General features: G+C 48.5%; 3 protein-coding genes across 3 annotated transcripts; 2 read left to right on the top strand and 1 right to left on the bottom strand.

Annotated features, from left to right (window-relative positions):
* Positions 1 to 10,573: 10,573 nt before the first annotated feature.
* On the top strand, positions 10,574 to 30,455 carry PIGU (phosphatidylinositol glycan anchor biosynthesis class U). Its single transcript, XM_054845699.1, has 12 exons — positions 10,574 to 10,813; positions 12,577 to 12,641; positions 13,975 to 14,034; positions 15,007 to 15,069; positions 16,598 to 16,707; positions 18,380 to 18,480; positions 20,431 to 20,528; positions 22,724 to 22,878; positions 23,367 to 23,510; positions 24,335 to 24,459; positions 26,584 to 26,726; positions 28,826 to 30,455. The coding sequence occupies exons 1-12, from the start codon at positions 10,684 to 10,686 to the stop codon at positions 28,937 to 28,939; spliced, it is 1,308 nt and encodes a 435-aa protein (XP_054701674.1). The 5' UTR covers positions 10,574 to 10,683; the 3' UTR covers positions 28,940 to 30,455.
* Positions 30,456 to 32,153: 1,698 nt separating this feature from the next.
* Positions 32,154 to 35,569, top strand: TLDC2 (TBC/LysM-associated domain containing 2). The gene is made up of 6 exons (XM_054845826.1): positions 32,154 to 32,186; positions 33,008 to 33,169; positions 33,648 to 33,800; positions 33,945 to 34,040; positions 34,689 to 34,762; positions 35,149 to 35,569. The coding sequence occupies exons 1-6, from the start codon at positions 32,154 to 32,156 to the stop codon at positions 35,282 to 35,284; spliced, it is 654 nt and encodes a 217-aa protein (XP_054701801.1). The 3' UTR covers positions 35,285 to 35,569.
* A 3,721-nt stretch (positions 35,570 to 39,290) lies between these two features.
* SAMHD1 (SAM and HD domain containing deoxynucleoside triphosphate triphosphohydrolase 1) lies at positions 39,291 to 69,486 on the bottom strand. The gene is made up of 16 exons (XM_054845824.1): positions 69,094 to 69,486; positions 68,949 to 69,015; positions 63,487 to 63,559; positions 62,118 to 62,278; positions 59,152 to 59,267; positions 58,107 to 58,177; positions 56,883 to 57,038; positions 54,648 to 54,748; positions 54,432 to 54,540; positions 53,750 to 53,841; positions 52,132 to 52,247; positions 48,374 to 48,513; positions 45,347 to 45,436; positions 43,999 to 44,103; positions 43,491 to 43,628; positions 39,291 to 41,389 (listed from the first exon to the last, which is right to left on the bottom strand). The coding sequence occupies exons 1-16, from the start codon at positions 69,284 to 69,286 to the stop codon at positions 41,267 to 41,269; spliced, it is 1,851 nt and encodes a 616-aa protein (XP_054701799.1). The 5' UTR covers positions 69,287 to 69,486; the 3' UTR covers positions 39,291 to 41,266.
* Positions 69,487 to 69,759: the final 273 nt, after the last annotated feature.

Here is a 69,759-nt window from a genome sequence, read left to right as displayed (position 1 = left end):
GGGCTAGTGGAGGGTGTCCCTGCCCGCAGCAGGGGTTTGGAACTAGATGATCTTTGAGGTCCCTTCCAACCCAAACCATTCTATGATTCTATGATTCTATGATATGCAGAGCTGCTTTTCATAACCCACTTTGCCTCTCCAGTCTCTCCTTGCTCCAGCTGTTACAGACCTGCCTGGTTTTCTTTTGCTTGAAAAAGAGGAAGGAAATGGGGCTGTGAATGCTCAGCTTGTGTCCTCGGGATGCTGGATCTGACCCAACCTTTTGGTATAAAGGACTTGAAAGCCAATATTCTATTTGATCAGAACAAAACCCGTGTGTTTGTTATAAATGAGTGAATCTAGAAGATCCACAAGCATTCAGTTGCAAAAAAATTGTCTAGAAGAATACCGCAGATCTGGCTGTAAATTTGCTGCCACATTAAAATTGCTATTGGGCTCTTTGATGTGTTAAAATCACAGAGCTATGTAGAGGTCAAAGTGCTGAATGTACTTAGCGGAGCAAACAAAGCGATTGCCCTCAGCAAGGAAGAGGGGAGGGAATCGATAGCAACACGTTTCATTACTGTTTCATTAGCCAGGTTAATCTGCCACCAGGATGCAACCGATGTTGTGTCCAAATGTGTGATGCCATTGTCCGGGAAAGCATTAACAGCTTCAGGGCTTATCTAGATACAACAATTAGAGCAGCAACCTAAAAAAATGCTGAAGCGACAGTTAATCATGAAATTTGTGAACCTCTCTTGAAAGGTCACTTTCTAATCAAGCTTGGCTCCGTCGCTGCAGTTCTTCTGGCTCCGAGAGCAAGGGACCTCTGGTGATGGGAAAGGAGCAGGGCTGAGAGCTTGCACTGCGCCCTGCTTGGCTGAAAAGCCTTTCCAACAGCCTTGTTGCTGGCTCCCACAGTCACCTACAGCCACAGCAGTCATACTCCTTTTATTCCTTTTTAAATATTTGGTTGTTTTTTTTTTTTTAATAGCAACAAGATGTTTTGTATCTTGAGGCAGCTCAGCTCTCCAATCCTCATTCAGAAATGGGCAGTTCTAGCCATAATTTGTCTTAAATCTTGAATGAAAGGTTTTGAGCTGACCTTGGCTAGATTTGCTCTCAATTTCAAGCTCCTGATGGCATGTGGCAGTTGTGTTTGGACTAATCCCTCTAAATTGAGCGCTTCAGTCGGCCTCAGCTCCAGGTTGTTATCAAGGCAATGACATACTAACCAAGCCTTGTTCCAAATACAGCTTTGTCAAGACTGCATCACAAAATTTAAATTGCTTTTATTTTTGTCTGCAGTCTGTGAATTCACAGAGCCTGAGCCTCTTCAGTCTTTGAAGGACTAATCAGTGAAGGTGGTTGTGTGGTTCTGATCTGTTGGCTGGTGAGTAGATGACCTGGACTTCCATCAGTAACTGGTGGGCAGCTGGAGGTGGAAAAGCTTCATAGCACCTTTATGAACTTCTTAGTGCCTCCATGCAAAGAACGGGAGACAGAAATCATTCTATTATTTCATAGATTGGTTTCTCACTGCTAACCATACAACCCCAGCCTGGACAGTGTGAACGTCTTGGTAACGTGATACCTTTGCCCACCAAAACCCCCCCTAGAGAAGTATCCATCTTTCCTCCTGAGCCACAAGGTTCAATGGGGAATGCTCAGGATCCCCACTGCTGCTGTAGGAGCCCTGGGCTGCCCCTCATACCTTCCTCTTCATTCGAGAGGTGCCATGCAAAATGGGCCCCGGCACAGCGAGAACTTTGCTAGCTAAGGGAGACAGAAGAGGTGAGGTTTGTGGGCTCAGCACTTCGACATTGGTTGTTTAAAAGCAAATATTTAATTCCTGGGATTTCTGTGCAAATGTGGTTGTTTGAATGCCTCTGCTTCACGGTCACACGACCTCTGGAGTAGCAGCCATATAGACTGTATCTACACCGGTTCCCTATTGCTCAAGGCCTTGGACGGCTCTGCACAAAACAGAGGATGTGACACTGCCCCAGACACGCAGCCTGGGAGCAGGGAGCCAGCTGCTCTGGCCTCACTCCAACACACTGCTTTCTGTGACGGCTCACATGTTGTCCCCTGCCCCTGCGGCAGGTCATGGATCTCAGGCAGCTTTCCATGAAAACGCCTCTCTAGGAAGGCAGAGCTCCAGTGTCACTGCCATAAGTCACCAGCCTCACCAGTTAATGTTGCAGACAACCCATTGCAGCAAACAGCCAAATTTTAAACACTCGCACTCTCTTTCCCAACACTTAACTATTTCCTTCTGGCTGGACTGTTCCCAAAGCTGAAAAGAGACAGAACAACTACAAATAATTCATCCAAGCCTTGCTGACAGCAGCAAACACCCTACCTGCGACTCCCCGCTGCAGCAGGGGTGTTTGTGCTCCAGCGTATTGCTGCAGTTGGAAAAGGTGAACTAGGTACCACGGCACAGGTCTGGTAGGGAAAGACACTGCTCCTGCAGCTACCAGCACACCCTGGAAACGATCCAGTGAGAGCAGAAAGGAAATACAGAGGAGGGTGGAGGGGAGCGACCTGGGCCAGGGCTCATTCACACAGAGTCTTGGTAATGCACAGGTAGATCCCTTTTCACTTCTTCCCGTCTGATCGTATGGCAGATCCCAGATGGAGGTAAACAAGTTGGGTTAGATCTAACTGGGAAAAGCTGACAAGCTTCCAGGTGCACAGCATGCTCGGAGGTCCCTCGTCTGCCTGTTCCCATCCCTCATGTCGAGTGAACAAGGCAAAGGAAAAAGCATGTCTAGTTTTAACAATTGCTTTTCCATCCATCGCACCCTGTTGGCTTCAACCCTCTCACTGAGTTCCTCACGAATGAAGCAAATCACGTTGATTTGGAAATCTGCATTGTCGGCCTGGCAGTGCACGCATCCCATATGTTCCCTCCTCTCCTCCTTTCTGCTTCTCCTTTTCTCTGCCCAGCTAGTGGACACCCTTCCATGACAGTGGGGGTCTCTGCACATGGGTCTGTGGCCTTGGTGAGCGCAGTACGTGTAGCAGATCGTAACGTGGGGCATTACAAACCATACGTAGCCCTTAGCTGCTCGGCCAGTGCATGTTGCAGACCGTTCTCAAACCCCCCGGACGAGCAACGCTGTGGAAAAGTGAAGCACTGCTGAAATACTGGTACAGAAGTACTCTGAACTGTTAAACCAGTGACCTATGCACACATCACACCTGGAGTGCTTCTCAGCGTATTAAAAAAGACCTAAAACTCCCGCTGGTCTGCAAGACCATATTTACCCTCTGGCCTTTCCTCAGGCTTGCCAAGACAGGTGCAAAGCTGATGACTCTGTCTGGCAGCTACTAGGATGAGAAGTGCAACCAACAACCAAATCCATAAACCTGCACAAGTCTGATACGAACAATCGCCACTGCGGCCCAGCAAGGGATGGTAACCAGGGACCTTCCCAGAAGAAGGGTGCCAGGTCCATCACGATGTTATTGTTGGGAGCTGATCACACGCCCGGGCGGTGCAGCCCTGAGTGGGTTGAGTGGAATGACAGCAAAGCCAACGCCAGCTGATGAGACAGCCCAAGGTGTCAACTGTTTGCAACGCTCTGTTTAAACAAGGCCCGAAAGCTGAACAGTGCTGTTTGTCAGACCCTGGAGATTCATCTTGCCTAACTTCAGCTGTCCAGAGTGTCAGTCTGCAGTTCACGTAATCAGCTTGGTGCTTCCCCACCTAGGAGAGATGTCTGAAGTAACTTTTTAGCTCTCTGGACAAGCCCATCTCTCCCTCGTGTAGATGACAAGCTTCCACTAGATGATTAGTTGGCTTAAGTTAGCTGGCAGGAATTACAGCTTTCCTCTTTGGGTATTTTCATTTTTTTAATGTTGTCATTGAAAACTCACTCTGGAAAATGTTCAATGTGGCACCAGAAATATAATCCTTCTGGGGGCTGAGCAAAGCTGATTTCCGTTCTTACAAAGAGATCTGTCTGTCATGTAAAGGGAGTTCCTGGCATATGAAGCCACCCAGAGAAATCTGAAGTGCAATTTATTCCGTCCTCTCGCCAAAGCCAAAGAAGAAGAGCTCATCACTCAGACTCCATTTTTGATAGAGACCGCTGCTAACCTCCACCAAAGACCATAAAGCTCACGCTGTCTTCTGTCAATCAGCAGCAGAAAGCCTGGAAGATACAGTACTACAGTACTGCTGTTCCAGCCTGCTAGGAAAATCTGTTGTTTTCCAAGCTGGTAAATAAAAGGCAAGCACCTTTCTCCCAGAGATTTATAAAACCAGCGATACCCTGGTATAAAGCCAGCAGTTTTTATCCAAGAATGCCGAAGAAAAGAAGTAATGAGAGCTCATGTAGCCCACACAAATGAAATGGATATGAATTGGGTACTTTTTCATTGGCAAAACCAAAAGCTGTCAGGTGTTCTAGCCATAAACTCCGGCAGGAGGCAACTTGGAAAAGAAGAGGCAAAAGCAACTCAAGTGTTTTATCAATAAAGCATCCTGGTATGTAAGGTAGAGTACGTAAAAGTGGACTTCACAGGAAAACCAAAACCACTGAGGAACAGTAATGACTACATGGCAACTATTGCTGTGTAAGATCTGTGGTAGGAAAGGCAGAAGAGAACACAGTGTAGCACTGAAGTGGTTGACTGTAAGGAAATAAAACACCACAGCTTGGCCAAAATAAATGGTGGGTGAAAATTATCCCTCTGGGACATGGGGATGGGGTGGAATAGATCCCACAGGAAGAGGAGGATCTCTGAACTACGAACGCCATTGCACAGGGCCCTGATGAGGTCTCAGAATAATACGTATAGTTGTGGTCTCCCAAGTGCAAAAAGATTGAATTAGATTGGCAGAGCTGCCAGGAAGGACTGCAGGGTGCCTGAGGAATCAGAACACCAGTTTTGTACAGTGAAGATAGAAAAGGAGTGGCTTGTTTACCCAGAAAAATGTCACCATTGTGTAATGCCAACAGGGCACCCAAAAAGTGCCCAAACCAGCATCTGTTTGCAGGAACAAAGATGAATCATCCCTGAATTGGCTCAGTCTTACACAGAGTGTTTTATGAAAGTTCTGTGATGCAACATCACCAGGTTGTATTCATCACCTAAATTATCAGTGTGGGTGCCCCACGTAGGCAACGCAATCAGTGAAGCGAAGCAGCTTCCAACAGCAGCTCTCGATTGCCTTTTTGGCTCCATCTAGATCTGCACTTTTTTGTTCCAAAACAAAAGCTGGAGGCTTCAGGGCAGGCAGTGAGAGTAAGTCCTCTTCAGGGCTGCATTTGCCACTACCTGTGTGGACCAACAGTCACGTCAACATCCCACTGCACTGCTACTGGTGGTACCACAGGAGGACATACTCAAACTTCAGATGGTTAAACTGCTCCCATGCATCAGCATACCAAGCCCTCTCTGCATGTTAGCGCCAGCTCACGTGCATAGCAAGGAATTTCGGGAAGAAAGGATAGCACGTTTGGGGGGCCAGGTGCCCCCCAAAGCCGCTCTGTCACTGCCTTCCGCAGCTGGGCACAGGAGAGAAAATACACCCAAAGGCTCCTGGGTCCAGATAAGGACGGGGAGATCACTCAGCAATTATGAGCAAAACAGACTCGACTTAGAAAAAAAATTCATCCCATTTATTACCAAGCAAAACAGAGTAGAGCAATGAGAAATAAACCCAAATCTTAAAACACCTCCCCCCACCCCTCCCTTCTTCCCAGGCTCAACTTCGCCCCCCCATTTCTCTCCCTCCTCCTCCCAGCGGCACAGGGGGGACAGGGAATGGGGGTTGTGGTCAGTTCATCACACGGTGTCTCTGCCGCTCCTTCCTCCTCAGGGGAGGACTCCTCACACTCTGCCCCTGCTCCAGCGTGGGCTCCCTCCCATGGGACACAGTCCTTCACCAACTGCTCCAGCGTGGGTCCCCCACGGGGTCACAAGTCCTGCCAGCAAACCTGCCCTGGCATGGGCTCCTCTCTCCACGGGGCCACAGGGCCTGCCAGGAGCTTGCTCCAGTGTGGGCTTCCCACGGGCCACAGCCTCCTTCAGGTGCCTCCACCTGCTCCGGCGTGGGGTCCTCCATGGGCTGCAGGTGGAATCTCTACACCCCCTCATCCTTCCTCCATGGGCTGCAGGGGGACAGCCTGCTTCACCATGGTCTTCACCACGGGCTGCAGGGGGATCTCTGCTCCAGCGCCTGGAGCACCTCCTGCCCCTCCTTCTGCACTGACCTGGGTATCTGCAGAGTGTCTTACATCTTCTCACTCCTCCCTCTGGCTGCAAAAGCTGCTGCTCCCTTTTTTTTCCCCCTTCTTAACTCTGTTATCCTAGAGGCGCTACCACCATCACTGATGGACTCGGCCCTGGCCAGCGGTGGGTCCATCTTGGAGCTGGTTCACGTTGGCTCTGTTGGACATGGGGGAAGCTTCTAGCAGCTTCTCACAGAATCCACACCTGTAGCCCCCCACTACCAAACCCTTGCCACGCAAACCCAAAACAAGCATTAATCCTTTCATGCTACAAAACCAGTTTCAGATGGTCCAAGGAGTATTTCCCATTGTGCCCCCTCCCTTGCCGGGGTGAGGCAGCACATCTGTTCAGCTGCTGCCTCTGCAGGGCTTTCCTCAAATGTGGTCCTGTCCACGGGACAACAAATCCGGTCCTGAGGCAATACAGAGAGCTTCAGTGTTCAGTCCACCTTGTGGCAACTCTTCTGCTCTCAGGCCGCTGGCACGAAGGCGCTGGTTGTGGTGGTAAAACTGATTTCCTATTAGCACGGGCACTGGCTGGCCGTGGGACTGGATGGCCCCAGGACTGACTGGGACTGGCACATCCTGCGATTAATCAGAGTGGATTTGTTCGAGTTAATTTATTTGCGCAGGCTTCTGTAAGTAAGAAGTCAGGAATGTTGATTCTTCTTCTTTGCAGCTGTTAACAATGCTCTCTTGAGTTTTCTGATCAGAAATGCTTTTTTTTCCAGCACTGGTTGCTCTCCAAGTGACAGTTCTGATCCAGTGACACTGACAGCAGTTGCTAGGAGTTGCTCCTTTGCTGAATAATGGGAATACAGTTGTGTGGTTAAAGCTGCACTGCTCCGAGATGCTGATTTTGCTCGTCTGATCTGGGCCATATGCTTTCCAGCACCATCTGATGCAGCACAGAGAAATGGAAGCCCTGGGGAAATTCAGATAAGCTCCCAGGGCACCAGGAATCAGACGTGAAATCATGCCAGTACAGTTCTTCTGTGTTTAATTAGAGTGCAAATTAAAAAGAAAGGTCAAAAGACTAATTCATGACAAATTATTTCTGGAGCATAGGTTTGCTCAAACACGTCTCCAGTTGGAGAACCTGAGGCTAGCAACGGAGTGAAGTTGTTAAGCTAAGTTCACATGTTCAGCCCCCTGAAAGCATCAAATGTGTAAGGCAGATGTGAGTGGGTTAAGTGCTAGAGTCCTGGTCTACAGACTGACACTACCGTGGGGGGTTAGACCTGGGTCGTTAAGGAGTTGTGACAGGCACACACGCATTGCGTGGCGCTGCCGTTTGTCCGGCAGTAACGTCTGAACCCACTTGCAGCCAAATGAGATGCAGGAGCAGACCTCTAAAAACCTCGGGGTTCCTACAAGCTCTGTGAAAATCAGGACAAGGTTGAAGAGACCCAAATTGGCGTGGGTTTGGGAAAGGCGATAGTTGGAGATCACCTGGCAGCATGTGCTGTGCAGCCACGCAGTGCTGTGGAGCTCAAGGCCAGCACAGCGTAGACGGCAGCTTTCCCAGGCAGCAGGGAAGAGGCATGGAGGGATGGCAGTGGAAGCAACGGAGAAGAGGTCTCGGGGGCTATCGGAGACAGATACTGAGAGTTCAGTGGAGACCTGCAGCAAAGAGCTGCAAGGATACAAAGCAGAAAACAGAAATCAGGGCTGGCTTGGTTCATGCAATAATTTGGGTTTTTTCAGCAGAGGTGTAAACCTGATCTCCTGTGTCCTGGTGTTTACCCCGAACTGATGGTAGTTTTTGCGGCATCGGTGTTTTTATGTGTGTGTTGGGTTTGTGTGGCAAGGTTTTGGTAGTGGGCGGGGGCTACAGGGGTGGCTTCTGTGAGAAGCTGCTAGAAGCTTCCCCTGTGTCTGATAGAGCCAATGCCAGCTGGCTCCAAGATGGACCCGCCGCTGGCCAAGGCCAAGCCAATCAGTGATGGTGGTAGCACCTCTAGGATAACAGAGTTAAGAAGGGGGAAAAAAAAGGGAGCAGCAGCTTTTGCAGCCAGAGGGAGGAGTGAGAAGATGTAAGACACTCTGCAGATACCCAGGTCAGTGCAGAAGGAGGGGCAGGAGGTGCTCCAGGCGCTGGAGCAGAGATCCCCCTGCAGCCCATGGTGAAGGCCATGGTGAAGCAGGCTGTCCCCCTGCAGCCCATGGAGGAAGGATGAGGGGGTGTAGAGATTCCACCTGCAGCCCATGGAGGACCCCACGCCAGAGCAGGTGGAGGCACCTGAAGGAGGCTGTGGCCCGTGGGAAGCCCACGCTGGAGCAAGCTCCTGGCAGGCCCTGTGGCCCCGTGGAGAGAGGAGCCCACGCCAGGGCAGTTTTGCTGGCAGGACTTGTGACCCCGTGGGGGACCCACGCTGGAGCAGTTGGTGAAGGACTGTTTCCCATGGGAGGGAGCCCACGCTGGAGCAGGGGCAGAGTGTGAGGAGTCCTCCCCTGAGGAGGAAGGAGCGGCAGAGACACCGTGTGATGAACTGACCACAACCCCCATTCCCTGTCCCCCCTGTGCCGCTGGGAGGAGGAGGGAGAGAAATGGGGGGGCGAAGTTGAGCCTGGGAAGAAGGGAGGGGTGGGGGGAGGTGTTTTAAGATTTGGGTTTATTTCTCATTGCTCTACTCTGTTTTGCTTGGTAATAAATGGGATGAATTTTTTTTCTAAGTCGAGTCTGTTTTGCTCATAATTGCTGAGTGATCTCCCCGTCCTTATCTGGACCCAGGAGCCTTTGGGTGTATTTTCTCTCCCGTGCCCAGCTGCGGAGGGCAGTGACAGAGCGGCTTTGGGGGGCACCTGGCCTCCAGCCTGGGTCAGCCCACCACAGTGCTGTCCTCAGTAGCTATGGTCTTGGTCCAGAAAGCGCATGCGATTTCCCATCTAAACCCAGCAGCGTCTCCAGTCCTGGGGAGGGTATGTGCTGTGCATCCAGCCCTTAGGAACCCTGGCCCAGAGGCATTTGGCCTTTCCCCATTTCTGCAGGTGGCTGCAGGCCTACCCTGTGGCTCTGAAGCTGTGTAAATCCAGCATTAATGTTGTGACTTGGACACTATCCAGCTCTTTTAAACGGCATCCCCAGTACAGTCAGCAAATCTGATCGGTTTCTTACATGAAAATAAGTGTTGCCTTCACGCACCATATGAAATGTGTGTTTTCAATTCTGTCCCTCAATTTTTTAAGAGATTACTGGCTCTTCCTCCCATTTGTCTCTACCCCAGAGGAGTGTTGTAAAGGCAGCTTTTCTGAGAGTTTGTGTGAATGGGCTGTACAGGTACCCAGGGACGTGGATGGAGAAACAGCTACCGGAAAACAGCAGGAAAGCACGTGCTGGGCAGGTGGTGTGTGGAAGTCTTCCGAGAACTCATAAGCTCTGGAGACTGATGGTCCTGTTGAAACCCCACAGACTGGCAGTCTCGGTTCACTGAGAGCCTGCAGAAACTGTAATGCCACCAGCGCTCACTGCCGCCAACCACAGCTCTGTAACTCTGACCGCAGCCAAAAGGGTGGTGGCAGCTCTGTGCAGGCAAAGACTATGGGGGTATATATCATCATATACCTTACGAAATAAAGAATAATCTGAGGGACTTTCCATACAGCTGCGCAGAAGGCACAGATCCTCCACTCCTGGGTGTACAGCTGGGCTCAGCCTGCCAGCCTCTGCTCCAGCCGGGCAACCCAGTGAGCAAAGAGGTGAACGTGACGGGTGAGTGGCTCCTGCTCGGGGGCAGAGCTGCCATCCAGAGGCACCGCACCTCCCCAGGCTGGGGAAACGGGCCAAGAGGAGCCCGAGGAAACTCAAGGACACGTGCAGCGTCCTGCAGCTGAGGAGCTGGAATCCCTTGCAGCAGTCCGGCCACCACGCTCCGGTGCTGGAGAGGCAGAGGCAGCAGGGCCTGCTCCACGCAGGACACGAGATGGCTTCGTGGGGCAGCACAGCCGCCCGCGGTTAGGCCAGCGAGGAGATGGAGCCAGGCTCCGCACCGAGGCGGGAGGACGAGGGGCGATGTACCCAAGCGGGAAGCGGAGGGCCCTGACCAGACCGGCAGAGCGGCCCTGCCCGGCGCTGGGGACAGGCCCCGTGCCCAGACTCTGCCGCGCAGGCGGCACCGGCAAAAGCTGACTGGAAAGGGGCAGCTCGGGGGGTGGAAGGCGAGACACCCGCCCCGGGCCCGGCCGCCCCGCAGCGCCGGCAGAGCGGTGTCCCCGGCCCCCCTCCAGCCGGGCCCGGCCGCTCCCGCCCTCGCCAGACGGACCCTGCGCCGCGGCCTTCGCGCTCCAGCTAAGTTCGCCCCACCGCGCTCGCCGTAGCTCTCAAGCGGTGCCGGGAAGCCGCGGCCTCCCGGGACATGTAGTCTGCCCGGCCGGGCCGGTGCATTGGCGCCGCGTTCTCCGGCGCCGTCCGGGAACTACAGCCGGCGGCAGCCGGCGTCTGCCCGCGACGATGGCGGCTCCCTTGGTGCTGGTGGTCCTGGTGGCCGTGACGGTCCGGGCCGTGCTCTACCGCTCCAGCCTCGCCGCCTTCATCTCCGAGCGGGTCGAGGTGGCGTCCCCGTTAAACGCCTGGAAGCGAGGTGAGGCCCGGCGAGCCCGGGCCGGGGCACCGCTCTCCCGGCGCGGCTGAACGGGCCGAGGCCCGCGGGGGTGGCGGTGAGGGGGCCGGGGGCGCAGCTGCAGGCGGGCACGGTCTGTCCCCGGCCCGGCGCCGGGCTGGGGCACGGCCCCGCGGGCAGAGGGCCGGGCTGCGGTGCCGGGGCCGGGCCCCTCCTCTCCCGGGCCCGACAAAAGCTGCGTGAAATGGCCGGCGGCGGTTGTCCCCGAGGGGAGAGCGAGGGTCGGGCAGCTGCGGGGGGCGGGGGGGGGGGGCGCGGGACCGGAGGACGGGGTGGCCATTGTGCACTTACACAAACCGGTTGTGTCACAGATGGACGAAACATGGAGGAATGACAAAATCTGGCAGTGAACACGTAGTTTCAGCAGCCTTGACTGAGTCGCTTTTGTTACGGTGTAACTGCCCAAGCGCTGTCTCGTTGTGTGGACACGACTGCACGGCTCCCAGTTGGTGCAGAGCTATTCACCGCTTCACCTTCCTTGTTCAGTTTGGGACCCCACAATCATGTTGTTACCAACGTGATTCAAATTCTCTTCTGAGGACTGCGGTACAGTTTAATCAAGCCTTTGCGGTGGTATTCATCTCTATAGCATCTGAGCCCATTAGGAACCTTAATTTATTTTAAGGACAGCCCTTTGGGAAAATAATATCCAGTTATTATGCAGGTAAAATTATTTGCAGTTTTGGGGTGGAAAACAGTGGCACAGAGTAAGAAAGGTGAAAGCATGAATGCATCTGCTGACCTGAGGGCTCTGCTCCACAGTGTGTAGCACTTCACACTTCATAGTTTCAAAACACAGCTCCCAAAAATTCCCTTGCAGCAATGGATACTTTCTAAATCCTACTTTAGAGCATCAAGGTAAGCATCTAGATAGCAAGGAGCACAATTATGATCACCGTGAAAAGTCTGGGCTGTTGTCATACGGGAACTTTGTGGCAGAGACAGAAGCTACTTCTGCAGCATATTGCTGAATTCAGAACCTCCTGTTGCTTCCTGCGGTCTCCTGCCTCATTTCCCTCTGAACAAATGGACCTGTTTCCCAATAGCTTCTTCCACCGCATATGCTGCTCGATCCCCAGGGAACCTTTGTGCTCAGCAAGGTGGAGATCCTATGGAAAAACGTGCATGCCTTGCAGTGCGAGCTGTAGGTACAAGATTGCAAAGGGTCTGAATTAAGGCTGCAAAATGTCAGAAAGTTTCAACAATGGATAGAGCTTTTAGTTTTGCCCAGTGATATGTATTCATTTCTGCTCATTTATTGTGGTTTTGGACATTTTAGGGGTCTCTACATCTAATTAGGTAAAATAGTTCAGATTCTATATTATGTTGTGATTTGTCCTCTTAGAATTAAGTATTTCTCCAGTAGAGATACCACGTATCACATAATAGGTGACTTAAAATCAGTAATTATATTACATGGGATTTATATATAGTTAAGTGCAAAACATTTCGGCTATAACATTTTTAGCTGAAACAAATAAATAGATTACAACTGACCATTCAGTTGATCATGACTAAAGAAATTTGCACGGCAGAAGGAAGAAAGCAATCAATTCTAGTTTCTAGGTTGTTGGCTTTGTGACATTTTGTGTCACCCATTCAGATGGCAATTCGACATGAGATTCTTACAAGTGTGGGTGTTTTCAAAATTGTAGTTTTACCATCATGAGATTTTTCTCTTCCCACATTACGGGATTCTAACGCAGGCGTTTTGTGTGTTTCAGTGGTCGAAGGATTAGCTCTGCTGGATTTAGGGGTCTCGCCGTATTCTGGAGCTATTTTTCATGAGGTCGGTATGCATGCTTTGTTTTAAATGTGACATTCAAGTGGTACGTTTCTTAGTCTTACTGCTTACGGCAAAGGCTGGGGATGGGACTTGGCTTGTCCCAAAGACTTCAGAGGCCTTGGAGTTGTATAGTTGTCTGTGCAATAGTCATATATGTAGCAACAAGCACAATGAGGAAATACAGTTCATCAGGGAATAACGTGTTGCTGTGCAGATGATGGACACCGTAATATTTGTTACTGCATAAGGAGAGCCCGAAATAGGGGAAAACCATAATAAGTAAAATACTCTGTTCACATCTAGATGTTTCTGTCAGCAGAAGCCAGAGCAGGGAGAGAGAGTGTCATCGTGAGCCTGAACACAGTTTACTGGATAGCAGCATCTTGAGTTTCTGCATTTGCAGAAATAATAACATTAGCATGAGCATGCAGTACATTTATTCCTCATCTTGAAAACACCTCCTTCTTCCAAACACCTAAGCACCATCCATGAATGTGAAATATGTGCTGTGATTAAACAAAATCCTTCCAGGGTTTTGTGCCCTGGAGGGGTCTTATTGATGTGAAGGTCACCTGGGGGTGAGGCAGATACTTTGTATACCTCTGAAAACTTGTTTCTCTTCAATAAATTCTCCTCCTTTAAACACAGTTTTCTCCCAGTCTGTGAAATATTTTCCCATGCTTATTCATACCATCACATTATTTTTAATGTCTTTTAAAAGAAATACATTTTCTTACAGTGAAGACTGAATTCACACCATGTAAATATAGTACTTCCAGATTAAGCTTTTCTGTCATAGGAATAATTCAGAATAACTCTTATCCTAGAAGGGAAGAGCTGTGGGAGTAAAAGGATGATAGGACTGTAGTCCTACTGCTTTATGTTTTTTAACATGCTTTCTTCTTTTTGCTTTATAAAAGACTCATCTAAACAGCAGACTGAACAGTGAAACCAGCTATGTGGGAAATACTTTCAAAAGTACCTGCAAACAGCCTGAAAAAATAAATTCTCTAGGAACAATTATTTTCTAAAGCTGTTCTTTATATGCTTTCTATTGTAACTACCACTATACTAGTAGAATTGAAAAGTTGGAATAGAATATAATTTTCAAAGTTGATGGTGTCCTTTATAAAGTGTATTGAGAACTTTGCAGGGAAAAAGACCAGTAAGTGTGCTTTGATTAATGACTTTACTCTGAAGTAACAGCATTGTAGAAGAGGCTAAGGCACATTACCTTTCGCAGTCTCTCATAGTGCTACTCCATTTTTCTAATCAAGTCGTCCGTTGTTTTATCTGGACGGTATTTCACTTGGGTTTCCCTTCTGCTCTCTTTTAGACCCCACTGATAATATATCTCTTTCACTTCCTGATTGAATACGCTGAATTGGTGTTCATGGTAAGTGCTCCTGGAAAGCTCCTCTTGAAAGCTCCCACTCTGCGAAATACTGAGCGTGACTTTCCTTCTGCTCCTGCAAGAATCAGGGACCTGCAGCCTCCCTGCAGCTCAGATTCCTGCTGAGCTCACAGTTTAATTAGAAAGGCAGCTTTGCCTGTACAAACCCACGTTCGGGCTTTCCCCTTGTTGTACATATTCCTTCTTTTTTGTGAGTTCTTGGTTAGATAAGCATCCCTGCAGAGGGACGGGAAGTTGGCATTTGGTTTCAGATGTCAAAGGTTACCTCTTACAGGTCAGAATATTTTATCCCCCGAGCCTAACCCCTGCACTGCCATGTTTCTCATTAAAACCCACTGCCAAACCCCAGGCCTGCAAAGAGACCACAAACGGGTTAGTCCTCCAAATGTCTCTTGGTGTAAACTATTCTCTGAGTTCTGCATAATTCGGGAGGACAGAAATCATATAGCTGGCTGCACATGCCACGTGGTGGAGCCTGTCTCCCCAGATCCCTGCTGGGCAGGTCTCATGCAGAGCTAATGGCCATCTGCGCTGTGCTTGTGCTGCGTGTTCAGGTGACTGTACTGCTGCCTGAAAGTTTGGGACAGCTCAAGGCGCTGTCATGCTGGATTAATGGACAGGTGCCCCAGTGTAGCCTGCGCTCTAATTAGACCAGCAATTCTCTCTATTACCCTTGCATACTTCTTTCCATGAACAATTTCTTTACCCGTAATTTCCCCATTCTCTTGTTTTGTAAACATTAATATCTTTGACACAGCTCATGGCTTCAAGGTTGAGCTGTGGTGTGCGAGCACGGTGTACATATCAGCGATCTAGTGTGCTTAGAGTTGGTTTTTCTTCTCATGAGCTGAGTCAGATCAGAGTCCTTATTCAGCGTGGCAGTACTGTCCAATATCTTTTTCTCCATTTGTTTGTTTTGCTTACAGTCAGTCTGTCTATGCCTTGCTTTTTTAGATCACTGATGTGCTAACTGCTGTTGCCCTTTACTTGGCCATCCAGGACTTCAACAAAGTTGTGGTAAGCTGACTTGCCAGTTTGCTGATCCTCTTCTCCCAGCAAGTGTAATTATCTTGTACTGAAGAGAATACATGCCAGAGGATGCAGTATCAACCTGTCCTTGTTGCAGTAAATCTGATTATATCTGGCTGATCAATAAACATGGGGACTGACTGGTAAACAACTGAGGTAGTTTAAGTTTTGTCATGGCAGTATTACAGTATGAAACAAATCGGTGTCTGTAGCTACCACACTGCACTTGAATGATGGTCATAGCAGTGTAGATTCTTTGATCTGAAAGGAGTATAAAGAATTTGAGGCATTTATGAGAATGCCAATGAAATGCCAACAAGTCTTGGGTCACAGTACACAAGAGGCGATGGGAGATTTTAGAACGTGCACTGAAAACCCACCCTTGGTTGTTGTGGCAGTTTGCAGTATGCAGAATTTAGTTGCTGGACTGGGTGTGGCAAGACTTGAGCACTCCCTTTTCTCACCTCTGCTCCTGCTACAATCTTCTCTACGTTTTGTAGCTAGAGCCTGGAATGTTTTACCTTGAACAGGGTTTGTGTTTGCACGCAGCATGAGTTAATATACAGACTGGAAATGTGTAAAGGAAGGAATAAAACCTTCCAAGGATGCTGAGGTGAGATAAATCATTCTAGTGAGCAAGGTGAAAGTCTGACACCAATTATTACTTGTCTCTTCAAATTACATGTGTATTTGGAGGTGAGTGATTCCTCCCAGCTCTCTCTTATATGTAGCTCAAAGAACGTTTTGTGTAAGCAGTGCTGTGCTCTCTGCAATCCTAGAGGGACAGCAATTCAGTACCAACATGAACAGGGAGGCTGCCTTTTCTACAGCATGTGTGTGGTCTCCAATCCAACTACATGCTTGTTCCTTGAAGAAATTACTCACAGAACTGCAGATGTGTAAAAATCCTGCGTGTGAGTCACGTTGCTCGTTGAGAATTTATTGCCAGCATCTCTCTCCTTCTGTCTCACCATGATGTAGTTCAGTAGGTTCATAATTCAGATTTCTCTTTTGTCTCCACAGAGAGCATCACAGAACAAGATAGATTAAAGAGAGAGATTTTGGGTCTGTAAAGGAGATTTGGCATAGGGGTATCCATCTTCAAAATGACAAAGATCACATACTTCCATGACTTGGTTTCTCAGGGGATTGTATGTTGAAGAGTGATTTTATAAAGTCAGCTTTTCATTGGAGATGCAGACAGGCCGTAGGAAGATTGAAAGTATTAACCTCTAATGTGGCGAATTCACTGTCAGCTGTGTCGAGAGCTAGACACAGGTGATTAAAGCAGTTCAAAGAAGTAGAGATTACCTGCTTTCTCCTGACTTCCACTTCAGTTGTTAAGTATTTGGGAAAAGAGAGGGGGTTTTTTGTTCTGTTTGTACAACACCTCACATAACATGAGTTTTGGCTCGTGCCTGGGGCTCATATATGTTCAACAGTAATGGAAATCCCCAGCAATATGAAATAATGGCTTTCCTCATCTGACAGTCTTTGCTTATTCTCCCTTGTTCAGTTCAAAAAGCAAAAGCTCCTAATAGAACTGGATAAATATGCACCAGATGTGGCTGAACTCATCCGGACGCCCATGGAAATGCACTACATCCCCCTCAAGGTAGCACTATTGTAAGTACTGCTGCTGCTGGGGTTCCTCAGCTCCCTTTGGGTTTTATTTGTCTGCTTTGGGGCTTCAACATTTGTTGAAGATTATTCCCCCCACCCGGAAATTCTGAATTTCCTATTATACAGAAAAATCCCCCCAGCCCTGAATACTCAGTTTGAAAGTGAAAAGCAGATGCTTTTCCAAATGTTTGTTGCCAACAAGTAATTTTACTGAGGCCTTCAGACTCATCAGTATAAGGTCATTAATTTGGTAACAAGAATGTTGTGTCTGCACAGATCACATCCCTGTTTATTATGCCTGTATGCTAATGTTACCAAAGTTGATTCTATGCCTCCCAAATGTCTCAGGTGTCTTTTCAGAATAACTTTTTGAGCAGTTGGACAAAATGTTTGCTGAATATCACAACTTGAATATCCCAGAATTGATTATAACAATTCAAAGATATTTTCAGGTTGTCATCTTAATAATGTGAGGTCCTGGTGTTCCTCTGTATACTAAACATTTTTTATTTTAATTTCAGAAAGCTTCAACTGAAATAAGTAATATACAAGCAACGTACTTAATGTCAAAGAATTATTTTTTTCTCTGGGGTTTTGACATGAATAAATTATTATCGGAATTATTCAGTGTCAGAGAAAGAGTTTTCCATTAGATATATTGTTATTTTTTTCTTATTTTTGTATGAATTTTGTAAAATGGTAAATTCCCCAGGGCAAGAAAGGTAGAGTGGGTAAATTGCGGACTGTTTTGTGTTTAACGTTGTTGCACATTGCCGCAGCAAAGTTGGCCTTAAATTTTACTTATCCTGCTGTAGGCTCTCTCTGGAAACACAGAAAAAGGCAGACTGGGACTCAGAGAAGTAGGAAAAATGTAAAGAGGTAATTAGGAAATCATCAGCCCCATCTACTCAGTCTGACGATCAATTTAGTTATTAGCAAAGTTGATCGGCACATTATCTTGCTTATTGTATTAATAATCCTTCCAAATATTTTTCTGTGCTTTGAACCTAGTTAAATGAGATCATTGTAATTCTCATTTCCAAAAGGAGCTAGCATCCTTACTAACTAAAGCGTGGCTGTATTCTGGAAGGCAAAGGTGTTCAGAGTTTGCTGTCTTTCCATAATTCCAATTAAAATATGGCAGATTTTCATAGCTGGCAGGTTTTGTGCTCAGATCACACCATGGTGAACATAAATGATTGCTGTGCCATAGCAGGAGTGCGCGGGTGCAATTCAACTGGGGGAAGCTCTGCTCACATCTCAGGATTTGTTTCCATCTTGCTGGCTTCTTATTTTTATTGCTTTCTCAGAGCCACTAGATGGGAATAGCAGCAAGTGTTTACTTTGGACCAAAGAATCCTAGGTCTTAACGAATAAATGCACAGTGTTTCTGCAAAGTAAGAAACATTTTTGGTAGTAATTTTTCTAGGATAGAACTTGCATTTTAGACAACTTCCCAGCTGTCTCCTTTTCTCCGGTGTGCTCTATGTGGCCACTGTGTCCAAGGCTACAATCTAAAGATCGGTTTTTTGCCGAGTTCACTTGATGATGAGAGGATCCCATCAAATTTGAATAAACAAAAAGAAATGGCAAAGTGCATCTGTTTTTCCTTTTAACATGTCTTTAATTAGATGCTGTCTCCTTTGAATGTAACTCAAGCTTTGCTCTTTTTCAGCTATCTGTTAAACCCCTACACTGTGATGTCTTGTGTGGCAAAGTCCACCTGCGCTATCAACAATACTGTCATTGCATTCTTCATTTTAGCTACAATAAAAGGTAACGCAGTGAAGAAAAAAAGGGTCTTTATGACTTTCAGTAAAGATTAGAAAAGTAGCAGAAATTAAATCAAGGTGGAACTTTACAGATATGATTGCTACACAGAAATATCTGTCTGTGTGTAAGAGAAGATAATGCTCTGCTGCTCTTTCTTTTAGAATCCCAGAATCCCAGACTGGTTTGGGTGGGAAGGGACCTCACAGCCCATCCAGTGCCACCCCTGCCATGGGCAGGGACACCCTGCACTAGCCCACGTTGCCCAAAGGCCCATCCAGCCTGGCCTTAAACCCAGGACCTTCTGTGTGTAAAGCAGATGTGATAACCACTACACTATGGAACCATTTTGTACATGAATATGCACTTAAAGTGTTGTAAACAATTTCTTTTCAAAGTGTATCTTTGAAGTTTTTATTCAAAAACGAGCAGTTGCCTGCAGCTATTATTTGGCTTTCACTCACAGTAACCTTGGTTTGAAATTAGTTAATTGAGCTTTGGGGAAGCAGAAGCAGTAACCAAAGACCCGTACTGGCACAGATGAATAGATTATGTTGCTTTTATGACTCCTCAGTGCTAAAATCTTTTAGCATATGTGATTTGTACTAGTCACAAGTTTTAGGAGTTCTCTGTTGGATCAGAGAAAAGGTCAGTCTGTTCTCTTTGTCTCCAGCAGTGCCCAGACGTTGTGAAGAAAGCCAGTACAGATTGTTTTTATTAGTCTTTCCAAAAGAAAGTTTTCCTCCAATTACTGGCTAATTGAGGCAGGAGGGGTTTTGATTTAAAAGCATTTAAACGAGTGGGGTCCATTTAATTAAACTGATTTTTAACTGTTCACTGATACCGTAAGACAAGTAGTTCAGTCACAGACAAAACTGTAGTGGCTATCCCCTGTTTTCTCCCCGATTGGGAGTGTGGCAGCCTCTAGGTTTTAAAGTGGGCAAAGAGAGGATATCAGATGATAACTATGATTTCTGGGTACCAATTCTTTGGATCTGTGCAGAATTGAACACTTGATAAAATAGAGGAGAGGGAGGTTTCTGTCTGTGAGAGTGTAGTTGAAGAATGGAGAAGGCTCAGCAGCAGGTAACCCTATATATTCTCTTTCAAAAGGTGGAAGCAGAGAGAAGCTTACCGAGTGTTTGATGTCAGTAGGGTGACAATTAGTCCAGTGCACTGAGTCAGGGTTCTTGTTGTCTAAGCTGTATTTTTACAGATGACTTCCATCAAGTGATGTAAGACTGAAAGCTGTAACCAGGCTACTGCACTGGGTGCCTGTATGTTTATTGTTTCACCTGGGACCTTTTGGACTTGATTTCTGGGGTTGGTAGTTGGGCAATGTGAGTACTTGGCACTTAGCTCAACCTGAGAGACCTCAAATAAAGCTTCCTTGATAAAGGCATTCACATTTTTAAGACCATTTGGAAAAGCAGTGCTAATCCTTTCTAAGCCTCAGTTTTGGTATCTGTAAAGTAGGGCTAACGCCACTTCATTCCTTCAGCAGCAGACTTTCGCTTGCTGTCTTTCACAGAGCTTTGCTGAGGGCCCTGACACATTCTGGTGACGAGGTTATCCAGCACATCCGGTATAACAGCTGTTTCACACAGATATGACTTATGTGAAGCATTCCTGTGCATAAACAGCAGCCAGCATGGTCTATATATAGACTGAATTACACAAATCTCTTTCTGTATGCGAATGGTAGGAGATATAAACCAGTCAGCGGTTCTTTCTAGTGGGACAATCACCTTGGTATGAGTCATTATCCGTTCAAAATGTAGTTAAGAAAATGACACTCTCCAGGACACAGTCTGCTAAAAATGCCTTTAAATGGTGGTCTGATATTTGTAAAGCCCCTGCAGAGGGTTATGCATTTCTTCCCATTTGGACTTCCTGTCTGTAAGGTTGTTTATCTCAAATGTTCCTTACAAACGAACGTTTACTTTTTCTTTGCAGGTAGTGCCTTCCTCAGTGCTGTGTTCCTGGCCTTAGCAACGTACCAGTCACTCTACCCTCTCACATTGTTTGCTCCAGCACTCCTTTACCTTCTACAGGTAGATGCTTTCTAACTGTTGGTACCTGTCATCTTCTTGTAGCTGTGCAGGGACAGTCCTCAGCTATTGAGAGGGGAGTCGGGCAAGCCTTGGGTTTCAGAAAAAGTGACTTTTCTCAAGCCAGGGGAAGTTTGAAGCCTTAATGGGGATGCCTGTGCATGGAGAGAAGGGAGCAGAAAGTCATCTACAGAACTGGCTGGTGTTTAGCTGTTCTTTGTGTCGTGGGAATAGCTATGAGGGTTTTAGACCTGGAGAATTTCCTTTGCGCTGCTGTGGGTCACTGAGCTGTGTTTGAATGAGGAGCTGTGTGTTTGAACCACCCAAACTCAGAAATGCTGATCTGGAGTTTAACGGCAAAAGGCACGTGCTTGTGAAAGTGGCTGGTTGCCCTTGTCCGTTCTCCCGCCCCGTTCACAGCACCCCTGAGTTCCGTCCAGCAGGGCTGACCTTGATCATTCACAGGTACGCAGTGCCTCAGCAGACAGACGCTGCTCCAGGCCAAGCTCGCCCAGCAGTAGGCTGGAAGGCACATCTGCAGGCAGGGTGGGCTGGCAACCTGAGGCAGCTCTTTGCTAGTGAGTGGATTCATCACCAGATTGCCCGAGTGCTTCCCACCGAGGTCTCTCAACTCTTGTGCTGATACTGCAAACAATGATTTAACCGAGAATCCAAATTAAAATGCACTTAATGAAAAGTGATCATTTGCTGGTGTTGTTCTGATATGGGAGCAAGGTGAGGCTGTGACCGATAGCAGAGGACTCTTATCCCAATTATCACATCACATGGTGATCATTTTTAGTATTCTTGCCATTCCAAAAGTCCTGCTGTTGAGTGTTTCGCCAGTCTTTCTTGGTTGTTTCTGTCCTGTCTCCCTCATGATTTTTATAGCTAATGTTAACTAAGGTTCGTTACAGCCTATTCTCAAATCTGAGCTTCAAAAGAGAATGGAGAGTCAGTTCTACTCCATTTTATTTCCCTGACTATCTGACATGAATATCTCTTTTTCAGAAATTTTATTATTATTACTCCGTAAGACAAAAACTTCTGCAGGGTCAGTGTTGCTTTTTCAGTTTGATAATTTTTAGGAGCATTTACTTTATATATTTTATATTTTGGTCTCATTTGTTCTCTTTTAAGTCAAAATAAAGTGGCAGTAAAGTACAAGCATTGTGTTCACAAGCAACAAGTGCTTTGATACGTGAATGCCTAATTTGCAGCTTTTAAAGGGGATCATGCTGGTGTGTGTTCTTTTATCCAGATTTGTAAATGAACTTTCCTACCTTCTTTATACAGAGTTAAATAGGTTTTCTCCAGCACTTTCAAATCTGTCCTGCCATAAATCTTGCTTACGTTGTTCCAGCAAGTGGCGTTAAACACACTATGACTGCAAAAATGAGCATGCTTTACACAGAGCCCACATCAGTTAGAGCTGGCGCTCTGTACATCTCCTGCCAGTGTAAACCCTAGAACCAAACAGAAAAGCCACATTGCTGACTCAGAGCTGCAGAACTCTGAGCAGTTCCCAAGGTGTTTGCCTCTCTGTGTGTATTTGTCTTTACAAATGCAGTCAGGGGACCTCTCGGAGTGAGATACCTGTATGTCATGTTATGTGACGAGGGCTTGTGGTTGACCTACCAGGACACATGGCAGTGGCAGGACTGCAGCAGTTGTCTTTGCCCGAGTAGGCAACCTTTTAGAGGGGTCCTTTGTACTTAGGAACCCATGGGATGTCCTTTTTCCCTGATTTCAGCAGAGCATGAGTGCCAGTCCAGTGGTGGGGACCTGGTATCACAGGCTGGTGGGTGGTGGAGCAGGGTGGGTTGAGGTGGGTTCATGCAGTAGAAGGCAGGCAGCAGTACAGCACTGCAAACATCTAAGATACAGGTGTAGCTGTGGGGAGGCGTGTGTAACACTTACATTGAGTGCGTAAGACTTGACTCGCTGCAAGCAGAAATGACCAGCTTAGCTACCATATTTTCAAGCACGGTTCTGGAAATACATGCAATGTATATGACTTAATTGGCCAGAGTGAGGAACATCAAGCAAATTGCGCTTGAGAGCTGCTCCTTCCAGTGCCATAGCACCAGCGTTTGATGCTTTCTTTCATTGATTTGAAATGATGTTCTGAACGCTCAGGCTTTCTTGTGGCTGTCCACCTGATGAGGAATATCTGCCTGCTTGTATTTCACTTTCAGCGTCAGTTCATACCAATAAAACTGAAAAGTAAAAGCTTCTGGCTCTACACCATGCAGTATGCAGCCCTATACCTGTGCAGCCTGGTGGTGATCATCTGCCTCTCCTTCTTCCTCCTCAACTCCTGGGATTTTATCCCATCTGTTTACGGGTTTATGTAAGTAAAAGGATTCTTACTGTTTTTTCTGTCTAGCCCTGCCCCCGCATTGTTTCTTGTGCATCCCCCGCAGGTGCCCCACTCCCTGTCCTAAGGAGTGTGTGATCTGTGATTTTACTGGCAATGCAAGAAAAGAAAGAGTGTGTGGAGGAGAGCGGACATTAGCCAACTTCTGTTAATTAAGTAACAGCAAGAATTAGAGAAGAGAGGAGATGTTTTCCGCTGAGCTGATTAGAAATGGATTTGATTGTTGAGCTACCATGGCTGTGAAATTTTCATCTCTGGAGAAATATCTGCTTGGGAATGGGCATAGGGAAGGTTTAGTCCCTTTTCTCTCTAGGTTTTCACCCCTTTGGTTTCTCTTCTGTGGATTTAAAATGTAGGTCCTCCATCCAGTAGGACACAATGATTAATTAATGTAACAGAAGCAGGGCAGTGAAAAACAGGCATTTAAAAATATTAACTTGACTTTTCTTTTCAAATTTCAGCCTTTCTGTTCCAGATCTGACACCCAACATTGGCCTTTTCTGGTACTTCTTTGCAGAGATGTTTGAACACTTTAGTCTTTTCTTCATATGCGTGTTTCAAATCAATGTGTTCTTCTACACCATTCCCTTGGCAATAAAGCTAAAGTAAGTATGTTTCTCTAGTAGTTTTTTTACTCTCAGTTTTCTGGTGGAAGCTTATAAGGCTGGCATCAGATATCTGGATCTACAAGCCTGAAGAAGATAGTTTATTTTAACAGGGCCTATCCTCCCTATCTCCCACAGTTTCAATCTTTATTCCTGTTAAATAGAGTGAGCTGAGCTCTGCTATGCAACAGAGTGGTACAGGCATCAGAAGAGAGAGCAGAAATTCAGTGTGTAGAGGTGCCTGCTCCCTGCCAGCATAAGCCAGTGTAGTCAGACAGCAAGAACTCTTGGCTGGAACTTCAAGTTCTTCATTGTCAGAAAAAAAGCGAAAACTTGGGGACATTCCTAGTGGACTGCACTGATAACGTTACCCCTCTTTCTGATAAAACCACTCATTAACACGCCTGGATTCTCAGTGAGCCTGTCCTTTTGACTTGGAATGGATACAGCCATCGTGACACGCCAAGAGAGATAACTGTGGGCTTCTCCACATAACCTCCAGAGAGGAGGTGCTGGTTTGGTGAATATGACAGAGCTGGGGAAGAGCAGCCCAGATGACCAACTGTATAAATGTATGTTGAGTTGAGGCACGAAGTTTCTGGGTGAGGGCGGTGAGCGGATGTGCATCCCCTTATACTGCTTCTCTACAGAGCAGCTCAGTCTATCCCCCCCCCCAGCACTCAGAGGCTTGTTTGGAGAGAACCGGGGCACGAGAGCCTTGTTGAGGCTGTCCCACGGTACATTTGTTCCCTTTGCTGATACTTATTTCCATTTTCCAGAGACCTTGCTGCATCCTCTTACCGTTTGTGTCTTTTCCCTTCTAGGGAACACCCTGTGTTCTTCATGTTCGTCCAGATTGCGATCATTTCTATCTTCAAGTCCTATCCCACTGTGGGAGACGTTGCACTCTACATGGCCTTCCTTCCAGTCTGGAGCCACCTTTACAGATGTAAGTTCTTTGATTGTTCTTTATCTGGAATGGGACAGGGCCTGTCCAAAAATTGTCACCACTAAACCAAGCCCATGTCTGCAGGCTCTTGTAGCCTCCTTGGGGTGTCTGGAAGAAAGCTTGATTTTTCTGGTGCTACAGTCTTTAGGACGAGGGTTGAAATTGGTTGAGGAGGGAATTTTCATGTGTACCTTATCTTCCCCCTCTCTCCAAGATTTACTTTTTTGTAAGAACCTTTTACAGTCCTGCACAAGGGATGTGGCTTGTTTAAAGTACATCCATCCTTCAAGCACTTCACTCCCATTTAAGGCTGCGCAATTTGAACACTGCTCCTGCAATTGATGGGTCCCCCAGCCTTAAAATCCTGCATCTTGCAGAGGTTCTTTGTCTTCCATGTGTTTGTTTGCTCAGAGTGAAAGTAACTGAATTATTCCAAGGAATTGTCCATTTTTTTCTTAAATGCTTCATAAAGAACCTCTTTAGCTCTTTAAATCACCTGAGAGCTTCCTCATAATTTTCAAACTCAGTCTCTAGAACCTGCTACGCTGGGGAAATTTGGAAGCACTGTGTTTTTCCTGCTGTTTCTTGCTTAAACCAACTGCTCTGACCAACCCTGCCAGGTTTTCCGGGCCTTTTACTGCCATCTTCTGTAACCCAGGCCAAGTGTGTTTATGGACAGCTAGCCTGCCTGGTGTCAGGGACATCATCAGGAGTCAAGAGACTTGGAGACCATCTGCTCTATTAGTTTCAGACTAAGGAACACTAAGGCCAAAGCAGGTGTGGGAAGCCCCAGGGCAGCCCTGAGCATGCTGCAGCCATAGCAGGTGATGAACTTCTGAGAAATCCCAACTCAGCATAGTTCAGTTGCACGTCCCAAGTGTGCAGATAAGGGGACCAGTGAGAGGGACAGTCATGATAGAATCATAGAATCATTAAGGTTGGAAAAGACCTCTAAGGTCATCAAGTCCAACCATCAACCCAACACCACCATGCCTAAACCATGTCCCAAAGTGCCACGGCTACGCGTTTTTTTGAACACCTCCAGGGATGGTGACTCCACCACCTCTCTGGGAGCCTGTTCCAATGCTTGACCACTCTTTCGGTGAAGACATTTTTCCTAATATCCAATCTAAACCTCCCCTGGTGCAACTTGAGGCCATTTCCTCTTGTCCTATCGCTAGTTACTTGGGAGAAGAGACCAACACCCGCCTGGCTACAACCTCCTTTCAGGTAGTTGTAGAGAGCGATCAGGTCTCCCCAGAGCTACTGAACAAGAAGTTTAAAAGCTAGGTGTGAATAGGTTTGGATGTGACAATGCTCCTAAAATGCCAGATGGCTCCCTTTAGCTGCAGAATCATCGGGAGTCTTTCAGTTACCTTCAGGGAAGTTGGCTGAGCTATAGCCAAGCACAGCAACACAAGTGCCGGGATGAATTATAATACTGCTGCCAAAGGACAGGCATAAATAACTCATAGAAAACAAAATCTCTTCTGGCCTAGTAGTTCCTAGCTCTTTTAGACAAAGAGTTTGAGTTTTGTCCATCTGACACACACTCACACAGACTAATGGGTTCTGACCACACTTGCACCTCCTGAGATCATGTGTTTGCCAACACATTTGGCCTGTATGAGTTTCCTCCTTTTCTGGTGCTTTCATTTCCTTACCACCTCCTGAGAAAGTATCTCTTTTCCTATGGCCCACAGGTTCGTTTTTTCCCTTTGTTGTCAGTTTGACCAGGCTAGGGAATGGTGTGCTCTGGTCTCTGAATCATGACGCTGGTGGAAAGGCCCTTCTCAAAACTGCTAGCTACTGTAGTGTAGACACCAAAAAGCCAAAATCCTCCGAGGAAGAGTGTTTGGAAGCAGGACCTAGAAGGAAAGAGCTACAAATGAGGATTTCACACTCAAGCAAAGGCAGAAGTATTTATTTTAAAGGCAAATAGAGTGGATTTCTTATAAAAGCTAGCCAGGAAATTATTGAAGCAAACTGTGAAAGATTATTGGAAAGAAGTATGTGTTGGCAAGTGCCTCTCCTCCACTGCACATACCCTGAATACCATTGCTGTTTGTGTGAGCATGGCTGCTCAATAATGCATAATTTTAACAGCTTGGTTTTCTTTTGCAGTCCTCCGGAACATCTTCATCCTGTCATGTGTGCTCATTGTCTGCTCCCTCCTGTTCCCCGTTCTGTGGCATCTATGGATTTATGCAGGAAGTGCCAACTCCAATTTTTATTACGCCATCACGTTGACTTTCAACATAGGGCAGGTTAGTAGAGTGAGGCAAACGAGGCTGCGCTTTGGGTAGGTTACTGGATCGGGCGTCCTGTCCGCAGCAGTGAATTCTGCAGGATGCGTCTGGCTCTTTGCATCCTGTGCAGTCCTGCGTAGCAGCTTCCTGCCTCTCCTTGCTCCAGCCGAAATCTGCCTTGTCCTCACCTTCTGGCACACGAGTTCTTGTCGTATTCAAGGTATAGCTTAACAATCCAACTAGGCTGTGCTGCAAGTTACAGGTCTGTTGCTTGATAGCAGAAGAAAAGCATCTCGGTGTGGCAGGACTAGGAGCACACATGAATGGAGAAGGTGAGCTAAGGGGGGAATGGAAAAAACCATGGGGCCAGACAACAGGCAAATGAGAACTGCCTGTACTCCAGGACCTGGCACCAAGTTTTCTGAGCGTTATACCTCACTGAAACATAGGGTTGTGGGCACATCAGGGTCCCAGTCATGCCAAGGCTCGCTCTTCCTGCTTCTCTCAAGGCCGTTCAAGATACGGGATTTTAACTGGCTTTAGGAAAAACAGAGCTTGGCACCCCGGAGGATGGGATTCAATGTACACAGCTGCTACAACCTTTTCTAAGTCCTCCCTCTTCTCTGTGCTATTCTTACATCCTTAAGCCTTGGCATAGTTTCACATGTGGGTGAACAGAACGTTCATTTCATGTTAAAGTTGCCTTTATTTTGAATGTGCCTCAGCCATTTGTGTTTGTCTGCTTCTCCTAAAACTAGAGGAGCAGCAGTTTTGCCAGGGGCTGAAAATCACCAGCTTGTACATCCCCCACCCCCTTGATGAACGGGGACAGACACCCATTCTGTAAAAGTGAAGGAGACTCCATGCAGGGCGTGGGGTGAGAGGGAGTACAGAGATACCACTAAGAAGGGCTTATAGGAAATTGGGAGCGGTTCATTAGCGCTCTAACTACATGTCTTGCTATGTAATGAAAGGAATAGTAAAACCTTAATTAGAGATGGCAGGTGTTGATATTCTAAGAGGATTTTGTTTCCTATCTGAGAAAGTCATAGCAGATCCTGCAAGGTCTTGTGCTCTGTGTAAATGCCGACAGAGCAAAGATCTGCTTTCTGATTTCCTTGTGAGAAAGAACTAGCCCTCATCCCCACTACCCTCAGCTCTTTCTTTTCCCATTAAGACATCTGCCAAGAAGTTTAGTTAGAAGTAAAATCAACCGTATGGATATAGCATGTCAGTACCCAGCCATGGTGTTCAGCAAAACAAGCGGACAGAATAAGCGTGGCTGTTTTTGCTCTCCCTGGGCACCTCTACCCTTTTCTCTCTGTTCTCCTTCACACTTTCTCTGCTGCAGCCTGTTTCTCTCCCAGTCCTCTGTATCCTCCCATCCTGTCCCTGAGCCTTCTCTGCAGCAGCTGTATTTAAGAGTAGCCCAAGCAGGCTCTGGCTGACAGCCTGACCCTCCCTCTGTCCCCTTAGCACTGCAGCATACTTCAGGTGAGGCTCTCCCTGGAGTGAGTCCCCCAGGGAAACGGACGCATTGCGCCAAAGCGATGCATTAAGTGCCATCTGGACGTAGGACTAGCTTGCTCTGGCACTGAAAAGGTTTTCCACTCTAGTTACACGATGCTGTTGCCAGATGGAGGAGGCTGGCGTTCCCGGGAAGGGTCACGCTACAAGAGGCTAAATGACGAATGTCCTGCCGAGCCAGCAGGTCACTCGCTGCCTGCACTGACAGCAGCCCAGCCTGCCCCTGCAGAGGCAGCTTGCCCCAGGTGACTGCTTTAGAAAAACGGCAGACACCCACTCCTGCTTTCTCAGTGCTTTTAGGCAAGGGAGCAGCCACGCTGCCGTGCCTCAGTACCACCAAAGCGGGGCTGAGGAGGGGAGGGACCTTGTGATTTCCATGTCAGGTTTCCATGTTCACTGCAGTTGTGATTTCACACTACGACGTGACAAGGAGTGTTCACAGGACCACAGTGTCTCCTCTCGCAAAGCATGATGAGCAGTCTAAGGACTTCTCAAACCCCTTCAGGGTCTGTCACAAACACGTGTCTCTCTATTCCTCTGTTCCTTGTTCTGAAGCATCACTGATGTGTCTGAACATCTCACTTCTGCAGATCCTGCTCGTCTCGGATTATTTCTATGCCTTCCTCCGGCGGGAGTACTACCTCACTCATGGACTGCATTTGACAAGGCAAGATGGGACAGAGGCCATGCTTGTTTTGAAATAAGGATTGTGCCCACCGTTCCCTGGGACACGGACCACTCTAAGGAACATGCAGAGCTTGGGGTATGTGGGGTGGGTGGGGAAGGTTCCCTGAATGAGGTCTGACTTTGGGAATGATACCTACTGAAAGAAGGGGCTGAGGTTCTTCTGGGAATTCTTCTGGGAATACCCTCCTGAGCTGCGGGCTTGGTGCAGGGACTGTAAGAGCTACAAGTAGGAGCTGCAGTGCCTCCGTTGGAGCATCTCCCTTCTTCCCTCAGCTGTGCTTTTCAATGCGACCTCAGCCATCACTCTGGGCAGTCCAGCAGGAACTGGAGGAAGTGTCTGAGCTAAAACCAGGGCTGAATCTCAGGCCTAGAGAGAGTTCAGACCATAAACTGTTTAATCACTGCTTCTCAGAGATGTTTGCTTCTCCTGGAAATTTCCCCTTCACCGCTTTGACCAGTAATGCTCCTGCTTGGCACAAGGCAATGTCTGGGTGCCCGGTGCCTCAGCCCTGGCTGCAGATGCCCCTTCTTGGTTCTCCTGCTGTTGTGAGATCTGGAAAAAATCACATGTGCCCAGGCACCGTGGGTTCTTGTGAAACAAATGGGTGACCAAGGACGAATGGCCTGTGGGAAGGACAGCTGAAGCTGCTGCCACAGGTAATAATCTTGGCGCTCAAAACACTAGTAAGAACTGGAACTCGTACTACTCCTTGTTTGTGTAGGGTAACACAGTGTGGCAGTGCAGGGCTCACACTATCCCCTTGTGATCGCTTGGGCAGCCGCCTGGGTGTGGAAGGAGGAAGCTGCCTGCCCGGGCCAGGGACCAGGAGGTGTCAAAATCTCCCCTGTAAGGCCCCAGACCAAATCCAGAAGGAGCCTTAGCCATCGCTGCTGTGGAGTTGTTGGGCTCCAGGTGTTCCACAGCAGCTTCACACTACAGGATATGCACTTCCCCGTGTTACCCTCGTGCCAGTGCAGTGGTGGTCTCTCGTGGCTGTGTGCGGAGAGCTCCGACAGAGCCCTACCCCTGGGTTCCCCCATGGCTGCCCTCTGTGCTCAGAGCTGCTGTCCCCCTGAGTGTGACCCACCGGGGCGAAGCCACAGGCTGGCTTCTTGCTCCATTGGTTGTGTGGTGGCATGGGGAAGCAGTAACCACGGTGTGAAAGCCTCCAGCCAGCTTCCCCACCAATCCCGAGAAAAAGCTGAAGAACTGGGAACGTGACGACACCGAAACCAAACAGCCTGGTACAGAGCAGCTGGGAGATCGATGTGCCCAGGCAGTTGTGTAAACAGCTCTTCTTTCTTTCTGGACAATTAAAACTTTTGCCTTACTGCACTGCTGTTAGCGCTTTGGTGGGGGGGGTGGTTAATCTGAGCCCAGCTCAGCCCCCCGCGCTCAGCCGCTCCAGCCGGGGCAGGCCGTGCAGCAGCCCTGCGCCTCCGGCCGCGGCGGGGACACGCGGAGGCAGGGCTGCTCTGGGCTGCCGGCTGCGCGGCATGGCAAGGAGCATAATAAACTGTGCAAGTTTTAAACGCTGCTGGTGTGCTCTGTGTTTGGGAGGGGAGTGAGGATGGGGAGGGACTAGAGGGTGAGTGGAGGCTCCGGGAGGCATGTGGAGGGGTTGTGAGGGGCCGTGAAAGCAAACACGGGGTGGGAGGGAGAACAAGTGGCCCTGGGGCACAACAAAACACTAACGGATGGCTCTGGGCGTCCTGAAACCCACGCCGGTGTTAAGAAATGCCCGCTCTGCACAGGTCAGCGTGAGCAGTGTAAAAGAAAACTGAAGAAGGTGACCAGCTGGGGCTATCGGGGGGCTATCCATGTTACAGCCCCACCCCTCCCACAAAGTAGAAAATAATTCACCCCTCAGGAGGCAAACGATGCTGATGGGAGGCAGCAGGACTGAGCTGAGGGGCCGTGGGTGGCAGCTCTGTCCTCCAGCAGCCGAATTTGGTCTGTGACTGTGCCAGGGCCCCCTCCCGGCCACCCACCACCTCCCAGCCAGCTCCTCCTGGATCTGCCAGGGGAGCAGATCCCAAAGTTGGACTCAAAAGTGGTCCTGAGAAGCAGTAATGATGTGAGCACTGGGGCAGCAGCACGGGCACCGGCATGAACAAGGGCAGGGCAAGGGTAGTAGACGTTGTCTATCTCGACTTCAGCAAGGCTTTTGACACCGCCTCCCATACCATCCTCATAAGCAAGCTTAGGCAGTGTGGGTCGGGTGAGTGGACAGTGAGGTGGGTTGAGAACGGGCTGAATGGCAGAGCCCAGAGGGTTGTGATCAGCGGTGCAGAGTCTCGTTGGAGGCCTGTAGCTACTGGTGTGCCCCAAGGGTCAGTGCTGGGTCCGGTCTTGTTCAGCATATTCATCACTGACCTGGACAGGGGACAGAGCGTGACCTCAGCAAGTTCACTGACGATACAGAACTGGGAGGAGTGGCCGACACGCTGGAAGCCTGGGCCAGGCCGTTGTGGCCATCATGCCACCATGCAGGCCACACAGAAACTCCTTATTTGCATAAATGGGACATTGTTATGGTGGGGCTCATAGGCTCATGGTCACGCTGGCTGTTTGGAGGGGGGGGCATCAGTGGGAAGGGGACACCCTGGGACACCGCAGCCCCTCCCTGGTCTGCAGGAGCTTCCCCAGCGGTGCCTGAGGCAGGGGTTGCCTTGGCTGGGGGTCCACTCCTCCTGCAGCCACCGAGCCCCCAACACCAAGCCCTGGCTCTCCCAGGGGTCCCGGCTCACCCGGCTGCGGGACATCGGCCCAGACTGGCTGTCCCACAGGAGGGACATGTGCCACCACATCCGCCAGGCAGGTGTTGGCAGTTGCCACAACCATTGCAACAGTCGTGTTGCTCTTTGCAACATGGGCACGACCTGCCTGTTGATCCCAAAACAAGGGCTCCCCCGCGGCCTCGGGGATCCCCGCTTGGCGATCCACAGCCTGGCCCAGGCCAAGGAGGTGATGGCCACTGGCCACCCAGTGCCTGGCTCAAGGCGGGGACGCCTGCCCACAAGTCCCAGCACCAGGCAGGACCTGGCTGTGCCGGGGAGGGGGGGGACACATCCTGGACCCCCATGAGCCGGGGCGGGCTGCCAGCATCCCCACCCACCCGTGTCACACGCTGGGTGGCCAGGGAGGGGCCGGCGTAGGTGAACATTAACCCGCGGCAATGTCAAGCGCTCCCCGGCAGCACAGCACCCATCAGCACCCACACACCTGTGATGAGGGGACTCCGTGCTCGTTACCACCTCCTGGTAGGTCCAGTGTGGCGGGGTCCCCCGGGGCAGCATGGGCGCTGGGAATGAGCTCCGGGGCAGCGCTGGGAGGCACCAGCCGGGCTGGATGCGTGGTCGGCCAGACAGATGGAGGCTCTGGGGAGAGCGAGGGGCTGGGGAGGTGCGAAGGGTGCCGGGCATGTTGGGGACCTGCCCCTCTAGCCCCGCTGCCCCCCGAGGACACCAGCACCCTGCGGGCAGGAGATCTCCTGCCTCCTGGGGCTGCCCTTGCTCGTCCCTCTTGTCCCCTCAGGGTGTTTTCTGTCCGTTGCCCACCAGTGGCAGGGACCCACTGCCCACCCACCTTCGGGCAGGGGCTGCACCCACAGCCACCCCGAGCACGCGGATGGCTGAGACACTTGTCACCAGCTGCCACCGGGACCAAGGCAGATCCCTGACCCCACACCTGGCCGTGGGCAAGGAGGGGAGTGGCTGGGCTTCACCCCCTTCTGCCAGGGCTGAGGTTGGCCTGAAGTTATGGAAGCCTCCCCTGCCACCTCTTCCTCCTCCTCTTCTCCTCCCCCTCTTTGGGTGGCCTTACACCCTTGAACTTCCGTGTGCAGTGGTGGCATGGCCTGGCAGGGTGCCCGTGCATGGCACGGTACGGCGCGGCACGGCACGGCAGGGCTGTCGGGAGCAGTGGGCAGGCGGGAGCTGGGCTGGAGGCTCAGCCAAGTGCCCATCCCTGTGGCCTTTGGGCCCCTTCACCCAGCCCCTGGACACAGGATGGGAGGCACCCCATGCAGGGGGATGCTGCTCCCTCAGGGCCTGCAGTGATGTTCCCCTCCACCTGCCCGCAGCCCGACCAGGACGAGGAGCTGCCCGTGGGATGCGGGGAGCCGGCTGGAGAGGGGCAGCCGGGCTGGGAGGGAGCCCCAGCAGCAGCCCCCGCCCTGGAGGAGCCGTGCAGGCTGGTGCTGAGCACACCGAGCAGCGTCCTGCAGGACAGGCAGCTCCAGGAGGTGAGGGACCCTCCCGCCAGCATGGGGACCCCACCCTCACCCTCACCTCCCCCTGCACCACGCAGCCACTGTCCTGCCAGGAACTGGTCCAGCATGAGGCCAGATGGGTGACACCCCCTTTTCCCAGGGACAGCCACCCCAGCAGCGTCTCTTGGGGGGGAGGGGGGGTGTGCTGGGGGGAGGATGCTCGGGGAGACACCTCCGAAGGGTGAGGATGCTTGCGAGAAGCATCCTGGGTGGGCTGGGATCTTAGGGAGACCTCTTGGGAGCAGGCTTAGGGAGAGGGTGCCTGGGACTCCTTTTTGGGAGGCTGCTCCGGTGGGACGGGGTCTCTTGAGAGGAAGCTTGGGGGGTGGGGAGGGTGCTGTCTCAGGAGGACACTTGGAGGGAGGATGTTTGGGGAGACTTCCTGGGAGGATGCTCGGGGTGGGGGGATGCTCAGAAGCAGCCTGCCCCGGCTGAGCCCACCCTGCCCCAGCTGGGCGCCCACCTGCCCCCCCGGCTGGCGCAGCAGCCCTGGCACCTGCTGTACTGCACCGCCCGGGACGGCTTCAGCCTGCGCACCCTGTACCGGTGCGGGGGCCAGGCGGGCTCCCCCGCCCTGCTGCTCATCAGGGACACAGAGGCGCAGGTACGGCATGGCACGGGGCGGGGGGACACAGCGATCCCGGCATCACCGGGGCTTGGCCCCATCCTGGCTGCTGCCGGTAGGATGGGTGTTGAGGAGCCCCACTGAGCACCGCGGCGTGGGAACCCCCCCTCTGTGTCCCCCCAGGCCTTCGGTGCCTTCTCCACCAGCACCATTCGCTGCAGCAATGGCTTCTACGGGACGGGGGAGACCTTCCTCTTCTCCTTCTCCCCGGAGCTGAAGGTGGGGGGCTGCAGGCTGCCAGCTGTGGGGCACCCCGGGGCGGGGGGGGCCGGTGAAGCCCTGGGATCCAGCCACGCTGGGGGTCCCCAAGGCGCTGGGGAGGGGTCTGGGGTGACATCATGCACTTGGCCAGACGCGGGTCAGTCAGCGGGGGCATCCTGCCGGCTGCAGTCCCCTGGGTTCATCCGGGGCTGGGAAAGCAAATCCCAGCCAGCCATGCAGGCGGGGGGGCTCAGGGAAGGGGACCCTGCCTAGCCGGACAGTGCTGGGGACCCTCCGCGCGCCAGGGCAGTCACAGATCAGCATCGGTGGGACATGGAGGCAGCTCAGCCACATCTGCCCGCACCAGTGGGGTCCGTGTGTGTGTCAGGGCTGGTGGCATCAGTGCGCAACGCTGCTGGTGGTACGGGTGGGTGGCAGCCATCCCCCCGGGGGGGCGCCAGGGCTGCCAGTGGGGATGGGCCAGCACCAGGATGGTGCCCACAGGCTTGGCCAGACCTTCCTCTGGAGAAGCAGGACACGGCGGGGATGGGCAGAGGCAGCTTTGCTCAGCAGCCCCCAGCTGTCCCTTGCAGGACGGGGACAGGGATGTGGAGGGGGATGCTGCGCCCCAGCCTGTGGTCCTGTCCCACTGTTGTCCCCACGCAGGTGTTCAGGTGGACGGGCAGGAACAACTTCTTTGTGAAAGGGGATGTGAACCTGCTGATGGTCGGTGGGGGCAGGTAGGAGCCGCGCCAGCAGCTTTGGGAGCCCAGCAGGGTCCCCAGCCCCGATGGCCACTGGGGCCACGCTCTGAGCCCAGGCTGCTCTGCGGAGCTGGGTCCAGGCACGTGCTGATGGTTTGACCCCAAAACCACTGGTGGAGGTTGTCCAGCAGCACTGGCCAGTTCATGCCCCTGACCCTGCTGCCAGCAGGCCTGCCTGCTCCCTGCCTGCAGGCAGGGTGGCAGCCCCAGGGGTGGCTGGTTGTGCCTGGCATCCTGGGCAGGAGGGCACCTGGTGGTGTGCAGGACTGGGAGGTGGCGGGTCCCCGGGAGGTGGCTGGGGAGGTCTCCAGGAAGGGAGGAGAGGGGACCCTCAGCCGACCGTGCTGCTGGCACCTTCCCAGCGGCAGATTCGGGCTGTGGCTGGACGAAGACCTGCACCGTGGGGGCAGCCACCCCTGCGAGACCTTTGACAACAAGACCCTCTCTTCCCGGGAGGAGTTCTGTGTCCAGGATCTGGAAGTGTGGGGCCTGGCCTGACCCCACCATCCTCACCTGAGGACAAAGGTGGCACTGCGGGGGGATGCTGTTGGACCGATGCACAACTGTTCACTGCCAGCACCCGCCGGGACGGTGCACAGCCTCGCCCTTGCCTCCCTCCACCCTGTCCCCACCAACGTCCCCATTTCATGTGCCAACAGCTGGTGGGGACAGCGTGAGGGGGACAGGCTGCAGTGGGATCTCTCACACACACACACACCCCCCACACACAGTGCTGCTGCCACTGTGCTGGGGTCCCCGGGGTGGCTGCAGGACCAGGACCAGCCCCCCCCCCCATGGCACCGAGTTTCTGCCTGGCTGGGACGATGCAGAGCCGCCCTGGGAGGAGGGCGTGCGGCGGGGCCAAGCACCGCAGGGTCATCAGCTGGAGGAGCAAGCTCCGAGAGCAGCGTGATGCCAGCAGGACCGAGCAAGCCCAGGCAGCCTCTGCCCCACCGGCTGTGGCCCCCTGGGCTGGTGCTGCCCGGGCTGGCAGGCAATACAGCCACCACTCCTCAATAAAAAGGCAGAGCTGCGCTCCCAGCCTCGTCCTCCTTGTGGAAACAACAAATGGCGCTGTGAAGTCGTGCAAAGCAAGTGGCGGCGAGCAGGCCAGGAGCCGTGGAGCGCCGGGTGTACCCCGTCCCAGCCAGGGGCTGTGTGCCTGCAGCAAGCTGGGGGGGTGGGCCTGGGGTGCTGCCTCAGGGGCTGCAGGGGACCCGACCCCCCTCTGGCAGAGTCCGCACTCTCTGTCCACCCTGCCACCTCCTGAGCACCAGGGCTTTCTCCTCGGGGGTGTCCAGGCTACGCTGGGCATCTCACCCTGACCTGCTCCCAACATGGAGGGGATGACAAGAGCCCTCCCCGGGCCCCTTCCTGCCTGCAGCGCCATGACCTGCTGCCTCTTGCCTGGCTGATGCGGCCTGGCCTCTCGTTCCTGGGCACTGGGCCGGCTCTCCTCCTCCTCCTTCTCCTCCACCATCCCACCACCCCTGTCCGAGCAGCAGGACAAGCCCCACAGGTGGGATTCAAGGCAGGGGTGGCCCAGGGGGTTCCACGGGAGGACGAGGCCCTGCCTGGTTTGGCCAAATTTGATTTATTCATTTTAGGAGCGTGGCTGGGCACTGAGCTGAAGCATCACCCCACAACCTCACTCGTTGTCAACTCCTACCCTAAACTTGCAGTTCTGTGAAGCCTGGACCCATTGAGCCCCAGGCTCCATTACTTCACACCCACCCACCCCACCTTACACATACCTGTGTGGAACCTCACCAGCCACTTCCCTGCTCATTACATCTCCCATGGTGCTTTGGAGATGCTCCATGGCTGGCTTCTCTCTCCTCATGCTATTAGACTACTCGTTCCCTCTCCAAAGTCATTTCCTGAGCTGGTGAGCGGCCCCAGCGATGACCCTCTATTGCAAGGGCTGACCCCGTCCTCCTGCTTCCCACTCGCCCCCCAGAAGATGCTCCCTCCTGCCCCAGCCTCCCTCCCTGCTCCCCTCTCCACGGCAGCGATCACCCTGGGCCTGGCACCCAGCATGGCCCCGCTGGCAGCTGGGCCAGGGGAGCGTCTGACAGGGGCTGAAGGGTGGCAGGAGATGCCGCCTCCTCCAGCCGCTCCAGCCCAGGACCCTCCTGCCCAGCATCTACCCAGGGGACACGCTGCCTCAATCTGCCCGGCCATTCCAGCCCTCTTGCCCCCACCACAGCCCCATACGCGCCAAATGGTCCAGCTTAAAGTTCGCCTGCGGATGACACACGCCTCCCCCACGGACACCCGGCTGGGGACGATGCAGCCACTCGCCCCCCAGCAGCTGGCGCGGGGACTCCCACCCGCTGCGGTGGCCGACACCACGGGCCAGGGGTGCCTACAGCCCCGGGCTCACTCTGGCTGCCGGCCCCAAACCCACCCTCCAGCAGTCGGCACCCGGTCCTTGCAGCACGCATCCACCCAGGCAAGGCGAGATTCACAGCGAAATAGTTAAGAAGGGATTAAGACGACAGGACAGACAGAAGGCAAGACAGGTCAGGTGCAGGGCTCAGGTAGACCACACACTGACCGGCCCCGTTTTACATGCAACTTTTTTATACCCCTTTTCTGCCTACCCCCTCTTCATCCCTCCCTCCTCCTCCGCTTGCAGGGTCCCACCAACCCCATCCAATGTCCCAGACCTGCAGGGTTACACCCCGACCGGTCCCAGTTGCCTGTCACCTCTTGGGAGCCCATCAGTTAGCAGGACTGAGGTTTGTCTCCCTCCCCTTCCAGATCTTCCCAGCTGAAAAAAAAGAAAGTTCTCTGCTCCCCACACCCTTCCCAAGCAGTGTCACTGACCATGTCTGTCCCCATCACCTCCCTTATCCCGTGACCACAAGGGTTGGCTCGCTGTGGTGGCATTGACAGCTCCTCTGACCTGGTGCCCTTAGGGGAGCAGACGCCTCCATCCCCAAACCCTCCCGGGAGGCTCCTGGACACCCCCAGCAGCACGTGCCAGGAGCCCACCATGGCTGGTCAGGGCGCCCGACCTCCCTGGTGCCACCCAACACTCCCCACTGAAACCGGCTGGGCAGCACCGGCCCCGGGGACCTTGACGCACAACATGGTGCCCACGTGTCCTCCCCACCGAGGGTGCTTGTTGAGGTGTGATACCCACTGCTGTCGGCACAGCCTGCAAGCATAACCACCAAACTAACCCCCCCACAGCCCGAGGCTGGCAGCTGGTGGCCCCCACCTTTGGCTCAGGGAGAAGATGAGGAACATCTTCCCCGCCCCATAGAAGCTGTTGCGGTGGCAAATGGTGGTGATAGCAGAGAAAGCACTGAAGGTGGAAGCCGTCACGAGACAGACTGGAGAAAGGCGTGGATACTGGGGATATGCGAGTATCTCCACGTAGAGAGACTCCACCACCTCCCTGGCCAACCTGTGACAGTGCTTGGTCACCCCGACAGTGGAAAGATGTTTCCTGATGTTCAGAAGACCCTCCTGTGTTCCTGCTGGCCCTGTCCCTGGGCACCACTAAGAACCTGGCTCCATCCTCTCCGCACCCTCCCTCCAGGTATTTACACGCACTGATGAGATCCCCTGAGCCCGCTCTGCTCCAGGCTGAACAGTCCCAGCTCCCTCAGCCTCTCCTCTTGGCAGAGATGCTCCAGTCCCTTCATCACCTCCACGGCCCTTCGCTGGGCTCTCTCCAGTACGTCCCTGTCTCTTGTACTGGGGAGCCCAGTGCTGGCCCCAGCACTCCAGGGGTGGCCCCACCGGTGCTGAGGGGAAGGACTCTCTCCTGCTGGCCATGCTTGGCCTAAGGCAGCCCAGGACCACCGGCACTCTTTGCTGCAAGAGCAGATGGTTGGCTCACGGTCAACTCGTGTGCCCACCCAGGACCCCCGGGACCTTTCTCACCGAGCTTTAGCTTCCCAGCTGGGTGGCCCCAGCACATCGTGGTGAATGAGGCCGACCCTCCCCAGGGGCAGAACTTTGCACTTCTCCTCATTGAACTTCATGAGGTTCCCGTTGGCCCATTTCTCCAGCCCGACCCTCTGGTTTATCAGCCACTCCTGCTTTGGTGTCACCTACAAACTTGCTGGGGGTGGGCCCTGTCTGCTGGGCCTGGGCCCCTGGGCTACACCACTAGTTACCGGCCTCCAGCCAGGCCTTGTGCACTGACCAACCTCCCTCTCTCTGCGCCCAGCCCTTCAGCCGGTTTTCAGCCCATCCCAGTGCCTGCTCATCCAGACCAGCCTCAGCAGCTTGTGGAGGGGCCACTGCTCCTCCCTCGGCTACCGGGGGCCAGTCCTTTCCCCATAGAAGCGATCAGGGTGGTCAAGTGTGACCTTGCTTTTCCTTTTTCCCCCTCTACGCAGTCGTCGGAGCAGCGCCTAAAGCCAACCTGGCCACAGTTTCACCGCAAGGCACGAGGAGAGGGTTAGGGTTCCCCTTTAGAAATATGTTTGGTTGTTTATACCTGTGCAGTAAGATTGTTTTTAATAAAGTTCATGCGCTGCAATTCCTTAAAAGAATAGTAAAATCATTGCTTATAAATTTATTCTTAGTCCAGAGACGCTCAGATTAACATGTTTGAGAAAAAGAAATGCTTTGTCTCAGAACTTAACATTAAGAATTTTTGCTTAAACATAAGCAAAAGATATTTCCCAAGTATAAAGTGCACCTTTTATAATAGACTCAAAACACACCCAAGCAACAATAACAAAATTACATTATTCTGAACAATACTCGATTTTATGCAGATAAGGGAGATAAATGCCTACAGTCTATGGTGGTGTTTCTTGAAGCATAAGTTGTTCTTTAAAAGCTTTTAAAGAGGTCACAACCTCTTCTAACAGTTACCTGGCACACCTGCAGATCTGAAATGCTGTTAAAGACGTGAACAGCAGAGGCTGCACCGCATCGCCTTTAGACACACAAGCACGGGCACGTAAGAAAGCAGCAGAGCGCAAAATGACTTCTGATTATTTCAACAAATGAAATCTGGACATGAATACTTGTTCTCCTTCCCTCTGCCTAACAGCTATCAGTTCCCGTGATGAAAAGGGCAAAGGAAACACAGTCAGCTCTGAAGAAGTTCGGCAGATCTCACAGTGACTTCCCACTGTGTTAGTTTTCAGAAGCTGAGTTACCCACGCTTGGCTGTCAAAACTGAATGCTGAACTTTTCTTTCCCCATTTCCGATATAAAAATCCAAAGCTCGTTCCAATTCCTGAGCATTACTGAACCTCCTGCTTTGCATTTTTAGTTTTGAGGGCGGACTTTTTCAAGCTTTTAGGTTTTATTTAATGAAAGCAGCCTTTCTCTTGGACCTGAGTAAAATATGAGAGGAAAAAGGTTTTCCTCGTTCACTTTTTCAACTGGACAGACATTTAGCAACACTCACATTAGTACTGCCTGTAAGGGAAAAAAAAATAAAATGTAAGAACCCTTACAGTTCACACAAGGCAAAGAAAAATTACACAGGAACAGCAATCAGAGATCCAGGAGAAACAGGGAAGGGATATAAGGATGGAGGAATTCCTGAAGAGCCTGTCTACCTGGTACAGTGTAATGCGGAAACAAGGTGCACTCGGTGCAAGAAGAGCTGAGCCAGTGCAGCATCCCGCCAGGACGCACCAACCGTGCCACGAACCGCGCACGTCCACCTGCCCTGGCAGACGTTCAGGAGCTCTGCTTTCCTGCACGCACTCAAACCACGGACGTTTTGAGCAGTTTTTGCAGTTCAGTGTGACAGTAAAAATATAACATTCAATGTATCAAAAATACACTATAAAACAATAAAAGGCTGCATGTCACTGCAATGCATTGTTACTTCAATAAAAATTGTGGTCACGCTTATAGCAAGAGGCCTGCATCTTCATCAGATCTTTTTGAATACCAGAAAAGTAATCTTTGGTTATTAAAAAGATTCCCCTCCTTTTTTTTTTTTTTCCTCAAAGAAATTCGTTTTGCTATTCTTGAAGATGCCATCTATGGTTATTTCAAAGTTCTATTACCTCACCATATTTTCAGAAGCACACATACTCCTCTCTTCCTCAGGTACTGAAACGAAAAAACCCACCAAACCCCAAACTAAAAACCAAGCCCGAAAACCTGAGCTGGACGTTTTTCTGCTAGCTCATGCAATATCACAATCACCTTAAGGACTAGAGGAACAGTAACGTGTCTTCAGCACTTCCTGTAATAACAATGAATTGCAATTTTTAAAGTTTCTCTTGCTCCACAGTGCCAATACATTCAAAAATAAATGAGAAATGAGTTTGCTCTGCTGTAATAGGGTGTTAATTTTTTAAAAGTCCATTTGGAATAAGCACTTTGTTTAAGTACCTACATTAAAACATACTCTACTGTAAAATGCATTTCTGCATTGTTCCGTAAATTCTTATGGTCCATCCAACTGGCTTTTGAAAGAGCTGCTGCTCAGGTTTACTCATCTGCTGAAAAAGCAGGCTGAATAGTGCCAAATGAAAAGCGTTACTTCTCAAAAGGAAGCCTTTGTTTGCAGCTGGGTTCTGAAGCTGTCCTGTGTTCATCATCTCTTGTGTTATTCCAGCTTTTCTTCATTGGAGTGAGATGAGGGGCAACCACATCACCATCCTGTTATTAAAAGTCAGAAAACATTAATGATAGTACACCCACTTTTGCTCTCTCTCCTAAAACAGGGGAAAAGAAGCTCCATATCAGACTTAATAGAAAAAATAAATCCAAGGTCCTAGAAGCATTGTAAATCAACAGACACTGAAGAGATGGAAACTGCTGTAGTCAGCGGTTAGCATCTGGTGGGGAGAAAAAAAAAAATCCTCCCCTTATCTGAGAAGCTTCACCACCGGCAGTTCACCTCTTCCTAAATTATTACCAGCAAATCTAGGAAGATCAGCAGGCTTGTATTGTGAGCATCGGTATACAAGCCAGAAACATTGTAAGCGTTCCCTCTGAATTTAAATTTAAATCTCATTTAAAAGTGTTGCAATCTACCAGATGTAGGTGCTTGGCCGTCCCTTTCGCTCTCTTAAAGTACAGAACGTTGGTAGAGTAACTGGTATGGTCTATGGGAGCGGTGCTCATCCTCGTCAGATATGTACGTTAACCTAGTGCTCAGGCACCGCAAACCCAGCCAAGCGCTTAGAAATAAACTGGTGAGACGCACGTTGCTGTGTCCTGCAGCATGCCGGGGTCTGCCAGATGGATATGCCTGAACTAGCAGAGTAGGTTTATAGGATACAACCACACTCTCCAAGCTACAAGCAGAGAAAGCTTGTTGCTTCATCCATTTGTAAAAAGCCCTTCTGAAATTAACTGCTCGCCAAAGACGGATGCCAGAAGTATGACGTAAGAATGAGCCTCAAGAAGTATGATGTAAGAACGAGCTGTAGCTCCAGCACATAACAACATTCATCTGGTGGGTGGTCTTTCATTTCAGAGGATGTAGCTTTTTCCCCAAATGAGACTTGGAGGTGTCTCTAGCAAATAAGATGCAAAGTCAGGGATGTTAACATACTTGATGAAAAGGAGAAAAAATACATGGAGATTTTAATATAAGCATTTACTTTACTTTGAGGCTTGATCCTAGACAGTGGAAAATATCTGAAAAACTGGATGGAACTGAAGAAAGTCATACCAGGGAAAGGAATAGCTATCAGACAAACAAAAGTGAAAGCTAACCATTAGGGGAGAAATGCAGCTCAGATGTGCCAGCAAATCAATCAAACCTCCCAACTCTTCCAGCCTAGAAACTTCACAGCTCATGTGTGTAGTGGAGTGGCACCATCAGCATTTTCTACTGAGAAAAACTTCCTTGATACAACCATAACTGCTTCCCTACAACGACAGATATACTGGAAGTATCAGCTCATAGTAATTTTTTTAGATGAAGGTGCGCACCTTCCTGCAAGGAGGGCGTGACGGGGATGCTGTGTCACACATCACCAGTTTACAGCCGTGATTGTTACAGGCTTGTCCACCACCTTTGGCAGGAGCAATGCAAAGCAAGATGTATGGACTCGGAGCCTGCTTTAGAGTCTCTGTTTTACTTGCCAGGACAGCTCTGACACAGTTCCCAACATAAAACAAAAGGTCAGATGAGCTGTAACATACCCTCTTCCCTCCTCACAGCTGGAAAGTTGCATGTTCCGAGAGCTGACAGGAAAGGGAACCACAGAGAGCAGATAAAGCCTTGCAGGCAGCTCAGACTACAGACTAGTTGCTCAGAGAGCAGAGGTTTGCGCTGTAGTTCCTGCAGATATTTTCCACTCTAACTCAGAGTAAATGGGCCAACCGTGAATCTCCTGGGGGAGGAGTGAGTTTAACAGCTGGTGAACAAGGAAGGAAAAGAGGGAAAGCAATAGAAGAACCGATCTGACCTCTTCCCTAGATCTTTTAATTTCTCAGTGCTGTTTTAAGCCTTTGTATGAAGAAACTTGCATCTATGAACTAGTGAGTGTCTGTATGGATACTAACTTTGTTATAAAAACACAACTTTTCAAATGACCTAAGTTAATCCAGTGCAAATCCATCGCTATTTCAGTGAGACCAAAGCACACCCAGATGCGAGCCACAATAAAACCAGAAGCTAGGGTAGTGAGGAGCGGCTCTGCCGCAAAGACACAGCCTGAATGCCAGGCTTTGTAAAGAAAGAGCAAGCTTATGGACAAAGGTGAAGAGCTCCAAGAACAAGAAAAGTAACATGTGGATTTGTTACCTGTGGTTTGGTGAAATCCTTCTCTATACACCACTGAATAAAATACTGTTTTGCAGCTGAAACAATATCTGGATCCTGACTTTTGCAATAAACCCGGATAACCTGCTCCGCAAACGTCATGGGTAAAAGCTTTGAAACCTTTGGAATAAAAAAGAAATAAGCTTTAGTATTTCTTGGAATGAGAGTCCACTGAACTTCAATTTTTTCATCTGAATACAAATGGAAAGCAGTAACAAACATCCCACTACAATCCATGAGCTTTATCCAAATCAACTGTATTTTTCAAAGCCTCCCACTGTACCCAAGTTAAACGCTGTTCACGTGCAAGAGCTGTCGGGATTGCAGATTGTCGTAGTACGACACACACCAAAGACCTGCAAGGACATGGATTCCACAACCTCTCCACAACTCCTGCAAGAACTGCTACCATGAAGGACTGTAATCACTTCCATTGCAAGCTGTGAAGAAGATGCCCTTCAGAAGCCAGTTAAGGAAAATAAAAGACTACCTGTTCTTTGCTGATCTTGACTGCCTTGGAAGGATCAGCCTTGCAGTAGAAGAGAACATTATCAATGGGATTCTGTTCTTTCATTCCATAATCCATATTGATCACCTTGTGTGTAAACCAAAGAAAAAGGCATTTGTTAGTGTTTGTCTATAATTTTCTCACAATAAATACAAAAGAATACACACTATACTTCTGTAGATGACACTAATCAAATAGAGCAGTAATTAACAATTAGATTACTTAATAAAACAATCTGGTATTTGCCTCTTATATCTTTTCTTCCACCACCTTTCGCTCTGAAGCTGCCAGGTGGATATTCGCATTTACACCAACCAGCTCCCAGTCGTGCTCTGCAAGGCTCCAGTTTCAAACAGCGGACGCAGGCCGGCCCCTTGCCAGCCTGTGCCTCCCCGAAACACACAACCAATGGAGGCACCAGTACAGCTTACAATTTTAAACGTGAGGTTTAGACAACATTATTTACACCTGCTTGGTACACAAACAGTTTCGTGGTCAGCAGGGAGGAGCCCGCTTCCCCGTGACTTCAATTTGTGGGACAAGGAGAGCACAGTCAACTCCTTTAAAGCTAAGTAAACTGCTACAATTTTACCCAGCCTGCAGTGAATCTTCAATGCAAGGGAGCTTTAGAAGCGATTCGTGACGCGCTCTATGGGCAGTCATTCGTTAGCTCTTCCCAGAATTAACCAAGAACAGGAATTCAGGCATTCGATACCTGCAGACTGCTCAAACTCTCTCCTGTCTCAGGCTCTCTCCTTCCCACCAGCGCTGGCTGGAGACTGAGCTGTGGCAGCAGCTTTATGTGCTGAAGCTGCTAGAGGCGCTTTATGCAGAAGACAAAACCCAGGAGCGACTGCCACGCATCAGGCGTGCAGCACTAGAAGCCTGGCAGTCACCGTGCCTGTTACCCGCCCACTGGGGCCCGCAGCTTACTTGCCTTCGTAACCCGCAGCAGTGGTTCCTACACTGCTGACTTGGACACCCACACGCTAAACCCCAAAGGTTTCCCTGCCACTCCTTTTCAGCGCAAGGACAGCCACGGGAGAACGCATCTGTCACCGGGAGCAGAAGCGCCCAAACGAAGCCCAGCGAAGCTGCCTGAAGCCTCTGCCCCCAGGCCCTCCCAACCACAGCAAACATCCTGCGGGGAAGCTCGGTGCTCTCGGAGCCCTGAGCTGAACAGCTAGGACAGCACTGAGGAGGCAACCCTGTGGGTTTGGTTTTTCACTTTGCAAATGTATTGACATGTATTTCCAATTTCCACTATGGTATACAAGGTCCTCTGTGATTGAGAAGTTTTTACTCTGAACCCACTCTGAGCGATATTTACATCGACTATGAAATCTTCAGCCTTTAGCTCCACATCTGGAGGATCCTTTTCTGGCTTGCAATTAGCAATGCTTTCTGCCAGGCTGTTATTCTGAAAAAAAGACAGTAACTCAGATTACATTTATGCACTATCAGATCTAGATCAAGGCAATGAAACGCATGACAGAACATGTCATTAAACCAAAGCTTTCGGTTTTTCATAGCTTGACAGACTCTTGTTGCAGCAATCTGTTTGTTTGAATCCTTGTACACCTTAGTCATAAGTTCTCCACCAATTTTTAGAAACCAAGCAAGGTTATAGAACTGAGAAGACCCAAATACTGCCAGCCCATGGAGGAAGAGTTTTACACTTGATGACAGGAAGAAAAGAGGGAGAGGGTCCATCCAGGATGTTGAAGTCTCCACAAAAGCAGAAAATAAGTACCTTCAAGCAAGTCTTTTACTAATACAAATGTTTTGCAATTATGTTCCCCAAAGCTGAATACTAAACGTTTTTACTGGACTTTTTTTTTCTTAATGAAAGGCTGCAGGATCCCACCCTCTAATAAAGCTTTTATACCTATACATTGAAACATATTAAAAAAGCCCAAGAGACAGACAAGATCAGTAAAGTCATTGCTCACTATTAAAAAAAAAAACAGACGCAGCAAGCTCCTTGGCAAACTTCGGAGGGGACGGTGACCTACTCCAAAAGCTGAAACCCTCAAGGAGGTTTTTTTTTGTCTGGTTTTGGACCTGAGAGAATATTCCCTGCTGACAGCTAGGCTAATGCCAGGCAGAGGAGCATGGTGTGATGGAGAGTAGTTGCTCATGGAAATATGTATGTTCTCATTAAAAGGCTGTGGCTGGGCAGGAGAGAGACGCTTGCCTGTTTACCTTTGTCCAGGGCTGCACGTTCTAGGGAAGATGCAAGATTTGATGAAGCAAGATTTCCTGGGAGCAACTGAGACTCACAGGAGAAAAGCTTCAAGTGCAGCACAGAGTATCCAGGAGACAGGTCCAGAAGGGAAGGAATTCAACTAGCAGCTATTTTGCTGCTATTTGTCCACGGCAAAGACAGGGAGACTGCTAAGAGCAGCAGGGAATCATTGCCAGGCTGAGGCATATGGGTGGTTTGTTGTGACTCAAGAAGCCAAGGAAAGGTTTAGACTGAGAGCAAACCTAGAGGAAAGGACTGCCAGGAGGCAGCCTGTTTATAAGCTATTCCATTTCTACTCTGTATCAGAATGTACGTATGCTAACTTTCTCCTTTGTTGTTGTTTGCTTTTTTTATTGTTGTTGTTACCTTTTCCAGTTTGCATTAACTGGAAACTTAGCTTTGGATTTAAGAACTCTGTAGCTATTTGGGATGTTCCCCTGGCTTTGGCCAGCTTGAGGATCACAAAACTGGATGGGGCTTTGAGCAACCTGATCTAGTTGAAGATGTCCCTGCTCCTTGCAGAGGGGTTGGACTAGATGACCTTTAAAAGTCCCTTTCAAGCCAAACCATTCCGATTCTAAACATACTGGCATTGCGGTCTCTGAAGGAGCAGAACAGACCCAGCTGTGTCTTGCCTAGCCACTGCTCACCTCCAGCACTTCAGAGGAGGTTGAGCCTCCGACACGCCTGCAACAGGCAACTCCTGCACCACAGGTGGAAGAATTCTCCCCCAACCCCTCAGCTGAGCATCAGAAGCTGAAAGCACTGGCTGGATAGAATTACGGCACCAACAGCCATCCAGTCTCCCTTCAAAACAACACACTCCAAGGCTCAACACTTCTGGCTGGATTTTCAAAGTGAGAGTTTTTCTTTCCATTAACCAAGCTTCTAAGAACTGTTTAAAGGTGGAACTCATGCAATTCACTCTCCTGCCCATCTCCCTATTTGTTAGGCTATCTATCCTGAACTCCTCCTCACAAGGGCAGAAACTTCACAACGTACAAGCATTTCATGTTTTCCTTCCTCCTATTTCCTCCTAATTTTTTTTTGTACAGAATTTCTTAATACTGCTTTTCCTTGGACAAAGAACATAAGCAAATCTTCTCTTCAAACAAAAAGATGAACAGAGCAGCAAGACATCTAGTAGTCCTTCTCTACCCTTGTTCTTAAAAAGGGCTGAATTATTTTTATTAAGGCTTTCTAGATACGGTCAGCCACTTCTGGAAACTTGGTATGGAAAAATTGAAGCATCACGGCTGAGGTTTAGAGATAATTAACTGATGATTTGATAACATGGTACAGCACATTACAAGAAAAACTGAGCCATCCGAAGGAACATCACCACTAATATAACATTATTTTGAAATAAGGTGACAGCGGTTAAAGAGACGTCTGACGAGTACTTTGAAAAGCAAACACTGGAAAAAATACATGCATGCTCATCTCATGCTAAGTACAGAATTTAATACCAAGAAATTCAGAAGTTATTATTCAGTTTGACATTTGTTCTCAAAGTAAAGCACACAAATTATGATTCAAAGCAAATGTGTCCCTTATTATTTTGAAATTTTAATGAACACAAGATGATAGTAATAACTGACTATAACAACTTTTTATACAATTTTGTATTATTCAGAAAACATTTTTTTTCTGAAAATATTTCTGAAATAATCAACTTCTGGATTTCCACCTCTTGCCATTCTTCTGGCTGTTTGTAGCTAGAATTCTTCCCAGTTTCCTATAGTATGTTTCATGGCTCAGCTACATAAAGACAGGAGGATAAGGTATGTTCAAGGCCAGGTTGGATGGGCCTTTGGGCAACCTGGGCTGGTGGAGGGTGTCCCTGCCCATGGCAGGGGGTGGCACTGGATGGGCTGTGAGGTCCCTTCCCACCCAAACCAGTCTGGGACTCTGGGATTCTATGATAACTTTTGACTCTATTTCTGGAATAGCAGTTAAGCAAAAAAAAAAAAAAACCAAACCAAACAAAAACCATATAGAGAATATGGTTCTGTCTCATAAGAGACAGAGGAAAAAAAAAGATAGCCAACAACATAAAGAACATTTTTACAGGGACAGAATTCAGAATCTTCCACCAATGGACATTACCTTTACAATTTCCCTCATTGTTTCAGGTTGAGTCTCTCCCAAAAACTTGTACAATTCACGTCGTTCTATTTTACGCAAAATTTCTCGTGCCTCCTTCAGTTCTGGACTACTTGAGTGCAGGATTTCCAGGTAGATATTATCTGCCAAAGTCGCATTGATTTTTGTTAAGTATGTCACAAGCCAGTGTCACAACAAAATGCATGTACAGGGACAAAGGTTAAAGCAACAAAAAAAACGCTGGTTCACGAAAGACACTTGCGTGCAGAGAATGACTGAACATACTGAGTCTGGCAACTGAGAAGTCACTTACAATATCATCTTGGTTATCAGTGTCGTAACAGTCGTTAATGGAAAAACTAGCTCAATTGTCACCCCTGGAACAAGTTTTATTATATCACTGGAAGTTGCTTCCTCTTCTTATTTAGCCAATCTTGATCATCAGAATATCCTAAAGCCCAGCACTAACTGGCTCAGGGACAAGGGTGCTTTATCTTGTAAAAGAATAAACTACTTCCATTAAACCTTCAGAATTTCTTAGACTTCTGATGCTAGCATCAAAGCCCCCCCTCCTGTCTCCCACATGACAGTACGTTTCCCACCATCAATACGAGCAGCAAGACGCAGGTTTCTTTTGATGTGGCTACAGAGCAGAAAGGTTATTTTTGGCTGTCCTGAAGAGACTGCTGCTGCCAGGATGCTGCTCGCCTCTCACAACCAACGCAGCTGCACTCCGTCTATTCACATTCCCCGGCCAGAAATACCTAGGCAGCTCTGACGTGCTCCAACCATAGCTCTGTAAAGTCCCGCCTAGGACCACAATTGGCTTAAGCAGCTCCCAAGGCACTTCAGAAGCGAGCTCCAGGCCACGTACCAACACACATTTAACTGAGAGTTGGTTTTGCAGGCAAGGTTGATCAAAGTCAGGAACTTTTGTTGTTCCACAGGGAACAGACTAGGTGTCTTCAGACTGAGAGAAGAGATAATGCAGGGAAAATAACAAGTCCATGAACACATCCATTGTGCAAAAGCAGTAGTGACAAGGAACGGTTTGCTGCCTCAGCCTTTACTGAAACTAGGATTTGCTGTCAAATCAGGAGACGACAAATTAAAAACTAACAGTGGTTCTTCACCCATCATGGAAGAAAGCTAGGGAACTATCTGCTGCAGAACCTCACAGAGGTTTACCATTTGCAAGGATCCAAGAGGCAACTGAAGAGTTTCACAGAAGCATTACTCATCATGGACTATTGAAAACAAGCCTGTTGTCTTCTCAGAAGCCCCCGGGCTGCAACCACTGGAGGCAAGGAAGGAAGTGCCTTTAAGAGGAGGAGAACATACTTGTCCTTCGTGGTCCACTGTTACATATGATGTCAGCATATTCCTCACATCCCTCTCCTTGCTGTTCAAGTCTCCTTGTTGAACAGGACAGTCCCGGAGGCTAAGAGGCAGGGGACAGTCCTGGTCTCCTAGCCTTGAGCTCACCAGGCACTGCAGGTCAGCAGGCAGCTACAACAGGACCCTGGTGCTAACTTGCTAGCACACTGATCTTACAGACCAGACAGCCCCCAGGGAACAGATCCTAGCCCATTAAGAACTTCATCTCAGCTCTTGCCTTTCTGCCCTGCCTTCCACGGCCCAATACTGCAATTCATGCTCTCCGATAGCTACTGGCTCTCAAAGCCAGCCCCTTCTCCTGCCCTGGGGCAGAGGCACACGGTGTCAGAGGGGCCAGGCAGCTCCTCACAGAAGCATAGAATGGTTTGGGTTGGAAGGGACCTCAAAGATCATCTAGTTCCAACCCCCTACTACGGGCAGGGACACCCTCCACTACCCCAGGTTGCCCAAAGCCCCATCCAACCTGGCCTTGAACACTGCCAGGGAGCCAGGGGCAGCCACAGCTTCTCTGGGCAACCTGTGCCAGGGCCTCACCACTCTAACAGTAAAGAATTTCTTTCTAACATCTAATCTAAATCGACCCTCCTTCAGCTTAAACCCATTACCCCTTGTCCTGTCACTACACTCCCTGATAAACAGTCCCTCTCCAGCTTTCCTGTAGGCCCCTTCAGGTACTGGAAGGCTGCAATTAGATCTCCCCGGAGCCGCCTTTTCTCCAGGCTGAACAATCCCAACTCTCTCAGCCTGTCCTCATAGGAGAGGTGCTCCAGCCCTCTGATCAGCTTCGTGGCCTCCTCTGGACTCACTCCAACAGCTCCATGTCTCTCCTGTACTGGGGCCCCCAGAGCTGGACGCAGCACTGCAGGTGGGGTCTCACCAGAGCGGAGTAGAGGGGCAGGATCACCTCCCTCGACCTGCTGGTCATGCCGTCTTGTCTAGATGTAGCCCAGGACACGGTTGGCTTTCTGGGCTGCCAGCGCACATTGCTGGGTCATGTTGAGCTTCTCATCAATCAATACCCCCAAGTCCTTCTCCTTGGGGCTGCTTTCAATCCAATCTCATCTCAGCACTCCACGCAGCCCTTTCACCTGCTTGATGCAGCATGCCTATGGTGACGTTGAACGTGGCTGTGACAGATGAAGGATTGTCAGCAGAAGGCCTTTAGCATGACACAGGTTAAGGCATACAGGATCTTCTGCAACAGTTCCCTCAGCCTCTGTCACTTCATCCATGGACCAAAGAAGTTCTTGAGTCTCTCTGCTGGCCAGCCAAGGCTTGGTAATGGAAACTCAGGGAAGTTGCCTTGCCTCTCACAAAGATGCCTTGGGAATCCTTGTGAGCTGTAGCTCACAGGTGCTGCAAGAGCTGCCAGTGCCTGGGAGCACTCTTCAGCAGGGTCCGCAGCATCCTCTGCCCTGCAGTCACCCAACCACAAACCCCTCAGTGCAGCAGGGTCTGCCTTGCCCATCCATCCCCCATGCTGCACAGAGCTGGCAAGGGCATGCCACAGCACTGAACTCCAACAGAGGAATGCTGGTGTGCCTCACAGCGAAGACCAGGAGAGGCAGACACAACAGTGGTGGGGAAATCACGGAACTATGGAACAGAGGACACACAACTCAAGCCAGTTTCCATGAATTCAGTAATTTCTCCACGTTTCCTCTTCACAGCACTGAGCCAGACCTTCAGAAACAGGAAAACATCACAAGTCTCAGCTCATTTGCTTCATTCCATAATCACGCTGGACTTCCCCTGCATGTCTTCAAGCAGGTTGCTGCTCTGGGTACTTACTCTGCGAGAACCATTCTCACAAGCTCTTATCCGAGCAACCAGAAACTTTCAGCAATAAACCAAGTCATTCACATATTCTGTTTTCTTCTGTCGTATTTGCAAGCAGGATAGCAATGCTTCAAGCAAATCAAATCAGACCCCATCAGAGCCCTCTGAAACCTGCCTTGGGGTTAGTTACAACACACATACAGTACTTCTCTACCTGATGTAGCTACACATAGTATTGCTCAGAGCTGACTTACATCCCACTTGTGACAACTGCAACAAACTCAGCGCACAGGCAGGACCTCCTGCGAGCACTGCTTGCAATAACCTGAATGCGTGCAGAACATCAGAAGCTGGTGCTTCTCTGTCTCAAGATAAAACTAATGTAAACTAGAAGGTCTTGCTCTCCCAGCAAGACACCAGAGCAGAGATTGGACAGTCCAGGTCTGCCCCACCATCTGGGCGCAAAAGCAGAACTTGAGAGTCCTAGTCATGGGCAAGGGCCCACTGTGCCAGTGGGGGTAAAAACAACATTTTAACAGGTACTCATGTTCTCTTACTTTAAAAAAATTTCTGAGAGCTCATACCAGTTAACTTAGTGTAGGCTTCCATGTCCTCCATTGCTGTAGAAATCTGGTACAGTTTTCCTCCAGAGCCTTCAATTTTAAAAAAATTGTCTGCTTTTTGAAAGGCTTCCATAATCCTAGTTTGAGACAAAATCAAGACTTAAGGACAGCATCACTTTGAAACACCTTATTACTCAACAGTCAAAAAATAAATGCATTAGTATGTTATAAACAGAAGACAATAGATGAAACTGCATCTCAAGCACCCAGCGGACCCTGATGGCACTGCAGTATGTCCTGTCTTCATGCTGCCACTGCACATTTCAACAGTCTTTCCATTTACTGAAAACAGGTTCAGAGCAGACCTTAACCTTCCTTCAATGAACAAGCAAGTCCACTTTGTTCTGCTTCAGACTATGAGCTTAACATTGCTTGGATGATTGCAGAACCCTGCAAGACAGTGACATGGCCACTCAGCTGCAATGAGGCTGCCTCACAGATGACCATATCCTTTTACAGACTCATTACTCCAGGAGTTAACCAAGAAAACACAAAACATTGTAAAGGTAAGACATCATGAACACGTGGTATTTTCAGGTGGCAGAAACTGATGTTCTAAAGATCAAGTTCTTCCAGAGTTCCCAGTATCTTCTTGTCATTTCCAGCTCATACGCCTATCCTTTGGATAGGCTGCTATGATTACGGTAAGTCAAGGACTAAATTTCTTGGCTGTTTTACTCCTCACGTGTAGGTACTGTCAAACCTTAGCATTTTTAGTCTGAGTTTTAAAGGATCACTAAACCAGGAGCTGAAGTTTATGAAATGAAAACAGTGACAAATCACTCTTTACTGTATAATCCTCTGTGTTTCTTTTTTTCAAACTCAGTAGATGATTACTTGGCAGCCAAGATCCTAATGAAAAAATATGTGAGGATACTAGTATTTCTGCTTTTCAAGAAAAGTAAAAAGAATAATGCTATAGGGAAAATTCTATAGACATTGAAAGAGACGTACAAATGCAGGTAGCCAGCTGAGTGGGTCCTGAACAATTCCTGCTGTAGCATTACATAAACACAAAGTCAGGCTTTAGTAATTTTCCTCTAATTTAATTTCACATGGAAGGATGTTTTTGTCCTTTTTCTTGTTAATCACAGCCCCTGTGATACTTTAAGCACCGAGCCTTGCCACAAGAATTGGGTTATATAACCCAGTGGCTTTCATTCTAAGTCACACCTTATTGATTATCTGAAAATTCTGAACAGATATACAGTTTCAAGGATCTAAAAATAAATTGAATGCAAGAAAAGGAATCCCAGAATCCCAGACTGGTTTGGGTGGGAAGGGACCTCACAGCCCATCCAGTCCCACCCCTGCCAGGGGCAGGGACACCCTCCACTAGCCCAGCTTGCCCAAAGCCCCATCCAACCTGGCCTTGAACACTGCCAGGGAGCCAGGGGCAGCCACAGCTTCTCTGGGCAACCTCTGCCAGGGCCTCAGCACCCTCACAAGGAAGAATTTCTGCCTCACATCTCATCTCCATCTCCCCTCCTGCAGCTTCAGGCCATTCCCCTTGTCCTGTCACTCCCTGTCCTTGTCACCAGTCCCTCTCCAGTTTTCAAAGTATAAGTATAATACTTGCATTATTTCAATGATGTTGCCAATCTTATGCTGGTATGCTCGCCGGTGCAGGCAATTCCGTGTGTGGAACATGTCATACAAATTTCCAACTTCCTGAATTAAAAAAAAAAAAAATCATCTTTTACTTTGACATTGTCTTAATTGGAAAACTAAAACAATCAAGGAATCAAGTGAGTTGTCTCCTTCCACTTGCAGCATAGAGCAGAATGGTTACTTTTCACAATTTACAAGTTTTGAAACAGACTCAGGCTGCCGTGGGAGAACAGAGACCTGACAGTGACACCAGGCAGCCCTGGCAGAGAAGACGACCTCTTGCTCCCTTAGCAGCCCCTCGCCAAAGCCGCGTTCACCTCTCAGAGGACTTGGAGCAGGACCATGCACAGCTGATGCTGATCCCTGGAAGGATCCTCCACAAGCCCTTCCCAACAGAGCCTTGCTCTGTCCTTCCCTGCCTTCAACCAGTTGCTTCTGAGAACAGCTTTCAGGGCAACAACTACTTCTTCCTCTCTTGGGCTAAAACAAGCGTCCGGCAGGGAACCCCAGCATCCCCCTGCAATCCAGAGCGCAGCTGTATCACGCTGCCCGAGGCAGGCTTTGCCATGCCCCGCATGTTCTCAGGGTGCTGCTATACCTCACACGCGTTTCGCTGCTGAGCGTTCCCTCGGTTCACACACGCCGCTTACCTTGTCACGGGTACAGATATGCTTCTGGTTATTTACTTCACAGACCCGAGTGAATTTAAGTAATCGCTTATAATCAAAATTATTCTGGATTCCTAGGTGATGGCAATCCCTAAAAATATTCCACAGAGAGTGTTTAACAACGATATCATACTTGTACATAGAGTAGCACTGTTTCAGTAGGAATTCATAATAAAAACAAAACCGTAAGATTTGTACCTTGCAAAATAATCCCATTTGTCAACATCAATGCCATTTTTTTTGTTAGCTACTATCTCATATAGGAAACTTTTCTCCTTTTGTCGACCACGGTAGGGCCACTAAGAAGAGGGGAGCCGAGAAGACAAAAAAAAAAATCAGAAACAATAAGAAATTAAAGCATGCAAACAATGTCAAAACAATTTTTTAAAGACCGTGCGAATACACTTTGATTTTGCCTGCAATAAGCTTCCAACACTGAGGCAAAGAACACAAAGACAATAAGAGTTTTCAGAAGCTGTTGGGCATTAGAAATCCAGAACTAGGGCTTAAGCAGCTGACTTCCCAGAGTATCAGGAAGAATAAAAACCATTCTTTCCCATTATATTAAAGCAAAGCCTGCAGCTTTGAAATGCCAAAAAGAAAAAAAAAAAAAAGGAAGCATTGCAACAAAGAGGGGAAAAGGTTGGAATCAATTAATCCTCAGGGAATTAGTTAAACCCACAAACATGTCACTGTCTTGCAGTCTTCTGCAATCAAGTATACAACTTTATAGAACAGAGGTTTAAAATAATTATTTAGATGTTTTAAACAAAAAATGTTTAAACAGCCAGGTACTTAAACTCCTAACACACAAAGGATAATTCAGCCATGAGGCAAACAGGAAATCAACACCAAAATAATAAGATATAACTTGCATTATTTTCTTGAAAATTTAATGATTCTTCAGCTAAACAAGAAATGCCATGAAGTGGCCTTGAAATTCTGAAGGCGAAAAACATTGTATACAGATAAATGGCTTTTATGTTATCTGCATTACAGAAACATTAAAACTGATATGAATAAGAAAAGACACACGTCTAAGTAGGAGGAAAAAAGCACATCATGGATAAAAATATCCTGTGCTGATCACAGAGAGCTCAGCTACCAGGACAACATTCAGGACACCGTTGATGTTCAACGCACAAACCACCCCATTGATGACATCAGGACCAGAAGGCCTGCGACGCGATAGCATTGCAGCATAGAAGCCTCATCAGGAGAGGCGCCTGTACCCTCGTAAGACCACCACAGTACAAATGGCTGTCAGCGGGAGATCCTGCAGCCTAGCACCAGGAGGGTGGCAAGCTTGCCATGTATCATGCGTGACATTCCTTCTCCTGGTATCCTGCTGGAAAACAGGCAAAGAATCCAAACAAGGAAACACAGACACCAGGCAAGAAACTGTACGAGATCAACAGAAACAAGACTGGTGTGCAAATGAGTGCGAGTGGGTAAAAAATCCACTTGCAGACTTTGTAAATTAATATCCCCCTCCCAGAAGATCTCAGACTGAATTTTATTATGCTGAGTTCCCCATGTTTATCATCAGAGTGCTGGAGCGCACGTGGCAGAACTACACTCTCCTACAGCAGAAAGTAATGGGTAAGTGCTAACATTTGTGGATGATTTGTTCGGGGCAACATACAAATTCTGATTAGGACCAGATTGTCATGACAGATCTCCCACTGACAGGTCCTTAATTCTGGTAGCAACTGAATGGGTGTCCTTGAAGAGATGACAAGAGCTGTAAAGTGTAAAGTGAGGAGAGAGGACTTAATTCTTTCCCAGAGTTGCAAGGATTAATAATCACCATCTCTTCTTCCTTGCCCCTTGAGGCAACACATTTCTTCAAGTCTCATCCCTGCCTTTATGTTTGTTACTGAAATAAATTCAAGCATTTTGCTACTGTCATCAAAGTTGATGTGGCTCTGGCACTCAGGCCACGCTTTGTATTGCTCATTGCCTCACCTCTGCCAGTTCTCGGTTTTGTTATCCATTATCAGCTTCTTACCCTAAACTATCTCCATGTTTTCTTCAAACGGCTACCTGAAAACACGACCTCCCATCACTACCGCCTTCAGACATCCAGTACACAGGCTATTATCCTCACCTGGTCATTTAAGGTTTCCACTAAAAATTCAGTTCTACCAATCTAGTTATAAGTGAATTAGGTTCACTAAATACAAATAACATTCTTAAGCTTTCCTCTAATCTGAAGGTAAGAACTTCTCAGGGAGATGAAAGCATGTAACGCAGTGAAGCTATCCTCTCCTGCCAGCACTGTAAGAAAAAACCACTACACTTCTCTAGCTTCTCACGACAGGATTTTCAGAATTTCATGGGGCTAAAAATAAATAATAAAACATAGCAGAAGCAAAAATTATCTACTGTCAGTAAAATTAAAGACATTTATGGGGATAACCACTGACTCACTGATTTCTCACAAGCAGTTTCATCTATCGGCCCTCCTATTTGTTCCTTGATGAAGTTCATATCTTCTTCCAGGACAAGACCATACGACTTCATGACTTCTTCCAGTTTATTGGAAGCGATCAGGTGCTCAAACATTTCAACAGAAGCAGTTTCATGCTGTGGGGGGGGGAGGAGAAAAGGTCTAAATGTTGTATTACAAAGTTTAAGCCTTTTTCCTGCAGTCACAGCTTTCTCCTAACTCAGCAGCACTGCCTGGAGGGCACCGGTGCTGGTGGTGGGAAAGTGCAGCACTTGGGTGATTTTCTATTCAATTTGTGTCTAACCAAAGAGGAAATCACCCCCTTACAGAGTCCAGAAACACACTCTCTGGCAGACAGCTGTTAATTTTGTATTTTAACAAACAGCTGTAAGACAGTTACAATGCTAAAAGACAAAATAACCATTTCTGCTGTGCCTAAGGTTAACAAGTTCACTCAGCTGATTCTGCTCAACACTGAGGAGCAGCAGAGGCCTGAAGGACTGTGTTACATTTCATTCACAGCGAACCACCCTTGAAACTGTTCAATGTTTCTGAAAGTTTGAATTCTAAACATTGTATTAAATATCCTGGTCCTGAACTAAGCAACTTAAACTGGAAAGGAAGCTCCCAGGTGGTATTTTGCATCTGTAAAACATACTCTGAAGAAAGCTCGCAATATGCATTTTAAGGCACAATGCTGGCTTAAAATAACAGGTGCACTCCTAACGAATTCTGCCTCTTCAGAGTCACACTACAGGCAGCGACAAGACCAAGACATTTCATTTCTCCTCTGCGTCACCCGGTGTGACATCTGCAGGAAAAGGACAGGCGTACACAAACAGATCTCATAAGAGTACACAGGAGTTCAAGAGCATTTGCACTCTCAGGGAAGACATGCTGGTGACAAACATCTGCCCTCACTTCTCCCCACACCTCTTTCTGCTTTGCTAGTAAGGCTGCATCTGCTCTCGGCCACGCCGAGGGGGCTGACCTTCCCCGAACAAACAGTGAAAGAGAACAACAAGGAAATCATCACAAGATTAGAAGACAACATTCTGAGTTTTAATTATGCCATCAAAATGATGCAATAAGAAAAGGCTAGATGATCACTATATTCTCACAAGCACTGGCAATCTTTAAAGATGAATTATTCTCCCTTTAAAAATTTGAGTTTTCTATTTTGACTTTAATAGTGAAAAGCCTACCTTCCACTTCAAATCCGGACGAACATGTGGAATAAATCTTCCATCAAACATGTGTGAAAATGGCCCATGACCTTAAAAATAAAGATTACACGGGTTTAATTTGGTTGTCAGTAAAAGTATTTTCAGCAACCTAAGGATCTGGATTCTCTTGTATTTGACTTTATCTTGATATCATCTATGAGGAAGATTCAACTACAGCGAGTACATTTTCCTAAGACACCTTAAGTACTACTGCACTTAGCACAGCCAGTTCCATTACCTATACACCACAGGCAAGTACTGCAGTAACACTGAGACCATTTATTACTCTGTCCCAGCTCTGAAGAAAGTAGTTATAAAATAATCATAACAATTTTTGATAGGGTCACTTATTTGCTGAAGTGTTTTAAGAGATCCGAGGACATCACAGAAGGAAGTGGACACTTCAGCCACTGAGAGCAGAACTCTAAACATCATATGAAAACAAGACAAAAAACTAGCTAAGCATGGCTATAAGTTTGCCAAGTGGAGTTGCCTCTGCAACTGTACTCCGGACCAAACGGGAACAGATAAATCCTGTCTCAGAATGTGGCCACACACTGAGCAGCTCAAAACAGCTCTCATGCTCTGATCTTGCAGCCAGCTTTCATCCAGGTTAGCTTTCAAAGTGCAACAAGCCATCTCAGCCTGGAGAAGAGAAGGCTCCGGGGAGACCTTAGAGCCCCTTCCAGTCCCTGCAGGGGCTCCAGGAAAGCTGGAGAGGGGCTGGTGACAAGGGCAGGGAGTGACAGGACAAGGGGGAGTGGCCTGAAGCTGCAGGAGGGGAGATGGAGATGAGATCTGAGGCAGAAATCCTTCCTTGTGAGGGTGCTGAGGCCCTGGCACAGGTTGCCCAGAGAAGCTGTGGCTGCCCCTGGCTCCCTGGCAGTGTTCAAGGCCAGGTTGGATGGGGCTTTGGGCGACCTGGGCTGGTGGAGGGTGTCCCTGTCCATGGCAGGGGTGGCACTGGATGGGCTGTGAGGTCCCTTCCCACCCAAACCAGTCTGGGATTCTAAGTGTTGCTTACCCAAATCATGACAAAGCCCAGCAATTTCTACACAGAGGATATCTCGCTGGGTTATATCCAGTTCTGGCTGTCTCTCCTTCAGTTCACGAACCAGACATCCTGCTAGGTAGCCCACCCTGTTGCAGAGGGGAAAGAAAGAAAAGAAAAGAAAAGAAAAGAAAAGAAAAGAAAAGAAAAGAAAAGAAAAGAAAAGAAAAGAAAAGAAAAGAAAAGAAAAGAAAAGAAAAGAAAAGAAAAGAAAAGAAAAGAAAAGAAAAGAAAAGAAAAGAAAAGAAAAGAAAAGAAAAGAAAAGAAAAGAAAAGAAAAGAAAAGAAAAGAAAAGAAAAGAAAAGAAAAGAAAAGAAAAGAAAAGAAAAGAAAAGAAAAGAAAAGAAAAGAAAAGAAAAGAAAAGAAAAGAAAAGAAAAGAAAAGAAAAGAAAAGAAAAGAAAAGAAAAGAAAAGAAAAGAAAAGAAAAGAAAAGAAAAGAAAAGAAAAGAAAAGAAAAGAAAAGAAAAGAAAAGAAAAGAAAAGAAAAGAAAAGAAAAGAAAAGAAAAGAAAAGAAAAGAAAAGAAAAGAAAAGAAAAGAAAAGAAAAGAAAAGAAAAGAAAAGAAAAGAAAAGAAAAGAAAAGAAAAGAAAGAAAAGAAAAGAAAGAAAGAAAGAAAGAAAAGAAAAGAAAAGAAAAGAAAGAAAGAAAGAAAAGAAAGAAAGAAAAGAAAGAAAGAAAAGAAAGAAAAGAAAAGAAAGAAAAGAAAAGAAAGAAAGAAAGAAAGAAAAGAAAAGAAAAGAAAAGAAAGAAAGAAAGAAAAGAAAGAAAGAAAAGAAAGAAAGAAAAGAAAGAAAGAAAAGAAAGAAAGAAAAGAAAGAAACAAAAGAAATAAATAAAAGAAATAAAGAAACTAAAGAAACAAAAGAAATAAAGAAAAGAAAGAAAGAAAAGAAAGAAAGAAAAGAAAGAAAGAAAAGAAAGAAAGAAAAGAAAGAAAGAAAAGAAAGAAAGAAAAGAAAGAAAGAAAAGAAAGAAATAAAAGAAAGAAAGAAAGAAAGAAAAGAAAGAAAGAAAGAAAAGAAAGAAAGAAAGAAAAGAAGGAAGGAAAGAAAAGAAAGAAAAGAAAGAAAGAAAGAAAGAAAGAAAAGAAAGAAAGAAAGAAAAGAAAGAAAGAAAGAAAAGAAAGAAAGAAAGAAAGAAAGAAAGAAAGAAAGAAAGAAAGAAAGAAAGAAAGAAAGAAAGAAAGAAAGAAAGAAAGAAAGAAAGAAAGAAAGAAAGAAAGAAAGAAAGAAAGAAAGAAAGAAAGAAAAGAGAAAAAGACCATGAATATAGTAGTAGTGGTTTAGGCTAAACAGAAACAGAGCAGTTCACCTGTTCTGTTTTGCTCCATTAAGTCACAGCCCTTGTCTGAGAGGTAGCACACAACCAATACTCAAACCCTGACCTGCAAGAGAATCACAGACAAACTATTTCCTGTAGTAGACAGGAAGTCATCAGTAACACATCTGAAAGCAAAAAAGCATGAGATACCACGCCCAAAACATGGAGACAATGGCATCCTGCAGTATTTCATAGTCACAACCACGGAGTAACTGCGTAAACGAACAGCCGTGCATTACTGACAGCATGCCTCTTGAAGCGCCACAGCTTACACCTCATCCTTTGACCTCCAGTCAGCGCAACTGCAAAGGTCTACAACAGCCACCAAAGCGTTTTGTTCTTCTTTCAAATTGCTATTTTAACAATAGCTTATGACAATTGTTTATCTTCCTTTCCTTCATTTTAGACTTGACATTGAATTTCACTGAATGGGACCCTCTGTTCTCCTGATATGAAAACAGCAGGAACAAGCACACGGCACATACTCCTATAAACTGTTTACAAGCTCTGCACCAGCTTCCTTTTTCACTTGTCTCAATAGTCCTCCTCCCTTCCAGAAGACAAGGTTTTATATGATGAGGCAGTATCTTTCATTAGACCAAATTTTACCGTTTGGTGGGTTTTTAATAGACCAGTGAGCACACAAAGCTCACTACTTCCATTTTAACACTGTAGTGTTAAAACTTCACTTCAAAGTGATATACAAGTTGAGAACAACTCTCCTAAGATTAACTATATAGATTAATTGAACTGTTTAAAGGAAAAGGTTGTTGATACCACTGGAGTTTTCTTTCTCCTGTTGTGAAAGCTTTGTTTACATCCCTCACATTTTTGTCTTTTCAGGTTTACCACATACGATCAATTCCGGCTCACTGATTAGACCCTTTTGCAATAGCTATTTGCAGTTTGTTAGTGTCAGAGAGCAGGACAGAAGCCAGACTTACTCCACAATATTTCAGCACTAAAAAAACCCAACTTTAGGCTGGCCAGATCACCTGAATAAAAACTAATTTAATTTCTCTGCACCTTGGGATATACTTTTAAAACAAGCTTAAATTTGTCATTAATCAGCTTCACTGTGGAGTGTGAACGACCTCGCATTCTATGAACCCTGGTGTCCACGATCCGTTTCTGTTTAACTTATATTACAGCTAACAGCCTGACAATCTGCCATCGACTGCATAAAGCACACATAGCAACAAATGCAAACATTACAGATAAAATGGGGTTTAGCTGTGCTGGACAATATAAGGGGATTACAACTGACTGGCGAGTCATTTAGAGCAGCCCCTGTACCCTTCCCAGGTTTATGCTTTAAAATTCAAATTTTGACCAGGAAGAACATAAAGCACCCACAGTTTTTAATTAACATTATTCTTAGAAGAAGAAGGGGCAGGGGAGGAAGCCTAATGTTGATCCATCTTGTAGGTTTCTTTATCTGTCTTTATTAAATGAAGTTCAAGGGACCAGCCCATAATCACACAGGATATCCAGGAACATCTGTGAGACCAAAAATGCCACCCTAGCAGTTTTCACCAATGCTCAAAGACAGCGATGCCCCTTGGCTGGGAAATCCAAATGCAAGAGACGTGCATGCAAGACATCACCACCTTACCCTATAGAGTGTTCAAAGCGGTTGTGAGAGGCTCCTGGAAAAACAAAGTAAGTGCCACCCAGCTGCTTAATGTATCGCAGGCGCTGAAACTGAGGTGTGTCGATGATGCGAATAAGAAGGGGATGTATTTCAATGTGTCCATGAATTGGATCGTTAAAAACCTACAAAAGCCAAACAATAGTGGAATCGACATTTACAATTTGACTTTGAAAGGAAACAGGCACCAAGGTAAAGGATATCTAGAATGATCAGGTATTCGGTGGGAGAGGGCGATTGTTCTGTTTCCTCCTGTAGAAGTCATGTCCTGCCTACCCTACTCCAAGATTTATCTGGGAGAACTACTTAAGCACGACATCAAAAAAGACAAAGCTGCATATTTCAGAAGACAAGGGAATTAAAGCAAAAATTTCTAAAAATGTTATCTGCACCTGTGTAATTCCAAAACTTAACACTTAAGAAAACTGCTGTGTATTAATGTGCTAGTCCAGTTAAAGCAGGATACTGCGATACATGTCTGAGATACGCAATAAGAAGTGTTTGGCTTGCCATTGTTCATGTTTTTTAAAATCAAGTGAAATTTTGCAGTGTGGATATTATGATTCTTACCTTTTTCATAAAACAAAATGCAAAACCCAAGATAACTGAAACATGAAATAAGTACTCCCTGATCATCCCTAAGCACATGTTTTAAGAGACATGAGTAACTACAGTGACTTACTAGAGAAGATAAACATGCACATTTAATCCTTGCCTCAAAACAGCAGATAAAACATTTCATCACACACATATCTTGGTAAAATACTGAGGCAAATAAGGTTTTCCTGTGTTCTCTCTACTCTGGGTCACTGAGCTGACAGGGCTCGAGCAGATGTGCAAGACGACTAAGGAATGCGTGCGTGCAGCCCTGGCCTGAAGTTAAACCAACATACACCACTGTGAGAAACTGCTGGACTCAGCAAACAGTGGAAGTGCGAAGGAGTCCGTTAACCCAGGCCTGGGGCTAAACTAATAAAAAAAAGCCCCAACAAAACAAGGGGAGGCTCCAGAGAGAGAGATGTGAAAGGGGGGAGCTTCTGAACACATTTCTAACAGCTCATCTGCTTGTTCAATCTCTCACAACCGCCAGGTGCCCACATAAAGCTCTTAGCTGATGATTTTAACAATTTTTCTGGTTAATGTGGTTTTTCAAAGACCACCCACTATCAAGGAGAAGGGCTCTGAGTTTGCTGCTCTGCAAAGGCAAGGCACCACCGCAGCCCCAGCTGGCACCACCGAGCCAAGAGGAGGGGGGGCAGAGAGAGGGAGAGAGGCAGCGCTGCGAAGCACCAGCCCTGCGAGCGGTGTCGACGCGACTCGGCGCTGGGGCTACCTTCATTACGTCCACATGCTGCTGTCTCAGCTTGTTCAGGCACTCCAGCACTTTCAGTCTCTCGTCTGGGAGGCTAGAAAGGAAAAAAAGACATCGAGAGCAAAGTTTGCAATGCATTTCCCTCTACAATTTGCAGTACTTGTTCAAGTTCATATTACTCTGGTATTTGTTGACTCTTTTACGGAAATACAGGTTTCAGCATTTTCAGAAAAATGCTGAAAGCACTTATCCTTCTGAAGTCAAGTGTACAAGGAAGACAACAAATTGCTACAGAAGTTGTCTGTAAAGCAGTGTAAGTGCTTCTCCCGAGAAATGGAAACACCAGGAAATACACATTTTTTTCATCAATTTCTTTTAGGGACAGTCACATATTTAGGAATAAGCCCTTTAAATTTATGGGAAAGACAACAATCAGTGCCTGAAAAACTGACATTTTTTAAGGTTGAAAAATTCCTTGAATTAAAACATCAAATTCCCAATAAACAATTTTTATAAAAATTTCTTTCAGTTAATCAACTCTGTATTAGAAGTAGTTTACTTTTGCCAAATTAACTTGAATTTTACACAAATTAATTTCAACTCCAACAGCGGAAACATCGGAGTTTAAAAGATGCCCTAATTTTGCTGAGAACCGATTCTTCTATTTTGTAAAGATATTTTGCTGTTGTTTTTAATTCATTATTAAAGGTCCCCTTCACAACGCACACACAAACTTTCGATGCAGGTACTCTGCTGTAGCCATGGGCATCTAAGAGCACAGGCAGGACAAGTCTGGAGGGAGAGATAATACACTCTGTTACACCCGCTGCCATTAACTGTCTGCAGGCCTTGTCATACTGAGGCTGAAACCATGTTGCTCAAGGACAGCAAACACTGTCACAAGAAAGTATGATTCGCTACCTCTCACACTTCAGCAGTTAACCACCCTGAGATCAGTTTTACAACGGTCTTTCAATTCAAACTTTAACAGAAAGCAATAGTATAAAATGTCAACTATTAGAAAAAAAGTCTGCTTGATGCACGATGTATTTTCATCCGAATCATTTAACAATTCACAACCCATAAAATATTAAACGCATATGATGTCTCAGTAGTTTTTGTCTTAACCACTTAGTATCCCCTTCCCTCCCGGGGAGCTCTTGGGCTGCAGCCTCTGCTGCTCACACGATCACAAGTCCTTAGCTGCCCCCACTTGCAAGCAAGATGAAAACCGCTGGTGGTGATGCCCAGAGCAGCGTGTCACTTCATATCCCAAGCAGCTCAGTCTGCTGGAACAGTCACAAACCCCCAGATACTTACAAGGCAGTTCCTGAAAGGGCTGACTATTTACAGGGCAACAGAAAGCAGCTAACGCTGGAGGACAAGAGGACCACCTGCATCTCCCCATCCTTGCTAAGAAGAGAAGATGGACTTTGGCACGGTGGAAGAGCCAAGGAACCCTTCTGTGGCCAGCAAACCAGAAGTTTGTACACACCTATCCTTTCACTCCCAGGAAAAGCAACTGCAACTGCTCTTTGAGGCCTGTCCTGAAAATGAGACCAAGAATATTCAACTGCTGCTTATAAGAAATGACACGTCTCCATCACAGCTCAAAAACAGTCCAGCGACAGCAAAGCCAGAAGCGGTCTGCTTCCAGCCACTGACATTCGTTTTTCTTCTTCTGAGAAGTTGTCTCACAAGACTCTTACCTACCACACAGAACCACACCAGGACTAGAGCATCTTCGCTCCAGCAGACTTGAAAAATTAACACCCAAACTTGATGTACAGACATGATCCCCATGTTCTTAATTACAAGTGAGGTCTTCAGTGGATGTCACTTCAAAGCATGCTAATACTGGAGATCAAACATCACAAGCATGGCTTTGAAGGAGCTGCGATGCTGCAAGAGGTACAGCACCACCACCATATAGTCATGCAATAGACCCCAGGTAACAATTGACCAAAAAGATACTCTGGATCACGCCAAGTACACGAGGTAGGACTTTATCACATTTTTGAGAAGGTGAGGCAGTGCAAAGCAGTACCCAGCACTAGGCAAGGAACAGAACTGCTAGTACAGGGCACAGCCTCTTGGTTTGAAGCACTTGATTATACTCCTAAAGGCAACAAAAATTCAAGAGTGATGAGAAAATTAACTGGAAAATAGTTGGGTACGTAAGGAGGAAGGCGTGTGGGCACCTACTGTCTTGAGAAATTACCAACGACTGCAACTACAGGAACACAGAAAGAGGACAGCTCTGTACCGACAGCACAGTGTATTACACAATAACCTATGCAAAGAGCATAGCCTACTTTGCTCCAGAAACTCACCTCCAGCAGGGCTGGATTGAACGGTGCTAACAGCTCCCTGCACTGTATGGTATGTCTGCTGGACTCACCTCCGGGACGCATTGGTGCCACGCACGGGTGAGAGCAGCAAAAGGAATAGGCTGGACCATGGAGGCTGGGAAGTCCCTGCCTGACATACCATGTCGGTGGCCTGCACATCTCATCCTCTTGCCCTACTTCCAGGAGCACTAACCCTTGTTTTGGGTTTGGCCTCCAGATGACAAGAGCATGCTGTCAATACAGTCCTGGCTGCACCACAGAGAGCTCTCCATCCTTCGTCAGATGGAAAACAACAGCAGGGGATTTTTCACCTGGTGTCTACACAGTAAGACCGCCTCAACCAAGAGATTACACACAAATCATTGTTAGTACTGTGGTTTTCCAAGGCTTTGCAGGCATAGTTCCTCCAACAGCCAAAGCAGCAATACTGCCAGCTGCCTTTGAAAGGGCGAGAACTCACAAACTGACACTTCCCCATCCACTCTCCACCACCCTTCCCTGCTTTGTCCACACCCTCCTTCCTGCCACAGGTGACAAGGATGAGAAAAACCCTTTCCTGCACCCATTAAGAAGGTAACTTCTCCAGAGAGGTCAGCCAGACAGCCCTACTCACCACGCATATTTAACTTGCGGCATGCTGTACGCCACACACAACATCCACTTCCAGGAACATGAGAACCCATGGGAAACCCATGGCACTCTCTCCAGGCCCCTGTCGTCCCGAGCTCTTCCCACTCAATGTCCAGGAATGGCAGAGAACTAAATATACACATTCATTACCGGCCTGTCACAGAGGAATGATGGAAGCTACTGTAGGACACAGTGCGCAGCGGAAAGACACACGCAGAGGGATCATTCTTTAGCGCAAAGTTGAGATGTTTTAAAAAAGCAGAAGGCTCTAGCAATTTCTCATCCAACTCACAACATCTTCAGCTTAACAGGAACAAGATGTCAGATCTCACCAAAGGAAACACCTTATAAAAGAAAACCCACAAGCATGTCATTCCATACCCCCAGCACCATCCACCCTCTGTACCTCTTCACCTAGAACTCTCTTCACAGCCGTTTGACCCCACTGCCTGTACCACACGCTTAGGAGGGACTTGGTCGCTCCCCTGTCTTGCCTGCCCACATTCAGCACTAACAGAGACTGACCTACAAGTTTCTGACGACCCACGGAGCAGCCTGCAGACGTCCGGTGTGTCCAAGTGCCTGTATGGGCACTTGATGCTCAGACAGCCAGCGAGGTACTAATAGCAAGCAGCTTCCTGGTAGTCTCTAAACAGAAACTATACACCTGCTTGTTATTTCAATTAGACAATCGCCTTATACCTCAGAAACAAATAAAGCCTTTAGCTGCCTTCCTCATGATACCACACCGTTTCTATCTGCACACCTCAAACGGCTGCAGTTAAAACCCTTCTTCCAAAAAAAAAAAAAATTCAAAAATACCTTAATGACTCCTGCCAACATCTTACCTCTTCCAAAGTGCAACCCTTCTGCCTTGTCACCTTGAGTCACACCAGCTTTTCTTTCTCTACCGATGACCATGCCCAGATGCCCGCTCTCTCAACTCACCTTGCGCAAGTTGTGAGCACAGCTGGGATGTCTCGGTGTATGAGAAACGGGGCCCTTCCTCCTCAGCACAGCATTAGCTCTGACACGTTTTTGGCCAACCTGCACACCAAAGTACTCAAAACTCCCAGCAGACAAACACAGCTCTGCACTTGCATACACCCGCCAGGTAACCACGCTCCAAACTGCCTTAGGTCCACTAACCACAACATTAGCAAGTGGCTTGAGCGGAACAGTTGGGTTTTGAGAGAAATTTGGAGGAAACAGCATAAGCAAGGTTAGCAAAGGAGTAAAGAAACGACATTCAAAGACTAAAAAGCGCCAGGAAGTATGTGGTGAGCAAGCAGGCTCACGTCCCAGGAGAGGTGAGCAAAACCAACCCCAGCAGGGCAGAGAAGGGCAGCGGGGGCCCTTCAGACACACAGGACAACAGGATACGTTTATACTCTCTTCCAGTCCAGAAGAGCAAGAAAGTATATTCACCACCAGAAAAATTACAAGGGTTTGGGGACCAGTAATTTCCCTCGCTGCTGGGAATAACGCTTTGCGTACTTTATGACAGCGTTCAGTTTTCCTGTACTTGTGGCAGGTGACTGCTACGGAGCTGGGAGTAAGACTTTGCCAGACTGCTCACTCCCCACAGCCGAGTGCCGGGGCAGCTCACGGCAGCCACTGAACTCTGCCACTCACCCACAGCCCTATATTCTGTCAGGACGCACAACAAAATCTCTTTGTGCATAACAGTCCACCCTATTGTAGCAGGCACAACAAAGAGCAAAGTCCCAGAAACTGTTGCAAGATTAAAATTTCAACATCTGGATTTGTCTCAGGGAGATGGGTGAAACCCAGCCTCCACAGAGCAGTGCCTATTCATTACTACTACTGTCAGCAGCATTAACTTTAGACTGAGAAGAAAGTTCTCATCAAAACCCTGGAGTTTTCACTGGCATTCCTATTAATGCTTAGAAGGTTATTGTGCTACCGGTGGTACTTTCATTAGAGCTTTTTAAATGGACTTGGTTTGCTTCTCGTGGTTAACTGGGCAACTAGCTGCTCTGCTCTGGATGGCGCTGGCTGTGCTTGGATCAGCAGAACCGGTACAGTGTTCTGGAGGATGCGGATCACAGCACAGAGCCCACTCCATCGCCAGCCCACCGTCCTTACATCCCAGCTCGTGGGCATTTGGGGTGGAAACGGGACAAAGCCGTCCTGTTCGGTCAGGGAACCACTTTCTGCCGGAGCTGGCTACTGCGGACGGGGCCCTGCGAGGCAGAGATCCGCCCGCGGCAGCTCCGGTCAGTCACACACCCCGCAGGGACCTCCCCGCCGCGAAGCCCCTCGCTAAACGTCCTCCTCAGTTTTAGAGGAGAAACCTCCTGTTCCCGCGGGCGGCGGGGCCCCCCAAGGGCCGGTCACAGCGGCCAGAGCCCGGTCAGCACCGGGGGCTCACCCAGACAGGGCGCGGGCCGCCTCAGGGCGCTGCGGGCCGGGGCTGCCTCCCACCGCCCTCCCACCCCGCGGCCTCCCGCAGCCCGGGCCCGCGGGGGCGGCTCTCACCACACGCGGGTGATCTCGAAGGCGCAGGCCGGCAGGTCCAGCAGCATGCTCCCGGTGACTTTGCTCTCTGCGGGGGGGCAAGCGCAGCGTCAGCGGCGGGGCCCGGCCGCCCCGAGGGGCTGCCCGGCCCCCGGCCCGCCGTTACCTCGGAAGCGGCGCAGCAGGCTGGGATCGCCCAAGCCGCAGCGCGCAAGGTACTGGCAGAGCCGCTCCGTGTCCCACAGCCGCGGGTCGCAGCGGTCGCTCTTGGCCGTGGGGTCGCGGGGACCCTCGGGGGAGCCCTCGCGCCTCGCCCGCTTGGCGGGAGCCGTGCCCCAGCCCGCCGCCGGGCTCCCCATCCCACCGCCGCCGCGCAAGCGCAGGGCCCGCTCGGCTCCGCTCGGCGCGGCGGGGGACCGGCGCCGCGGTGACGTCAGCGCCCAGCGCTGCCCCCCGCCCTGCGCCGGCGGGCGGGAACGGCCGTGTGGGGGCGGCCCCTGACGGGTCCCCCAGGGCCGGCAGCAGCCGCGCCCCCCCACCTTGTGCCGGGCCCAGAGAGGAGCCGGCCGGCCAGCCTCCGCCAGCCCTCGGCGCCCGCCTCACCCCTCCCGCGGCAGGGGCGGATGTGGGCTCCAGGGCTCGGCGCTGGCTGGGGCCCCCGGCGCCGAGCACGGCCCCGCCGAGGGGTGCGTTTGCCGCTGCCGTTGGGTCGTGACCCGCAGGTAGAGGCGGCGGCGGCTCGGAGGGATGCGGAAAGCAGACGACAGGCAAAATTCCCCGAGACACCTGCAGCCTCCAGCCCGCACGCCGGGGCAGCACGCCAGGCCTCCCT

The sequence above is a fragment of the Grus americana genome, chromosome 17 (genome assembly GCF_028858705.1).
Source record: "Grus americana isolate bGruAme1 chromosome 17, bGruAme1.mat, whole genome shotgun sequence".
Taxonomy (NCBI): Eukaryota; Metazoa; Chordata; class Aves; order Gruiformes; family Gruidae; genus Grus; species Grus americana.
Note: the sequence above shows the minus strand (reverse complement) of the source record. Positions and strands in the feature narration are given on the sequence as shown.

What these genes read in the sequence shown, in the direction of transcription:
- PIGU (XM_054845699.1), top strand. Translation starts at nt 10,684, where the DNA reads ATGGCGGCTCCCTTGGTGCTGGTGGTCCTGGTGGCCGTGACGGTCCGG. An exon ending in CCCCTCAAGGTAGCACTATT is followed by an intron (nt 16,708 to 18,379) that starts GTAAGTACTGCT and finishes GCTCTTTTTCAG; the next exon opens with CTATCTGTTAAACCCCTACA. An exon ending in CCATCTGTTTACGGGTTTAT is followed by an intron (nt 22,879 to 23,366) that starts GTAAGTAAAAGG and finishes TTCAAATTTCAG; the next exon opens with CCTTTCTGTTCCAGATCTGA.
- TLDC2 (XM_054845826.1), top strand. Translation starts at nt 32,154, where the DNA reads ATGAGGGGACTCCGTGCTCGTTACCACCTCCTG. An exon ending in AGGACAGGCAGCTCCAGGAG is followed by an intron (nt 33,170 to 33,647) that starts GTGAGGGACCCT and finishes ACCCTGCCCCAG; the next exon opens with CTGGGCGCCCACCTGCCCCC. An exon ending in TCAGGGACACAGAGGCGCAG is followed by an intron (nt 33,801 to 33,944) that starts GTACGGCATGGC and finishes GTGTCCCCCCAG; the next exon opens with GCCTTCGGTGCCTTCTCCAC.
- SAMHD1 (XM_054845824.1), bottom strand. Translation starts at nt 69,286, where the DNA reads ATGGGGAGCCCGGCGGCGGGCTGGGGCACGGCTCCCGCCAAGCGGGCG. An exon ending in AAACTGCTTGTGAGAAATCA is followed by an intron (nt 54,749 to 56,882) that starts GTGAGTCAGTGG and finishes CCCTCTTCTTAG; the next exon opens with TGGCCCTACCGTGGTCGACA. An exon ending in ATATCTGTACCCGTGACAAG is followed by an intron (nt 53,842 to 54,431) that starts GTAAGCGGCGTG and finishes TTTTTAATTCAG; the next exon opens with GAAGTTGGAAATTTGTATGA.